Source organism: Caretta caretta, chromosome 11 (genome assembly GCF_965140235.1).
Source record: "Caretta caretta isolate rCarCar2 chromosome 11, rCarCar1.hap1, whole genome shotgun sequence".
Classification (NCBI taxonomy): domain Eukaryota; kingdom Metazoa; phylum Chordata; order Testudines; family Cheloniidae; genus Caretta; species Caretta caretta.
Window position 1 is genome coordinate 80801802 of NC_134216.1, and position 70523 is coordinate 80872324.

General features: G+C 52.2%; 1 protein-coding gene and 2 long non-coding RNA genes across 6 annotated transcripts; 2 read left to right on the plus strand and 1 right to left on the minus strand.

Annotated features, from left to right (window-relative positions):
• Positions 1–12368: 12368 nt before the first annotated feature.
• LOC125644663 (uncharacterized) lies at positions 12369–58352 on the minus strand. The gene is given in 12 exon segments (XM_048868941.2): positions 12369–13879; positions 14225–14338; positions 18291–18417; positions 19083–19169; positions 19927–20140; positions 43230–43449; positions 45635–45939; positions 45941–46037; positions 46040–47791; positions 48146–48259; positions 48869–48995; positions 57106–58352. Coding segments are annotated over 12 exon segments (4821 nt in total). The 5' UTR covers positions 57304–58352; the 3' UTR covers positions 12369–12413.
• LOC125644686 (uncharacterized) lies at positions 20250–30983 on the plus strand. Of its 4 annotated transcripts, none has more exons than XR_007359092.2 (3): positions 20250–21128; positions 22879–22964; positions 30657–30983. It is a non-coding gene; the product is annotated as an uncharacterized LOC125644686 (long non-coding RNA). The 4 variants fall into 4 exon arrangements; XR_007359090.2 differs by lacking the exon at positions 30657–30983 and adding an exon at positions 28048–28476; XR_007359091.2 differs by lacking the exon at positions 30657–30983 and adding an exon at positions 26742–27694.
• Positions 58353–65731: 7379 nt separating the features above from the next.
• Positions 65732–68347, plus strand: LOC142068599 (uncharacterized). Its single transcript, XR_012664486.1, has 2 exons — positions 65732–65931; positions 66014–68347. It is a non-coding gene; the product is annotated as an uncharacterized LOC142068599 (long non-coding RNA).
• The last annotated feature ends 2176 nt before the right edge of the window (positions 68348–70523 follow it).

Sequence of the window (70523 nt, forward strand, 5' to 3'; positions counted from 1 at the left end):
AAGATCCCTGGTTTATAAACTGGCCGTTCCTGAAGCTGAGCCGAAGAGAGGAGAATAACTGGGGGGCTGAGCCCCTTTGTGCGTCTCTCGGGGCACAGGGGAGGCCTGACAAGATCCTGGAGCTTTTCCATCCTGAATAAAAGAACCATTCTGCCGTTTGTCTGTTTCCCTCCAGCAGCCTCCAGATAGTAGAGCCTGGTCTTCCCCACTGCTTCTGGGGCTGGTTGGGGACCCCCACTTATGTCAGAAGGTTTCTCATTGGAGATGGAGGGGCTGAATCTGGAACAAGCAGATCTTTTCCCCCAGGTGTTCTGCAGTTGAATAAGTGTCACAAAACCAAACAAATAAAAAAATCCGTTTGAACTGACAGAATGAAACTAACTACCCCTCGCAATCATGTCATTGAGGCCCCACATTTAAAAGTAGGTAGCCACCTAAAGATGCAGGTAGATGCCTCGTGGGATTTTCAAAAGTGTCTAGATGCCAAATGACCATAAATTTCATCTGTATTAACAGGCGCCTATAACTGAGGGACTTTAGCCCTGTAGCAACCCTGGCAGTGTGCAGCAGAACTGTGTCTGTCCCTGACTCAGTTTCCCTTAGTTGGTTCAGGGATGGAACCTAGGTCTGTCAGTCTTTGTCTATAACTCCAGTCCTCCAGCTGATTTACTTTGTCTCTTTGCTTTCGGGTCTGAAAGGAGTCTGGCCCCACCCAAAGTGCTGCCGGCCCCTTTAGTGGGGCCTTTGTCCCAGGGGTTAGGCCTTTGTCTCAGGGCCTCTCCTGACCCCTTTTCCATTGCTGTACAGGTTTCTTCCCTTCTTTCTTCAACCGAGCAGAAATAAAGTAAGTTACAGCAGGAACACAAAGGCAAAGTTCACTATTCCTGTTCTCTCCCGGTCAGGGATCTCAGCAGTCTCTACGCATGTCCATCCCTGGGTGGTAGGGGTACCCAGGCCCGCCCTCTCCTGTAGGTCCCAGCCCAGGGAGACTGAGTGATGCAGTCAGGGACTGTGTTTAAACCACCTCCTGCTTCCTGCCTCAAATCCTTGCAGGTACCTCCTGCCTGGTACCTTCTCTGATCCCTTCTGGCAGAGACCTGCTTTCTGTGGGCAGCTCCCTCCAGGCCTCCCCTTCCCTGGGTCTCTCTGGAGCTCCCCCAGGGGCAGATCCTGGACAGAGCTGGGTCAGGGCAGCAGCTTCATGATGTTCACACAGCTCAGAGAATTTCCTCAGGTGCATGAATAATAAGTGAGTAGATTCCCACGGGCGGCAAGATCTAAGGCTCCCAGGGCCCTTTGTGCAGTCATTTTCCTGCTCGGCCCAGCACTTTCCCCCAGGTCTCTCTCATCACTTAGAGCCTCCAGTTCAGGGGTTGGTGTCAACAGAGCCCGGGGCTGCCCTAGGGGGCTAGTTCCAGCCACAGGAACCCTCCTCCCCACCAGGCTGGGCATAGAAGGGGCTTTAATGAAGGTCTTTCCTTGGCACAAACCGCACTGGGGAGCAGCAGCTGCTCAGCCCAGGATCACAGATCACAATGGAGGCAGCAGTGTCTTGTAACTGGCTTTCTCACTAACTCAAAACCAGGAGCTGAAGGGTTTCTAATTCCTGTTCTCTAGTCTCTGTACACTTCACAGCCTCACAGGGCAGGGGGTGCTTCATCTCCACCCAGAGCTCTGTCAATAGGAATCAGACTGCAGGGTGCGGGGGAGGTTGTCATAGAATCATAGAATATAAGGGTTGGAAGGGACCCCAGAAGATCATCTAGTCCAACCCCCTGCTCGAAGCAGGACCAATTCCCAGTTAAATCATCCCAGCCAGGGCTTTGTCAAGCCTGACCTTAAAAACCTCTAAGGAAGGAGATTCTACCACCTCCCTAGGTAACGCATTCCAGTGTTTCACCACCCTCTTAGTGAAAAAGTTTTTCCTAATATCCAATCTAAACCTCCCCCACTGCAGCTTGAGACCATTACTCCTCGTTCTGTCATCTGCTACCATTGAGAACAGTCTAGAGCCATCCTCTTTGGAACCCCCTTTCAGGTAGTTGAAAGCAGCTATCAAATCCCCCCTCATTCTTCTCTTCTGCAGGCTAAACAATCCCAGCTCCCTCAGCCTCTCCTCATAACTCATGCGTTCCAGACCCCTAATCATTTTTGTTGCCCTTCGCTGGACTCTCTCCAATTTATCCACATCCTTCTTGTAGTGTGGGGCCCAAAACTGGATACAGTACTCCAGATGAGGCCTCACCAATGTCGAATAGAGGGAAACGATCACGTCCCTCGATCTGCTCGCTATGCCCCTACTTATACATCCCAAAATGCCATTGGCCTTCTTGGCAACAAGGGCACACTGCTGACTCATATCCAGCTTCTCGTCCACTGTCACCCCTAGGTCCTTTTCCGCAGAACTGCTGCCTAGCCATTCGGTCCCTAGTCTGTAGCTGTGCATTGGGTTCTTCCGTCCTAAGTGCAGGACCCTGCACTTATCCTTATTGAACCTCATCAGATTTCTTTTGGCCCAATCCTCCAATTTGTCTAGGTCCTTCTGTATCCTATCCCTCCCCTCCAGCGTATCTACCACTCCTCCCAGTTTAGTATCATCCGCAAATTTGCTGAGAGTGCAATCCACACCATCCTCCAGATCATTTATGAAGATATTGAACAAAACCGGCCCCAGGACCGACCCTTGGGGCACTCCACTTGATACCGGCTGCCAACTAGACATGGAGCCATTGATCACTACCCGTTGAGCCCGACAATCTAGCCAGCTTTCTACCCACCTTATAGTGCATTGAGTCTGCACTTGTGAGGTTGTGAGTCTGTGCCCTGGAGCCTTGGTCAGGCTCCTTTCCTGGCCAATGCTGGCCACTCTGTGGAAAACACTGGCTGGCAGCTGTCCCAGTCTAGGGAAAGTCCCGGGCACAGTCTGGTTCACACTGACCACTGCACGGCCTGGCAGGAGCCGCACGGCTGGGTGCAGCGTGCCCTGAGTGACTAACACTAGTGCAATAAAAACAGCAGTGTAGCGGGGGGTTGCATGGGCGGTGGCTCAAGCTATCTTCTCAAGTATATACCTAAGGGGGTCCAGGCGGGGTTATTCTCAGGCAGGTAACCCGAGCTGCTGCCCGGGTTACCCCAGCTACACTGCTAGTTTTAGTGTACTAGCTCGAGCAGACCTAGCATGTGTCTGTCTACACCCACGGAAAGCTCGCTCCCACCTGCAGTGCAGATGCACCCTGAGAGAGGTTTAAATGGTGCAGATCCCAGGGGGCAAAGAGCCGGGGTGACCCTGTTCTGAATTCATCCGATCTTTGCACCAAGGCTGGAGCCAATGAGGGTGGGTCACTGACATGTAAAATCACCAGGGCCAGAGACTCATCTGCTCATTGAGAGATCCCCAGAGAGCCTTCACCTGGGACAGGTGTGGTCAGGCGATGGAGCCACTTTTCCCCACAGCAATCAGTGGCCATTCATACCATGCTGGCATAGGTGCTGGAACTAAGGGTGGGAGATGTACTTTCCATTATATACACGGTTTACAGTTTGGTTCAATAGCTCTGCACCCCCACTATAAAAACTGTTCCAGCACCTCTACACACTGGCTTGTTTTCCTCAATACGTCCATTCTACAGTAGTGTCTGTGACGTTATTAATATGAACTGGGACTGTATAGATCATTGTTGCAACCACTGTTATATATTTGCAGCAAATATTGTACAAAGGACATCCAATAAGGTTTCTATGGAAAGGTTATGATTTGCCTGTTAGGATGATGCTATTTGTATGCATGTATCATTTTTGTAATTGAAGTTATAAATATTGGCTATGTACTTCTATCTCAATGTGTTTTCATTCTAAGTAGTCTCAGAGAAGCATTTGGTCAGCTTCTTGAGAAAGGACTATTCTCAGTAAGTGCCCAATCCAGAAACACTTAACTGACAATGGACTTTGGGAGATGCTAATCCACATCTGAGCTTACCTGGGAACATTCAAACTAACATGTAAACAATGGTGTTGGCCTGCAAACTGAGTCATGCATGGACATGTAACTTGCTCATGTGACTCCAAGCTCCATCTTGATGCTATGATTTTCCACAATAAGAACAAAGAGGGGTCCTTCCACAGGCAGAGAATATAAAAGGCCTGAAAACCCCTCCATCTGGTCTTCAATCCGGCTTCTTGCCTCTGGAGGAACCTTGCTGCAAACTGAAGCTCTGAACCAAGAACTGAATGATCCACCCCAGCTGTGGATGTGCTCCAGAGACTTGATTTGAACCTGCAGTTTATTCCATCACTGCTACAAGCCTGAACCAAGAACTTTGCCATTGCTGTGTGTAATTGATTCCATTTAACCAATTTTAGCTCTCATCTATATCTTTTTCCTTTTCTGAGTAAACCTTTAAATTTTAGATCCTAAAGGATTGGCAACTGAGTGATTTGTGGGTAAGATCTGATTTGTATATTGATTTAGGTCTGGGGCTGGGTCCTTTGGGATCGGGAGAACCTTTTTTTTTCTACTGGGGCATTGGTTTTCATAACCATTTGTACCCATAACAAGTGGCTCTGGTGGTGATACTGGGAAACCGGAGTGTCTAAGGAAATTGCTTGTATGACTTCTGGATAGCCAGTGCGGTAAAACCGAAGTCCTCTCTGGTTGACTGCTTTGGTTCGGTTTGCCTTGGTGTGCATAGGAACCCCAGCTTTGGCAGTTACACCACAATGCCATCCTAACTGTCCTGCTCTAAGCAATTTGTCTTGAATTGGTACGCTCAGTTGTGTCCCACCAGAGGCAGCATCGTTACAGTGTCTAAATGCCCCAACCAAGATGCGGACCCCGTTGTGCCGGGCACCGTACACACCAAAAGTGAGCAACCAGCCCTGCTCTCAAAAGTGCATTACAATCTAATAGACCAGACAGCTCCACAGGTGCAGCCATGGTGTGGGCGTGTGGTATGGACCGGCTGATGGCCCAGTGACATCTGACCCTGCTCAGACCCAGGGCAGACAAGGACTGTGGGGATAGGGTTATGAAAAATTAGAAGTCTTAGTTACAAGCTGATGAGATACACATAGGGTACATATCAAGAATTGTTCCAGATTAAGGTGTGTAAGTTTTTAAAAGTGGTAGGGAATAAGTGATCTCGGGTACGCCACCCCTACAGTGTACAGAATCAGAGTCAGTAGCAGAAAAGGGGATATGGCATGGGTGGAGTTTGTTCCTCACTCTGTCCGTGTCTGGTGGGTCTTCTATGGACAGATACTGTCTGTCACGGAAGAAAATGGGTTATTTCCCTGACTGTGTCCCCTGCCGGCTTTCTCTTTCTTGCGTCCTGGTATTGTCGGTATTTCTCCACCTTCTGAGATCAGACCCTGTGGAAGGCTGGGGTCCTATTCTCAAAGGGCACCGTGATAGCCACCATGATGACCCTTCTCTGCTCTTCGCTGGTCATGATGCCTGGGCGTAGCTGGCTGTCTGTTCCGGGGATGGCACGGTTGACGGTGATCTCCCCCAGGGCTGTCGGGATGGCTTTGACCAGTCGGTCCTGGATGGCATTGTGGTGTAACTGCCAGGCTCTGAAGTGGGGCAGCATCTCATTTCTCAGGGGAATGCAGTTGAGCTGGGCCCTGTCACCAGTTGGCAAACTGGGTGAAGCTGCCCCTGGGGAGGAAGTGGTTGCTGGCGTCTTACTCGAAAACCTTGCCCTCATCCAACTTCCGCTTTAAGTTGTCGGCAGTGACAGCAGATGGCATCCTTCAGGGTCCTCTCCAGCATCATTCTGGCAGTCAGGGTGATGAGGCTCTTTATGCTGGGCTCAGCTCTTTATGCGTGGGACCAGCAGTCCCAGCTCCTGGTGCTCCCCGCATCACATCCAGTGACAGCCGATCCTCTTCCCTAGTCGTTGCGAGGCATTGCAGGCGCGAGACAAGAGTAAGGACAGGTCTCCCCGCTCTCTCCACGATGCTCCTTACTGTTGGGTCCAGGCACATCAGGAGGCGGAAGGTGTGGGTGATCAATGCGACATTGCACAGGTCACCCATCTGAGGGACATTGGTGCCACGTTGCCTGTGTGGGATGTAAATGGGACCAGTGCAGCCTGGAAATACCCTGTTCAGGAGAGGGGGAGATATGTGTTTCCCCCCAAGAGAGGTGAAGGCTGGAAGTCTAAGAGTGGGTGTTGCTGGTGGGCCACGGAGTGGGAATCCAGGTACAATTGCCCTGAATGGTGACATTGAGGTTATTATAGCAGGACCCTGAAACCCGCACTTCAGCACAGCCAGCTCCAACCACCAGCTGGCTGGTACGGCCACGCAGTGTATTTAACACAACCTAGAAACCTCTTGCAGCTGAAGGAGGAAGCTGGAGAAGTGAATAAGGGATTTCCCCTCCCTCCACTGGTAGGGAAGGGAGAGGGGTCATCCGCCATGGAGTCAGCCCCCACCCCTAATGTTACAGTGGGGGACAAGCTACCTCTCCCAGCAGAGATGACTCAAACCTGCTGATACAGGAGGGGTACAATGTCGGGGATGTCCCACGTGTCGCCTCTGGGTGAAAACTTCCAGCCCCATGTCCCTGGCCAGGGCAGGCAATCACACTAGCCTACGTTCCCTCTAAGGTGCGCACCTCCACGGCCACGTAGGACCCCACCAAGAGCCACACACTTAATTGGGAGAGTCATGCAGGTGTGCACCCTGCACTCAGGGGTGTGGCCACAGGAGGGCCTGGAAGATGGCAGTGGGGTGAGGTGGGGAGAGGTGATGCGGGAGCTTGGGCATGCAGAGCTGCAGCGAATCTCCCACCCCGGTGCAGGGGTGTGGTGAGGAGACATGCCTCTCTCCCCAGTCCTGGAGCTGCTCTAGCAGGAAGAGGCACCTCTCCCCAGTCCCAGAGCTGCTGTGGGGGGAAGTCCTCTCCCTGTTGCAGCCCCAAGGAAACCTGAACCCTAAAGCCCTTGTCCCCAGCCCCACCCCACAGCCCGCACCCACAGCCGATACCCTCATCCCTGCACTCCAATCTGCTGCCCCAGCCCTGAGCCCCCTTCCACACCCCAAACCCCTCATCCCTGACCCCACCCCAGAGCCTGCAACCCCAGTCAGAACCCTCATCCCCAACACTCCAAAGTCTCCCTAGCCCTGAGCCCCCTCCCACACCCCATATACCTCGGCCCCAGCCCCGCCACACTTCACCTCCGTATTGGTGCACATAACAAAATACATTCCGCACACGGATGGGAAAAGCAGAGGGAACATCACTGCTGGTTCCTGGGGGGCTGAAGCCACGAGCAGGGATCACATGCCCCTTGGCTGGCAGGCAGACTCAGATCACCACAATGTCTGCTCGGAGCTCCAGCCCCCTCATGAGCACCTCAGCAGGGGGAGGGGTGTGGGCAGTGCCCCTATCACGGGCTGAGCAGAGGGTCCCTGCTTCTGGTTCTCATGCTGGTTGACGGTGGCCATTCAGAGTCATGCAGCAATTGCCCGAGAGAACCCGTCTGGGGAGGGGGCAGTTGCCACCTGCCCCCTCCGCTCCTCGCCCAGGCCTGGATGCTGGGGATAGGGCTAAGCAAGCCAGAACCACCCCCGTTTATAAGCTTTCAAACCAGACCCCCAAACTCATTTGGGCCTGACCAGACACAACCCCAGGGCAAGCCAGATGGGTGTGACGGCTGGGCCTGGCCCTGACAGTGACAGCAGAGAACTCCACTATCACCCCAACCCTACTGAGAGATACCCCGCCCCCTTTAATCATCCCCTCATCAGGCAGACACACTGCCCCGGCCCACCTCCTCTCCACCCATTCCCCACTCCTGAAAGCCTGCATAGGGGAGTTCATTTTCCCTTGTGATGCTTTGAGTTCCCTAGGATGCAGTCAGACCTTAGATGGGAGCCCCCTGCCCAGCTTCTCCCATACAAGAACCTAAGAGTTAATAGAGAGGAAGCTGATAAGGCTCCAAGTTGGACCAGCTGATCTCCACCCCGATTCTCTACAGTTCTGACCAAGAGAGCTTACTGGAAAACATGATGTGCTATCTTTGTTCATTTTAATGAAATACATAAAACAAATAAAATGAAGAACCTAAACTACTACCAGCACCATCAGCTCGCTCTGGGGTACACAGTACAGGTCAGACCAGGAAATCAGTCAGTCAGCAAGGATCCTGCTTTGGAATCAAATCATCTGTTCAGCCAAATCATCAGAATAATACAGCAGAAAAACAACCCTTCAAAATCCTGAAACAGGAACAAAGGAGCCCTCTGCCCATTCATCTCAGCTACTGAACTTCACCCAGGCACTGTGATCTACGCTGAGCCGCTCGAATATTTCAATTGGTTGTTCACATTTAAGCCATGACCTCAGAGTTTCCCTCTTCGACTTCACCAGTATGTGGCTAACCTTCTCCTGATGGCTTCCAAAGATAAAAAACTTAATAGAGACAGACCTTAATACATAGAATTTTGATGATATCAGACAGCTTAGTTTCTTCAAACATTTTCACAGAACGAGGAGCACATATTCAATCATTTTGATGGGCAGTATTTTAGAGTTATTTAGGTTTGGGAATTTGTTTCTAGCTCCTTCCCTGTGTGGATGTGACAGGTTTCATACACACAGGTACATGCAGAGCCCCACTGTACCACTGCAGTGGAACAGAAAGGCTGGGATGACACCCAGTTTGTAAAAATCAAACACCAAAAATGAGAAAAAGTAACAATAAGACATTGAAAATGACAAGTGATGGAAACTCTGCAGCTTTTTGGACTCCCATGGAGAAGGAGCTAAAGCTGCAGTCTAGGTGACGGGGTCACAGGCTCAGTACTCCACATTCATAAGCTTTCTCAGGTACGAGGAGAGAGGTCAAGGCTGGCACAGCCTGTTGCTAATATTATGACTTCCTTCCCCAGAAGAGATCAGTCTCGGTGTCCTGGAATGTCCATCTTTATGTGACAGGTTGCTGGTGCAAAAGGGCTTCTGCCTTCACCTTGGTCTTTATGGTTGAGGATTCCAGCTCACCCCACATTACGGTCACTCCCCTGAAGTCTCCGGGCATATGAGGAACGAAGGACGCCTCGTTTACAGACACCGTCGCCTGATCCATTTCAAGCGAGGCAGACTTTGGGTTATCGTCAGTTTGGAAAACTCCCATTAAAGCCACCAGTATTCTTAAAATATCGGTTGTTGCGAACCACAAGCATTGTGGAGGTTTGAACCCCAAAGATCTCCAAAATGAAAGACCGTTTAGAAGTTACATTAGCCTGGCCTGGGGGTTAAAAGGCTGAACTGTGACGGTGGGCTTCCTTAAAAAAGAAAAAGGGGTCTCAGCTGCCATAAATATAATGGGTAGCCAAAATAAACAAACAAACTACCTACTGCCTCCCTCATGCATCCATTGCCATTCATAAAAAGAACCGTGGCCACCTCCTGACAGATGTTCTACATCTTCACTTTGCAGAGATGAGAGGAACTCAGTGACCCACACTGTCTCATTGGGTAAAAGGTTACACAACTTGTCTCCTTATTAATTTTACTTTAGAGCTTGTCAGAAAAAATTCCATTTGAAATAGAAATAACTGTCTTCTAGATGGGGTCTGTGTTCTCCTATACGCTATTTCTCTCAGACATTCCCCCACCTCAGCCTTGGAGTGATGTTTTATGTCAGAACTCCCTAGTCAAAGGGGATATATGACATCAAATAAACTTGTCAGGATTAGCCATCACTTCGTACAGTACTAACAAAAAGCAAACCAATGGGCGTTGCAGGGTTCCAATATAATTCAGGTAATCACTAAGTTAGGCTTTAAGCAATAATGAACTTCATGTTTAACTTCATTTTCACTGGGAATGAGAACATAGTCAAAGATTATAAAATCTGATCATACCGGTTTGTTTCATTTTAAGCCGCATTTCAAGCAAGCGAGCACTGTGTAAATGTGGGCTACACCAGCATAGGAGCTTTCCACATCTGTGAGTTCATTTATCTCTGATTCTTCTGACAGAAGTGTTGGTGGAAGGGGGCTCATGCTATGCAGGAAGGTTTGCATCATGAGAAAAAGGACCTCGGCTCTATATTCACTCCTTCCGATCGTTCATAGTAGCAGGAAGTGGAGGCGAAGTGGGTACAACTACAACAAACACAAGAGCTAAACCAAGTGACAAGAGCACAGAATCAGAATTTGTACTTCCAGCCGTCTGAAATTGGAGCCTGACACATTGAGTCCCTCCTCCATTACCATTGTTCTAACAGCATGGAAGTCCTTGGTGCTCCATCAGGCTAGGGAAGGGAAGTCCCCGCTAAAGGCATCAACTATTTTTCACTTTGCATCATGGAACTTTGGATCCCAATAGTGAAGGACCTTTTAATGTAGCCCTGGCATCTGCTGGGACTGTGATCAGTGACACTGAACTAGGGAGTGGTGTTAGAAACAAACAATTTTACCTGGACCGTAGTTCACCGCAGCGTCCTTCTCTAGGGCAACAATCAACTACTGGGTGTCTGCTATATCAGCCTGAGTTCTTCCAAATCCTTGGCCTTGGTCAGGATACATTTCCATTTCTCTGGAACAGAGTCTTTTACCAAACCCAACATCTGAGCTGAGTTAGTGAGGAATGGCTTCTACAAACATGCCCAGTTTGTTTCTTTAATCTGGTGGCACAGGGTGTAAGTTAGAGACTAGAAACTCTCCTGCCTCAGAATCCCCAAAAGCCACCAAAGGAGGGGAAACTTGGGAAACTTATTAAAAATAGATATTCTGCAGTTCTCTCACTTTCAACACTGAGTTCATTTCAGTCCACATTTGAGCATCTATCACAGGCAAGTTCACAAATGTACTTCTCTTTTCTCCACATCAACACAGGCAGGGACAGCGTTTCCCAAATAGGCCACACGCATCCAGTTAGTTCAGTTATTTGTGCAATCGGGGGTTTGCTGTTGTTCACCATTTCAGAGTGGATGGAGGCCTAAACCCACTCCTGTTTCCTTGGTAGCATGCCCAATGGCTTGGAGCAGCCTCTCCAGGTGCATGAACTGCACTAAAGTTTCTGCAATGTCATTATGCAGCAGTGGGGGGAAAGACAAAAATAAAGGAAGGACTCTTTTAGCAAACAGTCATTTCTCCCAAAGTCCTCGATAAATCCAAGCTACGTCCTGGAGAACAAAACTGATATTCGATTATGCGACTAAATGGTCTTCAGGAGAGAGAGAAAAAGCTTCAACACAGAGCGGTGTAAGTCAGTTTCTCTTTCATGAAAAATGAAATTCCAGATCAGCTTACATCTGATAACTCGGAAATCAGGAGAGCAGATTCCCCCATTGCTTTCTCCTCTGATCCATTCAAACCTGCTTCATCAACAGCACTTCCTTATTATGGAGTTGTTATTGGGAGGGGCGGGGGGAATCATCATCGTAATAGGGAAAAACTGCCGACCTTCTCATCTGCAAAGAATCTCATATCGGCAGGAAAAAGTCCAGAAGTGGCTTTGTCAATAGACAGCAACTGGGATTTAAACTCGGAATGATGTCACTGTGTTTGGGATCCATTGGAATTCCCCATCCAGGTCTGGGACACTTTCATTTCCAGCTCTAATGAGTCAGATTTAGGATCAAATTGATACTAATTGCAGAGACTCTTTGGGAGCTGGAGGGGTAGAATATAGGTGGAGAAACTCCACTGTGCCTCACAGGTGCCAGCACTGAGTGGGCACGGTGATGGGGATGGGGAAGGAGGGAATCCCTCTGGCTCACCCCCTTTCCTTACAGCGTCGCAGAGGCTGAAATGATACATTCGTCCTACTCCTGCTTCTCCTCTTTGCTATATCGAAATATATTGTCAATAAGGAAACGGATAAAAGTAAAAATACCTGCTGTCCAGCACAGCTGGGAAGGAGACATTTTGTCAGCAAAGGGGGAACTTGGTGACTAACTCTGCTAGTGGGGTGACAGCATAAACGTGATGCTCAGGGATTGTCCAGACCAGGAAAATTGGTGTCCATTAGGAGAGGCCAAAGGGGAAGATGCTAGCTAACCCCAACCCCTGTGCCTGGGCTATGTCAGCACTGCAAATGTAGCGGTGTGTTTACATCAGGATAGCTCCTCGAGCACACCAACTCCAAGGAAATCCTACAGTAAGAGAGAAAACCCTAGTCCATTTTCACTCAGTGAGGCTACTTGTGGTCCCCCACCTGGGGCTGATGGAAACTCCTTGCTGGAAGGACACACACTCCAATGACTCACAGGAGAAAGGAGTTGGCAGAAAGGACCATAGGATTCACCCTAGAGAAGGGCGACCTGTAAAAGGCACAAGTGGGCAACACACGAGGGATCTGAGAGAACAGAGTGACACAAATAGTGCAAACAAACCAAAAGGTCACTATGTGGGAATTAGCAAATGTGTTCTGGTTTTTTAAAAATCTTTTCTCTGCCCTACACAGAGTTTCTATGCTGTGTCTCTCTCCTGTGAATACTCTGATGTCTTTTAAGGGGTGAGCTCCGGGTGAAACTTTTCCCACACTCACAGCATCTATAAGGTCTCTCTCCCGTGTGAATTCTCTGATGTACAATGAGGTCTGAGCTCACACTGAAGCCTTTCCCGCAATCACAGCACTGATAGGGTCTCTCTCCTGTATGCCTTGCTTGATGTGTAATTAGGGTTGATTTCTGACTGAACTGTTTCCCACACTCACAGCACTCATAGGGGCGCTCTCCTGTGTGGATCCTCTGATGTGTATTAAGGGATGAACTCTGTGTGAAAGTTTTTCCACACTCAGAGCATTGATGAAGTATCCTTCCCATGTGGATATTCTGATGTTCAATAAGGTCTGACTTTACAGAGAAGCTTTCCCCACACTCACAGCATTCGTAGGGTCTCTCCCTTGTGTGGATCCTCTGGTGTTTATTAAGGGCTGAACTCTGAGTGAAGCTTTTCCCACACTCACTGCATTCGTAGGGTTTCTCTCCTGTGTGCAACCTGTGATGTCGAATAAGGTGACAGCTCTGACTGAAGCTTTTCCCACACTCACAGCATTTGTAGGTTCTCTCCCCTGTGTGGATCCTCTGATGTTTATTGAGGGCTGAGCTCTGAATGAAGCTTTTCCCACATTCACAGCATTTGTAGGGTTTCTCTCCTGTGTGGATCTTCTGATGTGTAATAAGACCTGAGCTCCGAGTGAACTTTTTCCCACACTCACTACATTTATAGGGTCGCTCTCCTGTGTGGATCCTCTGATGATTAATAAGATCTGATCTGTCAGTGAAACTTTTCCCACACTCACAGCATTCATAAGGTTTCTCTCCTGTGTGGATTCTCTGATGTTTAACAAGACCTGAGCTCTGAGTGAACTTTTTCCCACACTCACTGCATTTAAAGGGTCGTTCTCCTGTGTGGATCCTCTGATGATTAATAAGGGTGGAGCTCAGAGTGAAGGTTTTCCCGCACTCACTGCATTCATGGGGTCTCTCTCCTGTGTGGATCCTGTGATGTCGAATAAGGTGAATGCTCTGACTGAAGGTTTTCCCACACATACTGCATCCATAGGGCCTCTCTCCAGTGTGGATTCTCTTATGTTTTATAAGGCCTGAATGGCTAGTGAAATGTTTTCCACATTCACTGCATGTATTTTTTCTCTCTCCTGTAGGTATTCGCTGCTGGGCTGCGGTTTCCATGAGGTCCTGGTGAGTTCCCTGACAATTAATGAATTTACCCACTTTCTCCACTGGCTTGTTTCTCTGCTCCCTCTCTGGCCTGTGCTGACTCTCACAGGCTTTCCCCTGCACAAGATGCCTGGACACGTTCCCTCTGGAGCCTTGCAATAATCCCCCACGTGGTTCCACTTCCTCAGAATCTTCTTGCTGAGGATTCTGCTTCTTCTCCTCACTCACCATCCCAGAACCTATTGGGACAGAGAGAGAAACCTCAGAAACTGGATGGAAAAGGGGGAAACAAACCAAAATTAGAGCTGGAGAGACAGAAAAGCAACCAAGTAGCTGGATTCTTGTAAATTTACTCCCATAGGGGATAGAGGAGGGGAACAATTCTGCCTTCACATCCCCTCAGGGAGGGAGCTGCTGCCAGGTGTCAGTCAGGATGCGTAAGAAGTCATGAGCGACAGCTGCCCTGAGGATACAAGACCTCCTGGGGATACTCTTGAACCCCGAGAGCTCAGGAGGCTTTTAGGGCGTCCCAGCTGTTTCCTTTCAGGCACTGAGAGCTTCGAGTTGGTTTAATGATCCCTCACCTGCGCAGGCACCTCTCAGGATCTTTCCTTCCTCACAGCCCTGGAGATCTGGGACCCACGGCTCCTCCCCTCGTTCCAGCTGGGAGATCACATCAGGTTTGGAAACTGGAAACCCTGCTCAGGGGAAAGAAAACACGGGAGATCAGAGGAATTCACGGACGTTTGCTGCAAAGAAGTTTCTATTACTTTAACCCCAGCCCATTTTACAGCAGTGAAATCCTGGGGGCAGCTCCCTAGGTGCAGGAGACTCTGCTTATGAGGGATTTAACTATCCCCGTCTCTGCTGGGAACACACACAGCCAGACACTGCTCAGCAAAGAGGCTCCTAAAACACATAGGCAGTAACTCCATGTTCCAGGAAGTTAAGGCTCCAGCCAGAAGGGAAGTTACCTTGGACCTGCTTCTTTATGACAGAGGGAAACCCAGAGAGAATGGGAGAGTTGTAGGACAGCCGGGACCATTGAGCAGGGGCTGGTGGGGTTCAGCGCAGTAAGGAATAGGAGGGACTGCCGGGGGTGGGAGGGGCATCATTGAATGTCGCATCTCAGAGCTTGTCTACACTTGAGACACTGAAACTGTAGGGCGTTAGGGTAGACACTGGGCTTTCCTGTCAGGGTAGGCCATCCACATCCCCCAGAGGCAAGAGCTAGGTCAATAGAAATATTATTTTTTGTTTAAAGACCAACTATTCTAACTACCCTAAATTCCACAGGTTTCTTCGGAATGTCTTGAAATTTGCTGGACAAATTTTTCATGGGCACTCAGGGAAGAGTTTGTGGTCCAATTATGGGGTGATTTGTTAAAGAGCTTCCTAAGATACAGTCCCCACACCTAAGGTAGCATTTTACAAAATCATCTTGCTCTGGTAACATTTGCTTGCACACAGCTGGAGCTGAAACTACGGTTCTGATTTCCCCCGATTGATCTCAATCACTTGGCGTTGATCTCAGTTAGTAGGTGGCCCCCATTGTTTCTTTGAGTTGGCTCAAGGGTTGGATGTTGCTTTGGATTGGGTCTGGTCTTTGAACCTGAGCTATACCCATGAATGTGAGACTGAGCCCCACATCTGCTACCTTTCAGACAACACATGTTGTCCATTTTTCTTGCATTCAGCAGAAGTTCGGCCTTGAAAGTTTTGCCCTCTGATTACAAAATATTTGGGTTCAATCATATTTTAAAGTGCTCTAAAATCCACACACACAGTCTTCCCAGTCTACACTTAAAAGTTTTGCCAGCATAGCTCTGTCAGATGGGGATGTGAAAAATCACACCGCTAACTATCATAGCTGTGTCAGGAAAAGCTCTAAGGTAGATACAGTTATACTGGCAAAAAATCCACTAAAAAAATCAAGGTAATTAAATACCCATGAACTACATTCATGTCGTTAACATTGCCCAGTGCTGTTTCATGTCCTCCCAGCATGTGGATGGTAGGTAAAAACAAACCTTTGAAAACTAGGAAATGATACATTTAAATACATGCCACACCTGCAACACAACCTTAACTCTCCCCTTTCTTAACCCTTGAGCTGGCACTAACAATGGGAAATAGTTCAGTAAGGCTGGTGTAAAGATTTACAAACTTCTCCATTTCAGGAAGTCTCCACGTCAAGACTGGCTGCCTTTCTGGAAGATGATTTATTCAAACACAAGGTGTTCAGCTGAATACAGCAACAGCTAGATGAAATTCTATAGCCTGTCTTATACAGGACTCCCCATTTGATGGATGAATAGTACTTTCTGGCCATAAAATCTATGACTCTACAATAGACATGAGAGAGGACTAAGAGAACTTGTCATTGTTTCTGTTGTGTTCCACAGATGGGAAACCAGATTTATCTGCATGCCCCCCAGCTGTGTGCACTGTGTCAGTGGTAACCGACTGGTGAGAGGATCAGCTGGAGCAGCTCGGCAGAGCTGTGACTGTGGCAGGAAGAGAAGTGCACAAATCAGCCTTTGTGCATGCAGCGGGGCCCCCTCAACCTGTCCCAGGGCAGCAGGATTAACTGTTTCCAACCAATCAGTTTGGTGGGCATAGAAGGGGCAGGGGAGCAGCCTCCCCACGCCAGCTGTTCACCCACTGACCACGGAGCCCGCAGATGAGATCCGCTGCAGCAGTATGTGGCTGTAATTCCTCGCCCGGCTCCCCCAGCAGGGAAAGGTGATCCCTTTCCAGGGCAGAGGGAGCTGGGCACCATTTAGGGCGGGCAGAGAGGGCTTCTGCTCCTCCCTGAGTTTCCTAGCACAGCCAGAAAATGAACTGCTGCTCCCTGTCCCCGCTGGCACCGGAGGATCCGGAAGCCCTTTGCTGCGAGAGGAGCTAGAAGTTGCTTTGCTGGTAGGGCTGTCCCCCAGAGCAGCAGCTGGGAGATGTAAATTCCCCCTTGTGCAGGCTGCTGCAGCTCCGTGACTGGGAGCGGGAGGGGAGAGCTGTACCGTTCTGTCCACTCCCACCCCTTCGCACACAGAGGGTCTTTAATAAGGTTCTCAAATGCCCCCTCCAGCTGAGCAGCTGAGACCCTGTGCCTAAGGTAGCATTTTACAATTTTAAGCTACCTTAGAAACCCCCCTGCCAGCCCCCGCAGCCAGCAACAACACAAGCAGCCCGGGGTCCAGAGGGGCACTCAAATCACTGTCTGGAGAAAGAGCTCCTTGTCACCCAGCTGATAGGATGAGTCAGGAGGGAGCAGGTTCCGGCAAGCCTTGGCCGAGAGAAGGGATCTGATGATGCTGATCTCCTTAAGGCTCTCCCACAAAGCGAGTCAGTTTAAGAGTCTATTTCAGTTCTATTTAGTCTATAATAGAATAATTCAGTCCTATTTTGGTGAAATAGACATTTCAATTGTTCCCGATGGAAATCAGAGGAAGTTATTGTACAGAGCTCTGCTTCTCAATCCCAAAATAACAATGTTTGCTTTCTTCAATTGGTCTGTGGATCCTGGGGATATTTTTTTTAAAACAATTCCTGGAGTGCTCTTAGTTCTACCTGTTTTTACAGCCTTAGAACAGGTCCCTTTACTAGCTTCCATAATATTTGAGTATGCCCTTGAAATGACATTGTTTAGAGGGCAAATTTTCTTAACATTTAAGATGTAGAGCGTCATATTGTATTTTCATTAAGGCATAGTTAAGACTCATCCAGTTGGGTCACTGTAGATACATACTCAGGATTTCTATATCACATTATAAAAGTGAACAGTCTCCAGAGGCTAAAACAGGCTTTTCGATCGGTCATTTGTAAGTGTGAGTTCAATTTTTTAAATTTGTTTTTATGTTTTGAATCTTTACTATACCTTGAACTGAAGTGTGTTTTCACTTGTGCTGGAGAAATATCAAATGCATTGTACAAATGGATTGCAGTGTTTAAGAGCTGATTTCTAATTCCTGAGTATTTTATAGGAAAAGAAGGCACTGTCACTGGAGAAAGGTGAAAACATTTGTATGTTCTGGAAATACACCTTCAGGTGTCTTAGAGCTGATGGGATACAAACAAAAGGAAGTATTTCTATACACAACATACAGTCAGCTTGCGGAACTCCTTGCCAGGGGTGCTGTGAATGCCAAAACCTTGATACCTCCGTTGCCTGTATCACCACACAGGCATGAATGGATTTAGCCTAGGAAGCTGGGTCAGCATTAGCCCCATTGGGCAGGTGGGATCTAGGGCACCCAGAGGTGAAGTGACTTTCTCAAAGCTAAGCGGGAAGTCTGTGGCAAAGCAGAGAATCAAAACCAGAACATCTGAACCCTAGGCCTGTGCCTTAACCACTAGGCCACCCTTCCTACCCTGAGGAGGGAGAACCTCCTGGGCCACTTTGAGTATGTGGGTGTGGGTGGTTGCTAGACAGAGCCACCAGGATGGGAGGAGCAGAGAGAAATGGAGTTGGGGTGGGGGCTCAGTGGTGGGGCTTTAGGGGCGGGGGTGGGGCCAGGTTGGGGCACCAACTAGTAAAACCAAAAGTCAGGTAATGCTGAAACAGTGCAGAGTAGAGATTGCATTGTGGGGATGACGTGAACCTTAACTCAGATTTCCCCATCTAAGAACCGAGGGGATAGGAACCCTTACCCAGGAAGGTCACATCCTCATAGTTCTCCTGCATGACATCTCCATAGAGGGCTCTCTGAGCAGGGTCCAACAGAGCCCACTCTGCCCTGGTGAAATACACAGCCACCTCCTCGAAGGTCACCGGCCCCTGAAAGAGCAAGAATCAAACACTCGGGACCTGCTGCCCAGTCACACCCCACTATTCACGGGGGGGAGAAGCCAATCAAACGGAAGCTCTGAGTAGCTCGCAGTCACCACAGTCCCACCCCCACCCCACTCAGAGCATCCAGGAAACACCAGGGTGAGGGGATGAAGAGAGAGCCCCTTGTCTCTCCCAGCAGATCCATCACACACCTACTAGCCAGAGACTGATACAGGAGGTGGAGCCCTAGCAGGGTCCAGGGAGAGCTCCTTGGTAGGAAGCCCAACACCCTCCTCATTGTGAGGAGCTGGATATGAGGGGCCAAGTCACCTCCCTAAGCCTCACTGCTGGGTGCCACCTTCATATCTCATAGCAGCTGCTGGTTAGTCTGGTCCGTTTTCCTAGCCCCAACTAGGCGGGTTGTGTCCTCTTCTATAAATTAGGGCATTTCCACCTCCGGACCTCATGGCTCTGGTACTAGAATCTAGGCCACATATTAAACAAGTTCCAGCAGGTTTACCACACCCTGGCCTCCTCCCTTTCTCCACCCCGTGAATTTCCTGACCACTCCAACCTCCAAAGCAGACGACCCAAACTTTCCCACCGCCCGCGTATTTGCTTCCTCTCTCCCCCCTGCAGGAACCCCCCAGCCATCCCCCAGTAATCCCTACCTGAACTGGATCGGCTGCAGCCATTTCTCTGCCTGTGCCCTGGGAGGACAGGATGAGCTGGAGCGAAACGTGGAGTCGTTCTGCAGCCTGGCCGGGCGAGAAGGGAAATGGGGGAGGTTTCAGAACAGGCTTCAGTTAATCTCACACCACAATTCCCCCAGGTTCTTTCCCAGCAGACAGACACCCTCGATTCTGCCAGGCTGGGAAAACGTTTGATCTCTTTATTCCAGCGTAGACCTGCCCCCCCCCCCCCCCCCCGCCAGCTAAGCCCACAGAGAGATTTTCAAGCCTCCCAGTAACAAAGTCTCTGAACAACATGCTAGGGGACAGCAGAACCAAGGGGGCTGGGCGGGCTCCATGGGGGACTCGCTCCTTCCTTCCTTCCCCTCCCGTGCCCCGCCGTGCCCCCTTGCTAGCAGGGAACGGTCACCCCATCCCCGAGGCAGCTGTCTCAGGGCTCCCCCGAACAGCCCCCAGGAACCCCGATCCCTCTTGGGGAATGGCCCAGGGCAACAACTTCCCACCTAAACCAGGACAAATCGCTGCTGATCAAATGGGTGGGAAACGCGGGGAAACCCCCGGGGGGGACCCCCCCGGGTGGGACCCCCCCAAATCAGAGGCTTTAAATGGCCATGTGAGACTTCTGGGGAAAAACAGGGCAAAAAGGAGAGGCCAGCGAGCCCGTGTCGGGAAAGGCGGGGGCTCCCCGGACGCCACCTCCCGACGGGGCAGCGAGCGAGGGACGGGGGGGGGGGGGGCACAAACAGGGACGGGATGAAATTAACCCCCCCCCCGTATATCTCCCGGCTGCACAGACAGTCCAACCCCCCCGGCCCCCACGGACCTCCCCCCGCTCTCTGGGTCCGTTCTCCCCAGCTCCCGCCCCACTCGCTGTCCCCGCGGGCTGGAGCGGCCCCCGCCGGGCTCCCCCCGCCCCACTCCGCCCCGCCGGCCCCGACGTACCGGGCTGCCCCGCTTCCGCCCCCTCGCCGCGCCGCGCCCCCGGCGGCCGGGAGCCGAGAACCGCGGGGCGCTGGGAGCTGTAGTTCCCTGGCCCGCTGCCCCCCCCGGGAGAGCCGGCCGCGGGGCCGGGCGGGAACTACATTTCCCAGCATTCCCTGGGCCGCTCTGCACGGCGGGCGAGGCCGCAGCTGGCCGGGCAGGGGGAGCGGGCGGGTGCGGGCGCTGTGAATGGGGAGCGGGCCTGCCCGAGGCTTTGGCCCCGCTGTCGCCCTCCGAGGCGTCCCCAGGCTGGCTTAGGGGCGCCGGGGTGACCTCGCCTGGCAGCCCCCAAGGAAGGAACTGGGTGGACTGAGTGAGCAGTGCCCCTCTCTGTCTGACGCCTAGCAAGGGGGGTCCTGGGGACCCCACCAGGAGAAGTTAAAATGAAAAGTAAGGGAGGGGAGGCTAGAGGGCCTGGGCACCTTTAGGTGCAGTACCAGGCCCGCAGGAGGATTGCCAGGTCTGAGCTGTGGAAGCAGAAATTGGCTTTTCCTTTCCAGATTTATCCAGTATTCAGAAAGGGGAATCTAGCACCTTCCTTCCCGATTTGAACACACTCAACATTCAGGGGTGCTCAAGCTCAATTTAGGCTGCTGTTACTTCATTTCTCCCAAATCAAAAATGCTGATCCGCTGTAACTTGCTGTAGAAAAACTGGATAAAATTGAGAGACAAATGCTGGGGTCTTCCCAGTGCTAACTCGGACTGGAATTGCTATTTTCAACAGCCATTACCATTTTTTCTTTAGTTTTTTTTTGTTTAAAAGGAAGACAGTAATATTGCACTGGGAAATTCCCCACAGAAATGAAGAGCGGAAGAAAAGAATAACAAAGGCACCTCAACTTTTCCTCATTTATCTAGGACAGTCTTATCATATGGATCCAGATATCCTCCAATCACACAAGCTGAAAATTGTTCCACTTTACCACAGTTCTGTAACCGTGCGGGAACCAGTCCTGTCTGTGTTCTGTGCACATCCAAAATCCCTCCTGAATTCAGAAGAGCCTTGCTTTTGTGACCACACTACCAGATATTTTCAGCCTTGGTAAGCAAAGCAGGTTTACAGTTCTTAATCGGGCAGGAGGCCTCTCAGAAAAAGTTAGGTGCTGTGGGAGGTGTTGCTTATTCACTGGGTAATGTGAGGCCTTATACTGTTACCATAGTAAACCAGTGCAGCACAGAATGCGCTTTGCTCCCAGGGTCGAGAATGGGGTCCTTTGCTTCTATGCACAACCCATCAAAGACCATGAAAAGACTCCCAGTCACTTCAACAGGCTTTGGACAGAACTGGTTATACACAGGGTAACTCCACTGTCTTCACAGGGTCCTGGTCCCACAGCGGCAGGGGGCCATGTGAGCTTGTTGCAGAGCTGCTGCTCAGGGATGGGAACCTCCTGCACCCCAGCCTTCAAAATCATTCACTTTCTGCATGACTACGTGCTAGCTGAGGGGTGTATGGGAATTAGTGCCCCTGCTGCAGGTGATGGGCATCTCAGGTACTTAAAGCCATGGCCTAGAGGAGGGAAGCACTTAACTGCAGAGTCTGCAGCTGCCTAGGGCTGGCACTGAGGATTTAGAGTCCCTAGTGCCACTGTTGCAAGGTTCAAGCATGCTCAGCCTTGTAATTGCCACCCTTCCCTTGCTACCAGCTGCAGCTATCTAAGGTTAGCCTCTGGAAATTGGCCCCATGGCTGTAGCCAGAGATGCTGCAGGTGGCTCTGTGACTACTGCGGGCCATTAAGCTAGAGCAGATAAAGAAACTGGAGTTAACCTCAAGGAACAGAGATCACCCATAGGAAAGGAATGTCAAGGGAAGCCGGAAAGGAGGAAGCAGGTCAGGTTTGCAGTGGGAGAATAGCCCCAGCTGGTTGAGGAGCATGTCCAAAGTAGAAAGGAAACAAGCATGGGGAGAGGTGGTGGTGATGATCAGGTAATAGACTAGCATGTAGATGGGAGCAGAGGGAGAAAGGTTGGTGTCTTCAGCTTCCCGAGGGCTAAGTCCTCACTTTGGGGAAATGGTGTTTGCAAGTGGCTTGCTCAAATTGCAGGATGGGTGCTGAGGGAGGGATTTGTCAGAATTGATCAGGTACCTGCTGGCTTTGGAACTTTCAGCTGAGACTAGGACGACATACTGTGACTGGTGACATGGGGTGGGACTGGAGACATGGCTATAGAAGGTCTGAATGAGGAAGGAGATAAATCTGTGGGGTGGTTCCCCTGATCACTATGAAAGTTCCACTCCCTGTGGACACTGGTAAACCCACATGGGTGTACAGCTCAGTGAGAAGAACTGGGGCTGAGGGAGCTGCGTATGGCAATGCAGCTAGTCATGTAGAGGTATGTGATCAAAATGAAAAATGTTTCTGAGATTCAGTTCTGGGTACACTAGGGCACTGCCACACTGGGCCCACACTCAAAGCCCACAATGACCACATAGGGCCGCCCCCGGGGTTGGTTCCAGCCCCAGGAGGACGTCCCCCGTCGCCTGGCCATAGAGGGAGGTTTAGTGATGGTCTGTCCCAGCACAGACCCCACTGGGGGAGCAGCAACTGCTCAGCCCGGCCTCCCAGATCACAACGGAGGCAGCAGCAGCATCTGCCCCAGGAGGCCCAACGAGCTCTAGGGCTCCAGTATCCCGAGCTCAGAGAGAGGCTGACACCGGCCTCCTCGGCCTGAGCAATGACCAGACCCTCTGCTGGGGGCAGCTAATGACTGAGCCCCCCGTCTGCTGCCCCTGCAGCCCCCAGGGACAGTCAGGTCAATGCTGATCTCATTTCCCCTCTGGACTCACACAGGTATTTCATACGTGAATGAGAATGGACCCTCAGCCATAATTTTGTTGAACTGACTGAGCCTGAACTGAACAGAAAAACAAACCAAAGTAAGTATCAGTCGGACTCTGCCTGCTGTTGCTCTCGAGACTCTGGTTGGACACAAAGAAAAGGAGTACTTGTGGCACCTTAGAGACTAACCAATTTATTTGAGCATGAGCTTTCGTGAGCTACAGCTCACTTCATCAGATGCATACCGTGGAAACTGCAGCAGACTTCATATATACACAGAGAATATGAAACAATACCTCCTCCCACCCCACTGTCCTGCTGGTAATAGCTTATCTAAAGTGATCAACAGGTGGGCCATTTCCAGCACAAATCCAGGTTTTCTCACCCTCCACCCCCCCCACACAAATTCACTCTCCTGCTGGTGCTAGCCCATCCAAAGTGACAACTCTTTACATAATCAAGTCGGGCTATTTCCTGCATAAATCCAGGTTTTCTCACTTCCCCCCCACCCCCATACACACACAAACTCACTCTCGTGCTGGTAATAGCTCATCTAAACTGACCACTCTCCAAGTTTAAATCCAAGTTAAACCAGAACATCTGGGGGGGGGGGGGGTAGGAAAAAACAAGAGGAAACAGGCTACCTTGCATAATGACTTAGCCACTCCCAGTCTCTATTTAAGCCTAAATTAATAGTATCCAATTTGCAAATGAATTCCAATTCAGCAGTTTCTCGCTGGAGTCTGGATTTGAAGTTTTTTTGTTTTAAGATAGCGACCTTCATGTCTGTGATTGCGTGACCAGAGAGATTGAAGTGTTCTCCGACTGGTTTATGAATGTTATAATTCTTGACATCTGATTTGTGTCCATTTATTCTTTTACGTAGAGACTGTCCAGTTTGACCAATGTACATGGCAGAGGGGCATTGCTGGCACATGATGGCATATATCACATTGGTGGATGTGCAGGTGAACGAGCCTCTGATAGTGTGGCTGATGTTATTAGGCCCTGTGATGGTGTCCCCTGAATAGATATGTGGGCACAATTGGCAACGGGCTTTGTTGCAAGGATAAGTTCCTGGGTTAGTGGTTCTGTTGTGTGGTATGTGGTTGTTGGTGAGTATTTGCTTCAGGTTGCGGGGCTGTCTGTAGGCAAGGACTGGCCTGTCTCCCAAGACTTGTGAGAGTGTTGGGTCATCCTTTAGGATAGGTTGTAGATCCTTAATAATGCGTTGGAGGGGTTTTAGTTGCGGGCTGAAGGTGACCGCTAGTGGCGTTCTGTTATTTTCTTTGTTAGGCCTGTCCTGTAGTAGGTAACTTCTGGGAAGTCTTCTGGCTCTATCAATCTGTTTCTTTACTTCTGCAGGTGGGTATTGTAGTTGTAAGAAAGCTTGACAGAGATCTTGTAGGTGTTTGTCTCTGTCTGAGGGGTTGGAGCAAATGCGGTTGTATCGCAGAGCTTGGCTGTAGACGATGGATCGTGTGGTGTGATCAGGGTGAAAGCTGGAGGCATGCAGGTAGGAATAGCGGTCAGTAGGTTTCCGGTATAGGGTGGTGTTTATGTGGCCATTGTTTATTAGCACTGTAGTGTCCAGGAAGTGGATCTCTTGTGTGGACTGGACCAGGCTGAGGTTGGTGGTGGGATGGAAATTGTTGAAATCATGGTGGAATTCCTCAAGGGCTTCTTTTCCATGGGTCCAGATGATGAAGATGTCATCAATATAGCGCAAGTAGAGTAGGGGCTTTAGGGGACGAGAGCTGAGGAAGCGTTGTTCTAAATCAGCCATAAAAATGTTGGCATACTGTGGGGCCATGCGGGTACCCATAGCAGTGCCGCTGATCTGAAGGTATACATTGTCACCAAAGGTGAAATAGTTATGGGTAAGGACAAAGTCACAAAGTTTAGCCACCAGGTTAGCCGTGACATTATCGGGGATAGTGTTGTTGTCATCATGAATAGGTCGGAATATGAACAAGAGGCTGCTCGGCAGCTCTCCAACACGAGTTTCTACAAGCCATTACCCTATGATCCCACTGAGAGTTACCAAAAGCAACTACAGCATTTGCTCAAGAAACTTCCTGAAAAAGCACAAGATCAAATCCGCACAGACACACCCCTGGAACCCCGACCTGGGATATTCTATCTACTACCCAAGATCCATAAACCTGGAAATCCTGGGCGCCCCATCATCTCAGGCATTGGCACCCTGACAGCAGAATTGTCTGGCTTATGTAGACTCCCTCCTCAGGCCCTACGCTACCAGCACTCCCAGCTACCTTCGAGACACCACTGACTTCCTGAGGAAACTTCAATCCATCGGTGATCTTCCTGATAACACCATCCTGGCTACTATGGATGTAGAAGCCCTCTACACCAACATTCCACACAAAGATGGACTACAAGCCGTCACATCCACCAATGTGATATATGCCATCATGTGCCAGCAATGCCCCTCTGCCATATACATTGGTCAAACTGGACAGTCTCTACGTAAAAGAATAAATGGACACAAATCAGATGTCAAGAATTATAACATTCATAAACCAGTCGGAGAACACTTCAATCTCTCTGGTCACGCAATCACAGACATGAAGGTCGCTATCTTAAAACAAAAAAACTTCAAATCCAGACTCCAGCGAGAAACTGCTGAATTGGAATTCATTTGCAAATTGGATACTATTAATTTAGGCTTAAATAGAGACTGGGAGTGGCTAAGTCATTATGCAAGGTAGCCTGTTTCCTCTTGTTTTTTCCTACCCCCCCCCCAGATGTTCTGGTTTAACTTGGATTTAAACTTGGAGAGTGGTCAGTTTAGATGAGCTATTACCAGCAGGAGAGTGAGTTTGTGTGTGTATGGGGGTGGGGGGGATGTGAGAAAACCTGGATTTATGCAGGAAATAGCCCGACTTGATTATGTAAAGAGTTATCACTTTGGATGGGCTAGCACCAGCAGGAGAGTGAATTTGTGTGGGGGGGTGGAGGGTGAGAAAACCTGGATTTGTGCTGGAAATGGCCCACCTGTTGATCACTTTAGATAAGCTATTACCAGCAGGACAGTGGGGTGGGAGGAGGTATTGTTTCATATTCTCTGTGTGTATATAAAGTCTGCTGCAGTTTCCACGGTATACATCTGATGCAGTGAGCTGTAGCTCACGAAAGCTCATGCTCAAATAAATTGGTTAGTCTCTAAGGTGCCACAAGTCCTCCTTTTCTTTTTGCGAATACAGACTAACACGGCTGTTCCTCTGAAACCAGGTTAGCCGTGACATTATCGGGGATAGTGTTCTTGATGGCTTGTAGTCCATCTTTGTGTGGAATGTTGGTGTAGAGGGCTTCTACATCCATAGTGGCCAGGATGGTGTTGTCAGGAAGATCACCAATGGATTGTAGTTTCCTCAGGAAGTCAGTGGTGTCTCGAAGATAGCTAGGAGTGCTGGTAGCGTAGGGCCTGAGGAGGGAGTCTACATAGCCAGACAATTCTGCTGTTAGGGTGCCAATGCCTGAGATGATGGGGCGCCCAGGATTTCCAGGTTTATGGATCTTGGGTAGTAGATAGAATATCCCAGGTCGAGGTTCCAGGGTTGTGTCTGTGCGGATTTGATCTTGTGCTTTTTCAGGAAGTTTCTTGAGCAAATGCTGTAGTTGTTTTTGGTAACTCTCAGTGGGATCAGAGGGTAATGGCTTGTAGAAAGTGGTGTTGGAGAGCTGCCGAGCAGCCTCTTGTTCATATTCCGACCTATTCATGATGACAACAGCACCTCCTTTGTCAGCCTTTTTGATTATGATGTCAGAGTTGTTTCTGAGGCTGTGGATGGCATTGTGTTCTGCACGGCTGAAGTTATGGGGCAAGTGATGCTGCTTTTCCACAATTTCAGCCCGTGCACGTCGGCGGAAGCACTCTATGTAGAACTCCAGTCTGCTGTTTCGACCTTCAGGAGGAGTCCACCTAGAATCCTTCTTTTTGTAATGTTGGTAGGGAGGCCTCTGTGGATTAGTATGTTCTTCAGAGGTGTGTTGGAAATATTCCTTGAGTCGGAGACGTCGAAAATAGGATTCTAGGTCACCACAGAACTGTATCATGTTCGTGAGGGTGGAGGGGCAGAAGGAGAGGCCCTACAACCTATCCGGAAGGATGACCCAACACTCTCACAAATCTTGGGAGACAGGCCAGTCCTTGCCTACAGACAGCCCCCCAACCTGAAGCAAATACTCACCAACAACCACATACCACACAACAGAACCACTAATCCAGGAACCTATCCTTGCAACAAAGCCCGTTGCCAACTGTGCCCACATATCTATTCAGGGGACACCATCACAGGGCCTAATCACATCAGCCACACTATCAGAGGCTTGTTCACCTGCACATCCACCAATGTGATATATGCCATCATGTGCCAGCAATGCCCCTCTGCCACGTACATTGGTCAAACTGGACAGTCTCGACGTAAAAGAATAAATGGACACAAATCAGATGTCAAGAATTATAACATTCATAAACCAGTTGGAGAACACTTCAATCTCTCTGGTCACGCAATCACAGACATGAAGGTCGCTATCTTAAAACAAAAAAACTTCAAATCCAGACTCCAGCGAGAAACTGCTGAATTGGAATTCATTTGCAAATTGGATACTATTAATTTAGGCTTAAATAGAGACTGGGAGTGGCTAAGTCATTATGCAAAGTAGCCTGTTTCCTCTTGTTTTTTCCTACCCCCCCCCCCCCAGATGTTCTGGTTTAACTTGGATTTAAACTTGGAGAGTGGTCAGTTTAGATGAGCTATTATCAGCAGGAGAGTGAGTTTGTGTGTGTATGGGGGTGGGGGGGATGTGAGAAAACCTGGATCTATGCAGGAAATAGCCCGACTTGATTATGTAAAGAGTTGTCACTTTGGATGGGCTAGCACCAGCAGGAGAGTGAATTTGTGTGGGGGGGTGGAGGGTGAGAAAACCTGGATTTGTGCTGGAAATGGCCCACCTGTTGATCACTTTAGATAAGCTATTACCAGCAGGACAGTGGGGTGGGAGGAGGTATTGTTTCATATTCTCTGTGTGTATATAAAGTCTGCTGCAGTTTCCACGGTACACATCTGATGAAGTGAGCTGTGGCTCACGAAAGCTCATGCTCAAATAAATTGGTTAGTCTCTAAGGTGCCACAAGTACTCCTTTTCTTTTTACAGATATGAAGGTCGCTATCTTACAACAAAAAAACTTCAAATCCAGACTCCAGCGAGAAACTGCTGAATTGGAATTCATTTGCAAATTGGATACTATTAATTTAGGCTTAAATAGAGACTGGGAGTGGCTAAGTCATTATGCAAGGTAGCCTATTTCCCCTTGTTTTTTCCTACCCATCCCCCGCCCAGACGTTCTGGTTAAACTTGGATTTATGCTGGAAATGGTCCACCTTGATTATCATGCACATTGTAGGGAGAGTGGTCACTTTGGATAAGCTATTACCAGCAGGAGAGTGAGTTTGTGTGTGTGGGGGGGGGGGGGCGGAGGGTGAGAAGACCTGGATTTGTGCTGGAAATGCCCCAACTTGATGATCACTTTAGATAAGCTATTACCAGCAGGAGAGTGGGGTGGGAGGAGGTATTGTTTCATGGTCTCTGTGTATATAGAAAAGGAGTACTTGTGGCACCTTAGAGACTAACCAGTTTATTTGAGCATGAGCTTTCGTGAGCTACAGCTCATGCTCAAATAAATTGGTTAGTCTCTAAGGTGCCACAAGTACTCCTTTTCTTTTTGCGAATACAGACTAACACGGCTGTTACTCTGAAACCAGACTAAATTGTGAGCAATGAGCAGGGTGTGTGTGTGGTGGGGAGCAGGGTGGCTGTGTGGGTGGATATTTGCCTTGTAAATGCTGAGCCCTTAGGCAGAAGTCCCCTGCCAGTGTCCACCCTCCCCCAGTGTTTGTTTCACCATTTCTAGGAGAAAGGATTGGGCTGGGCAGCCCCCTCCCCCTCTCCTACCCCTTGGCCTGGGGGAGCTGCCATTGTATCTCTCTCCATCCCCCTCCCGCCTCCTGCCCTCTGGTCCTGCCCTTCCCAGCCAGTCTGCGCTTGCTCCATGTTCTCCCTCCAGTCTCCCCACAGCCCCTCCCTCACATCCCCCCCCTTTCCTTCCCTTTATCAGACACTCAGAGTTTCTCTCTTGTCCAGCTCTGCTCCCCTGAACCCCAGAATTCTCCCCCTGATACCTGTGTGTTCTCCCAGTCTCCCTCCAGCGGCCCCACCCCCTGCCCCCTGCATTCTTATTCCCCCCTCCCACATCCCCATGGCCCCCTCGCACCCCCTGCATCCCCGCTTCCACATCCCTATTCAACCCCCTCCTGCCCCCTACCACATTCCCATTTTCCCCTCAATGCCCTCTGGCTATCACAGCCCCCTGCTCCCCTTTCGGCTCCCCACATCTCGCTGCCCCCCCTCATCCCCTCCAAACCCTGGGAGCTGTAGCAGCTTCCCTCTGCTTGAGGCAGGAACTTGCAGCCACCCCGCTGGGAGCAGCCCGGGGCCCCTTTGCCCCGCACAGGCTGCACCAAGAGCATCTCCCTGCGGGGGCAGGTCTCCCCTTCTCTCCCCATGGGGCACTGCTGGGGGGCAGGGCTCAGGATCCCAGTCAGGGGGGCCGAGCTGGGATCTCTGCACAGGGAGAGTCTCTTGGGGGGGGGGGGGGGGCAGCGGGAATGTCCCTCCCCCGCCTGCAGCCAGGGCTCGAGGGGCCCCAGCGGCTGCAGCCGAGGCCCGGGGGGCTGGTGAGGCCGCGACCGCAATTCCCTTTTGCTGCCAGGCTGGGCCCCAGGCTTCCTCCGCTCAGTGCCTCCGGGGTCCTCGCGTGCTGGATCACTGGGTCTCTTTTCCCCACAGCATGTCACCGTCTGCGAGCCCTGGGCTGAGCTGCAAGGGCTGGTCCCCTAGTTCGGGCCATGGAGCTGTCAGCGCTCTGCCACCAGCTTCTTCTGGTGTTAGCTGTAGGGAAAAAATTACCCTGCCCCTGGGCTGTAGGGAAAACCCTCCAGTTCTCCCTCCTGCCCCCGCAGGGCTCCCTGCTCCTCCCCTGCCAGTGTAACTCTGCCTGCACAAGTTGCTCTGGTACATGGGTGCATCCCTCCTTTGCTGCCCTGTCACAGTTTGCTGCTTCTGCCTTTCCCCGCCCTACAGTCCCAGGCCAGTAAGTTGTGATGGGTGGAGACATTCCCACCACAGTTTGGTACTTCTCACCTTTCCCCACTTTCTGCTCCCGCGGTAACAGACTGTGATGAATGGGGTTCCTCTATCATCGTTTTCCCATCTCGCTCTTTCTCCATCCTGTGGTCCGGGGCTGGTAAATTCTGATGGCTAGGGACATTCCCAACACGATTACCTTTCCCCATTCTCTACCTTTCCCCATCTCCTAGACCGGGGTAGAAAGTTGTGATAGATTGAGGATATTGAAGCCTATAGGGCTAGCTTGCTTATTTGCCTATATATCTTTTCTTATGGGATTCTTATTTTCTTATGGGTTTGACTATTTGTTTTATTATAATAGGTTATAAAATGTGTAGAGATTTATATTAGAGTATTTTTGGCTGCAGTGCAAGGGACCTACAGGCCACGCCCTGTATGTTGTTTTAAGGCAAAGTTAGTGTATGTCAGTTTAGGACCTTTCACCTAGATAGGTGCTGATGAGTAAAAGCATAAGGTCCATATGTGGTTGCAACCTTTAACCCAGATAGGTAAAGGATGTGTTGAAGCAGGGTGGTATGCGGGACTACCTAACTGCATACCCTCTTTAAACTTAACAGGCATGCCTCAACTTGGAACTTGGAAAAGAACCGAAATAACCAGGTAGGGCAGAAATAAGAGAATGAGCTAATGTCATGAATATGTGTATATATGTTATCAATATATACAAACGTACCAGCCTACGAAGTAAGGGTACCCCAACATTTCTGTGGGAGAGGAAATGAAGTTTGGACATAGAAAGAGGGCTCAGGTGTTAAAGCTCTGTGACAAGGGTGACCCACCATGCCTAAGAGGCTTCTTAGTTCTCTCTTTATTGCCCTTTGGTTTATTACTCTGTTAGTTCTGAACTGTAAGTGTTAAGTCAGTCAGATAAGTAAAACTCTTAAGTTAGTTTTGTCAGTCTTCAATAGCTCTTAGCTCTCTAGCTTCTCATAAGCTCTGTCCTTCTCACTCAAGAATTGAGGGACCTGGACCTGAACTCTCGTGGCATGCCAGAGGCAAGGCCGGTCCTTGGTCTCTTACCTCCGGGTTATAAACAGGGCTGCTGACGGCAGGGCGTGGTGCAAAGGGGGGGCAATTGCCCAGGGGCCCGGGTCACTGAAAAGGGCCCGGGACTCCCAGGGCGGCCAGGGAAGCAGCAGCAGGAATCTCCTTGCTGCTTTTAAAGAGCAGTAGCAGTGCCTCTGGCAGCTCGGGGCTCCTGGCCACTTTTAAATCGTTGGCCAGGCCAGCAGCAGTAGGGGGCACCCAATGCTGCTGATGGGGAGAGGGGGCAAAAGGGAGGCTACAGGAAGCCTGAAGCCCCGCCCCTTCTGCATGAGGCCCTGCCCCTTCCAGGGGCCCAAAGTCATGCTCCCCCTTTGCCCAGGAGCCCGGCAATTCTGTCGTCAGCCCTGGTTATAATGCAAGACTGTGAGTGTATTAATCCAAAGCTTGATAGTGCATAATATCACATGTATCTCTAGACCAACATTATTGCCTTTGCAACTCTGATCATTTTAAGACTTGATTGCTGTTTGGTTACTATTCCATGTATCTCTATAAAAGTCTTTAAGGCTACATTTGTCTCAGTGTGAGTGTCCTTGTTGTACATCCCAAGGGTCCTCGCAAACTCTATGTAGCCTGATTCTGGGACAAGAAACTTCTTATCTTCTGATCTGAGCCTATAATCCATATGAGCTAACTCATATTAACCTCCTAAAATCAGGCAACAGGGTCCTGTCATAATTTGCTACCTCTCTCTTTGCCCATCAGTGCAGTATTGCTAATTTGGGGAGATCAAAAATCATGAGTCTGACCTCCCAAAATCATGAAATTGCCCAGAAGTCATGAGATTTTAATAAAAGTTTATACTGTGTTTGTAGGTCAGTCTTGTTTGACCTCCCCTCCCCTGCCCATCAGAGCTTAGTGTGTGCCCATGTGAGAATCAGTGTCCCGCACTCTCTCACATACTGGATAAGGTGATTTTGGTCCCTGCTACAGGAGCTCTCGGCCCACAAGTGCCCGTCTCCTGCCCAGCAATTAATCCTGTCTCCCCAACCCCCCATCACTTCTGTCCCCACCCAACCCCTCAATTCAGCCCCCCAGTTCAACCCCCCAGCCGCCATCGTCACCACGCCATCACTCCAGTCCCCCCACCCCACTGACCCCCACTGCACTCAGTGCACCCTCCCAGCACTCATCCCATCCCAGCTCAGAACCCACCATCCATGCAGCCCCCCCCCATCAGCCCCCATCCGCCTCACTTCAGCCTCCTACAGCCCCCAGCCTCATCTCTGCTCCTTAGGGTCCTTCACCCTTCCCAGAAAGGGGGGGCTGCAGTGGGGTCCCCTCTCCCACGTCCTAGGATAGCAGGGGAGCAGCCACCTGGGGCTGACAGCTGGAGCCCTGCCGCATCTGGGGCAGCTGACAGAATTTCAAAGTAACATTGAAGCTTCACTTTTAGAGCTCTCACATGTCAGGGTTTTTTTTTTCCAGCTGATTAAATTGCTTGTTTGAGGGTTGGCCCCTCCCCGCTTCTTTCTATCTCAGCTGAAGTTCTCCCTTCCCCCCCACTTGTTAACTTTGTTTACCTGCTATGTAAGAGATTTCTCATGGTCTTTCCAAGTGCTGTAGAAGTAACTGCCTTATGGAGGAAGCACATTCCTTTGTTTAGGACAGGTCACTCCTGTTTGGCTGGAAACCCATTTTAAGAATGTGCCTCAGGTGGAAAAAAAACCCTGACATTTGAGCGTTCTACCAGGAGATCTCTGCGTGAGGCTTAATTTGACTCAGAAATGGTGACTCTTGGGATCAGTTCACGAGAGCTGGCATGTCTCATCTGCCCGGTCTGGATTGCACCCAGGATGTGGCAGAGCCTCAAACCGAAGACGGATTTTATCTTTCATGGGGCATCTAAGTGTTGTTATTTCTGAGTCTGCAGGTCATAGCTCAGCCCAGATAAGGTCTGCAGAGAAGCCCCAGAACATGGATTTCAATTTTAAAGTTTCCAGCACCACAAACAGAGAAGGAAAAGGAACAATTTGGGACACAGACAGAGAAAATGTAATTAACCCCACACATGGGTTGTCGGAGGGAATCAGGGTGTTTTGCCCAGAGTAATTAAGACAGAGCAGAGAGGGTGACACAGAGAGAGGGGAGATGTTTGTTTGGGGGTGATTTGCCATTTACACACACAGCTCCATTACGGCCCTGGGGCAAGTCAAGGGGAGCCACTGAATTCCAGAGATGGGTCAGGGACATGTTGGCTCCCTCAGAGACTTCAGAGCTTAAAATTCCCTCAGGGTTCGTCTACATTGCAAATAAAGACCCGAGTCAGGGAATCTCAGAGCACAGGCCGGTTGACTTGGCTTTGGAGCTAAAATAGCAATGTGGGTGTTTGGGTTCAGGTGGGACCCTGGGCTTTGAAACCTGGCAAGGAGGGAGAATCTCAGACCTCAGGCTCCAGCCCGAGCCTTGACACTGCTATTTTAGCCCTGCGGACGGAGCCCCACAATCCTGAGTCGCCTGCCCCAGACCCTGAGACTCACTGCAGTGGTTTTTTGTGTTGTTTTGGGGGGCTTTGCAGGGTAGATGTACCCTGAATGAGGCAGGGTCCTGCGTTAATGAGCGCTGCAATGTGTGGTCCTGTCACTGGAGATTATATGGCAAGGCACAGACACATGGGGGCTGAATTAACAGAGCCCAGACATCCTTGATTCTGGCAATGGTAACTGAGACTGCTCAACTGTGCACCGTTAAGAACATGCTTTTACTATAATATTTTGAGGCTAAAGTTGACATACTTCCCATTCACTTTTCCTACTCCACCATGGAATAATTTAACCTGCAGATATTCTACCCTGCAATCTTGCCGCTTTTCTCTCCAATCATCAAATATTGCTGCACAGATTCCCCCCTTTCTTCACTTACTGAATTCTACTGCACCCCTCCCGCCCCATGCTGATCACTTTCCCTCTCTTGATGGGTTACTGACATAATCTCTGCATAAAGATTGTGTGGTTTTGCTTTAAAGACCCGTTTGCTATGAAACCTTTCAGATTTTTCTTTTTTCCTGTCTGCTTAGCTAATGTGTGTAAATCTTCTTCGATTTTTCCTCACTTTCTCTTAATTGTCAAATATGGCTATAAACTCTCCTCAATGTTCACAGGTTTGTTCTGTCTCTAATTACTGACTAATGTAGGATTCCCTCAGGTTGGGAGGAGAACTGCCACCCTCAGTAATCACCATAGATTGGGGGTTAGTAGAGAGAAGAAGCCTGGAGCAGTGGGCCTGGCGCAAGATCTGAGTCCTGAACCAGAGGCTGTGAAACCAAGCCAGGCCATGTATTAAAGCAGATGCTCACAAGTTCACTGCCCAGTACATGAATTTGGCAAAGTTGTTGCTAGTGTACCGGGCACTAGAGATCTACATAACTATAGCCCAGCTCATAGAGATACAGCCCAGGCTAGTACAAGCTGGTTTGACAAATCAATGGAGAGGAATGTTGCGTCCAAGATATCAGGAGGAAGGGGAGGTGACAAATCGCTGTCAGGACACACCTAAGGTGGGGTGTTAGTTGTGTATTCTAGATGTTTGTTTCAGTCTATAAATGTCAGGGCACTTTGCCTTAATTCTTTGTTCAGCCGAGGGGGCAGTGGGCAGTCCCGCCACCGACTGAGCCGTTCCTGGCAGCGTCAGGAAGGAGAGGACGTTCCAGCCTTCAGCACTTAGCGACACTGGGTCGGGCTGTCGATGTCTGCGGGACCCGCTATCTGCGCAGAGCTGGGCAGCACACTGAACGAACACACCCCGGGAGCAGTGCTGGGGGGGAGGGCTTGTGGGGGCCATAGCCACTCCTCTAAACACAAAGGTCAAAGCAGCCACTGCTTTCCGGCCACCCAGCTCTGAAGGCAGAGGGGAGAGAGCGATGGCTGCGGGCGGTGGGTATGGGGCTGGTATGTACCACCTACTTCAACCCCCCACACAGGGGCTGGGGAGTTTCTGAGAGTGTGGCAAGACTCACCCCCGTGGCACAGCCTAGCAAGGAGGGGAGCTCCTGGTCCGGCCTCCAATTACAGCCCCAGGTGCTCTTTGCATGGGCCAGTCAGCGACTAGCAAATGCACATTTAAACACCCTTCCTGGGACGAAGCCGCTCTGACTTGGATGGCTCAAGCGCAATAGGGAGAGGTGGGGAGTTGCCTTGCACGCCAAGCAGAGGCCGGGGAGCTGTGATAGGCAAGTGGGAGCACCAAGCAGGCACCAGCGAGTGGCGCAGCATATCTCTTTGGAGCAGTTGGCTGCACTGAGTCTCCCTGAAGTTGGGATGCAGGCTGGGCCGGGCCTCCCTCCCTGCACTGAGCCCTGTAAACATGGCACCGGTGCTGGAGGCTCTCGGGTCACTGCTGGGGACCGGAGCGGGCAGCCACGCCAGGCATGGCTCGGACAGCCCCATTCCCTGCTCTCCCCTAAGCAAGAACGTGTCCAAGCGTGGAGAAGGCAAAGCAGAGGAAGGGGCTCCAGAGAACACCAAAGGAGGGGCCCCAGCCGTTGACCATTTAAGAAATTAGGGTAACACGTGCCCAGAGCGACCACTCATGGAAGTTGGCAAAAGTGGTCGCTTGTAAGAGGTGGCGTCTCGGCAAAGGTGTGCTACTGCCCGCACGGCTGGGGGTGGCGCCACGTCGCTCTGGCTTTTGGGGAGGCTGAGCAGCGCGCCGGAAGCTCCCCGAGGCCTGACCGCGGCTCTGCCCAGCCCCTGCTTGGCCTCCTCGCCACTCCCCTCTCCCCACCACGTCCCTTGGGTCAGCCCCAGCCCCACTGAGCCCCGTCCCCCAAGGCCCACCCACCCCGCACGTCCCTCCACCCCCTTCCTTGAGACACTACCGTTCGCAGGCCACTGAACCGCAAGACCCCTCTGAGACCCCCACCACCTGCTCCTTGCTGAGTTCCTCCACCCCGCTCCCCTGCCCGCTTTGGCGCTTTCTGAGTCCTGTCTTCCTCCTTTCCTCCACCCCTCCCTGTGCCCCCCCGTCTGCTGCTCACTGAGTCCCTCCTTTCCTCCACCCCCTCCCTGTGCCCCCCCGTCTGCTGCTCACTGAGTCCCTCCTTTCCTCCACCCCTCCCTGTGCCCCCCCGTCTGCTGCTCACTGAGTCCCTCCTTTCCTCCACCCCTCCCTGTGCCCCCCCGTCTGCTGCTCACTGAGTCCCTCCTTTCCTCCACCCCCTCCCTTCCCCCCCAGCCCCCCGCGCGGAGCCGGCCGAGCCCCCTCTCCCTTCCCCGCCAGCCCCCCGCATGGAGCTGGCCGAGCCCCCTCTCCCTTCCCCCCAAACCTCCGTGCGGAGCCGGCCGAGCCCCCTCTCCCTTCCACCCCAGCTCCCCGTGCGGAGCCGGCCGAGCCCCCTCTCCCTTCAACCCCAAACCTCCGTGCGGAGTCGGCCGAGCCCCCTCTCCCTTCCCCGCCAGCCCCCCGCATGGAGCCGGCCGAGCCCCCTCTCCCTTCCCCCCCAAACCTCCGTGTGGAGCCGGCCGAGCCCCCGCTCCCTTCCACCCCAAACCTCCGTGCGGAGTCGGCTGAGCCCCCGCTCCCTTCCCCACCAGCCCCCCGCATGGAGCCGGCCGAGCCCCCCTCCCTTCCTTCCCTCACAGCCCCCCGCGCGGAGCCGGCTGAGCCCCCCCCTTTACCCCCCAAACCCCAGCGCGGAGCTGGCCGAGCCCCCTCTCCCTTACCCCCCGTGCGGAGCTGGCCGAGCCCCCTCTCCCTTCCCCCCAAACCTCCGTGCAGGTGGCCGAGCCCCCTCTCTCTTTCCCCCCAGCCCTCCATGTCGAGCTGGCTGAGCCCCCTTGCCCTTCCTTCCCTCAGCCCCACCCAGGCCCCCTGCTGCCCCCCCCATCCCTTTTTGGCAAAACTGGGTATTCATAAAGTTTTCTCTTGGCAACTGATGATCAGTTGGCAAAAGCAAATGGAACAAATCTCCAGTTTTGTCAAAAAAGTTGGGACCCGAGGCCAAAACAGATTGGATGGCCACCCAAGGTCAGGGGCCCCAACACTTACCTGGTCTCCACCCCACCCTGGGAGCCAAGGCCAGAGCCAGGAGCAAGAGCCAGGGGTTGTGGTGGGTCCAGAGGTTGCAGTCAGGGGCCAGGAGTGGGGTTGCATTGGGAGTGGGGCCAGCCGTATGGCTGGGACACCCCACAGTGTGGGGATCACTGTCCTGGACTGTGGTAAAAGCAATTTGGGGAGCCCAGGCAGCTGTGGGGAGCCCATGAGCCTCCACCTGCCCTGGGTGGGGAACTGGGGTGCCTGAGAGCAGCTGCTGCCCCATATCACGGTCCAGCTGGCAGTGCCCATGCAGACTGAGAGCAGCGTCTGGGGGGAGAGGCAGAGTGGAGGTGGGAAGAGGCGGAGTCAGGGCGGGGCCTGCGGGAAGAAGCGGAGTGGAGGTGGGAAGAGGCGGAGTCAGGGCGGGGCCTAGGGGAAGAGGCAGAGCGGAGGTGGGAAGAGGGGGTGTGAGGAAGAGGCCTGGGGGAGAGGCGGCGCAGAGATGGGAAGAGGGGGCGTGAGGAAGAGGCCTGGGGGAGAGGCGGCGCAGAGGTGGGAAGAGGCGGAGTCAGGGCGGGGCCTAGAGGAAGAGGCGGAGAGGAGGTGGGAAGAGGCGGAGTCAGGGCAGGGCCTGGGGGAAGAGGCGGAGTGGAGGTGGGAAGAGGCGGAGTCAGGGCAGGGCCTGGGGGAAGAAGCGGAGTGGAGGTGGGAAGAGGCGGAGTCAGGGCGGGGCCTAGAGGAAGAGGCGGAGTGGAGGTGGGAAGAGGCGGAGTCAGGGCAGGGCCTGGGGGAAGAGGCAGAGCAGAGGTGGGAAGAGGCGGAGTCAGGGCGGGGCCTAGAGGAAGAGGCGGAGTGGAGGTGGGAAGAGGCGGAATCAGGGCAGGGCCTGGGGAAAGAAGCGGAGTGGAGGTGGGAAGAGGCGGAGTCAGGGCGGGGCCTAGAGGAAGAGGCGGACTGGAGGTGGGAAGAGGAGGAGTCAGGGCGGAGCCTAGGGGGAGAGACGGAGAGGTGGTGGGAAGAGGCGGAGTCAGGGCGGAGCCTAGGGGGAAGAGGCAGAGCGGAGGTGGGAAGAGGCGGCGTGAGGAAGAGGCCTAGGGGGAGAGGCGGAGTGGAGGTGGGAAGAGGCGGAGTCAGGGCAGGGCCTGGGGGAAGAAGCGGAGTGGAGGTGGGAAGAGGCGGAGTCAGGGCGGAGCCTAGGGGGAGAGACGGAGCGGTGGTGGGAAGAGGCGGAGTCAGGGCAGGGCCTAGGGGAAGAGGCGGAGCGGTGGTGGGAAGAGGCGGAGTCAGGGCAGGGCCTAGGGGAAGAGGCAGAGCGGAGGTGGGAAGAGGTGGAGTCAGGGCGGGGCTTAGGGGGAGAGACAGAGCGGAGGTGGGAAGAGGTGGAGTCAGGGCGAGGCCTAGGGGGAGAGGCAGAGCGGAGGTGGGAAGAGGTGGAGTCAGGGCGGGGCCTAGGGGGAGAGGCAGAGCGGAGGTGGGAAGGGGCGGATTTGAGGGAGGCGCCTAGGGAAAGAGGTGGAGTGGAGGTGGGAAGAGGTGGAGTCAGGGCAGGGTTAGGGGGAGAGGCAGAGTGGAGGTGGGAAGAGGTGGAGTCAGGGCAGGGCCTGGGGGAAGAGGCGGAGCAGAGGTGGGAAGAGGTGGAGTCAGGGCGGAGTCTAGGGGGAGAGGCGGAGTGGAGGTGGGAAGAGGCGGAGTCAGGTCGGGGCCTAGGGGGAGAAGCAGAGCGGAGGTGGGAAGAGGCAGATGTGAGGGAGGCGCCTAGGGAAAGAGGTGGAGTGGAGGTGGGAAGAGGCGGAGTCAGGGCAGGGCCTAGGGGAAGAGGCGGAGCGGTGGTGAGAAGAGGCGGAGTCAGGGCAGGGCCTGGGGGAAGAGGCGGAGCGGAGGTGCGAAGAGGCGGCGTGAGGAAGAGGCCTAGGGGGAGAGGCGGAGTGGAGGTGGGAAGAGGCGGAGTCAGGTCGGGGCCTAGGGGGAGAGACGGAGCGGTGGTGGGAAGAGGCGGAGTCAGGGCAGGGCCTAGGGGAAGAGGCGGAGCGGTGGTGGGAAGAGGCGGAGTCAGGGCAGGGCCTAGGGGAAGAGGCGGAGCGGTGGTGGGAAGAGGCGGAGTCAGGGCAGGGCCTAGGGGAAGAGGCGGAGCGGTGGTGGGAAGAGGCGGAGTCAGGGCAGGGCCTGGGGGAAGAGGCGGAGCGGTGGTGGGAAGAGGCGGAGTCAGGGCAGGGCCTGGGGGAAGAGGCGGAGCGGAGGTGGGATGAGGCGGATGTGAGGGAGGCGCCTAGGGGAGGAGGCGGAGTGGAGGTGGGAAGAGGCGGAGTCAGGGCGGGGCCTGGGGGAAGAGGCGGAGTGGAGGTGGGAAGAGGTGGAGTCAGTGTGGGGCCTAGGGGAAGGAGTGGAGGTGGAGTCAGGGCGGAGTGGAGGTGGGAAGAGGTGGAGTCAGGGCGGGGCCTGGGGGAAGAGGCGGAGCGGAGGTGGGAAGAGGTGGAGTCAGGGCGGGGCCTGGGGGAAGGAGTGTAGGTGGAGTCAGGGTGGAGCGGTGGTGGGAAGAGGCGGAGTCAGGGCGGGGCCTGGGGGAAGAGGCAGAGTGGAGGTGGGAAGAGGCGGAGTCAGGGCGGGGCCTGGGGGAAGAGGCAGAGCGGAGGTGGGAAGAGGCGGAGTCAGGGCAGGGCCTGGGGGAAGAGGCAGAGCGGAGGTGGGAAGAGGCGGAGTCAGGGCGGGGCCTGGAGGAAGAGGCAGAGTGGAGGTGGGAAGAGGCGGAGTCAGGGCAGGGCGTAGGGGAAGAGGCAGAGCGGAGGTGGGAAGAGGCGGAGTCAGGGCGGGGCCTGGGGGAAGAGGCAGAGCGGAGGTGGGAAGAGGCGGAGTCAGGGTAGGGCCTAGGGGAAGAGGCAGAGCGGAGGTGGGAAGAGGCGGAGTCAGGGCGGGGCCTGGAGGAAGAGGCAGAGTGGAGGTGGGAAGAGGCGGAGTCAGGGCAGGGCGTAGGGGAAGAGGCGGAGCGGAGGTGGGAAGAGGTGGAGTCAGGGCGGGGCCTGGAGGAAGAGGCAGAGCGGAGGTGGGAAGAGGCGGAGTCAGGGCAGGGCCTAGGGGAAGAGGCGGAGCGGAGGTGGGAAGAGGTGGAGTCAGGGCGGGGCCTGGAGGAAGAGGCAGAGCGGAGGTGGGAAGAGGCGGAGTCAGGGCAGGGCCTAGGGGAAGAGGCGGAGCGGAGGTGGGAAGAGGTGGAGTCAGGGCGGGGCCTGGGGGAAGAGGCGGAGCGGAGGTGGGAAGAGGTGGAGTCAGGGTGGGGCCTAGGGAAAGAGGCGGAGTGGAGGTGGGAAGAGGCGGATGTGAGGGAGGCGCCTAGGGGAGGAGGCGGAGTGGAGGTGGGAAGAGGCGGAGCAGTGGTGGGAAGAGGCGGAGTCAGGGCGGGGCCTGGGGGAAGGAGTGGAGGTGGAGTCATGGCGGAGCGGTGGTGGGAAGAGGTGGAGTCAGGACGGGGCCTAGGGGAAGAGGCAGAGCGGAAGTGGGAAGAGGCGGAGTGAGGCCGGGGTCCGGTGGAAGAGGCAGAGCGGAGGTGGGAAGAGGCGGAGTCAGGGCGGGGCCTAGGGGAAGAGGCGGAGCGGAGGTGGGAAGAGGTGGAGTCAGGGCGGGGCCTAGGGTAAGAGGCGGAGTGGAGGTGGGAAGAGGCGGATGTGAGGGAGGCGCCTAGGGGAGGAGGCGGAGTGGAGGTGGGAAGAGGCGGAGCAGTGGTGGGAAGAGGCGGAGTCAGGGCGGGGCCTGGGGGAAGGAGTGGAGGTGGAGTCATGGCGGAGCGGTGGTGGGAAGAGGTGGAGTCAGGACGGGGCCTAGGGGAAGAGGCAGAGCGGAAGTGGGAAGAGGCGGAGTGAGGCCGGGGTCCGGTGGAAGAGGCAGAGCGGAGGTGGGAAGAGGCGGAGTCAGGGCGGGGCCTAGGGGAAGAGGCGGAGCGGAGGTGGGAAGAGATGGAGTCAGGGCGGGGCCTAGGGGAAGAGGCGGAGCAGAAGTGGGAAGATGCGGAGTCAGGGCGGGGTCCGGTGGAAGAGGCAGAGCACTGGTGGGAAGTTGGGGAGTGAAGAGGCGGAGTGAAGAGGGCGGGGGCTGGGGGAAGAGACAATTTACCCCGCCCCAGGGCCCACCCCACCCCTCCTCTTCCTGCTCCACCCCTGCCCCCCATTCTCCTCCTTCCCCGCCCCCATTCCACCACTTCCTCCAAGGCCCTGTTCCACCTCTTTCTGCCCCTGCTCCACTCCACCCCCCGAAACCCCTTCCCCCAAACTCCTGCCCTCTCCACTCCCGCTCAGAGTTAGGCAACAGTTGAGTGTGTGTGTTTTAGGATTGCTGGCATCTACGAGTCAGATTCAGGTATCTAAAGTGAAATTAGCAGCTGGGCATCTAAATCTTTTTGTGCATCTAGCCCCTAATGCCTAACCTGCTTTGCCAACCCCTATCTGCACCCTCAGGTGCCTAATACCGTAAAAATCTAACCCAAAGTCATTTTTTAAACAATACTTTTGGAAGACTTACTGAAAATCTAATGGGATTTAAAAATCAGTTTAATATAATCTGGGTCCCCAAGCACTCAAATACCTTAATCAGAACCATACGGGGCTTTAAAGGGTATCACTCCATGGCAGGGTCTGACAGTCAGTGCAGAATGTCTGATCAGACCCATCGTTAATGATTATTGATAAGCCAGAAAGAGATTGACTTTTCTCAGAAAATGTGTTCCGTGCTCTAGGGGTAAGAGCTGTAATTCTGGGGAAGAACAATCTGTGTTTCATACATAACAGAAGTTGAATTCCTGCTTCAAGGGCAGAGCCTCGGTCTCTCAGCCACCGGGAGATGCTGCCCCCTCCCCTCATCATTCCCCCTGGGGCGTCACTCGTAGCCCGTTAGATTTCAGGGTCGCTTCTGACACTTGCAAAATCCTTGCGTTGGCTGTTCTGCGTATTTAGACTCTAAGCTCTTTCCCTTAGGAGCTGTCTCTCATGATGTGTAGATACAGCACCTAGCACAACACAGCCTTAGTCTTCTGTAGAGCCTCTGGCTGCTGCTGTGTTACAAATTATCATGGTATTAACTGAGACAAAATTATTTTGAAACCAGACAAGAAGGAATTTGAGGAAAGTTTTGCTTTGAGGACCAGGCCGAGTTTCAACAGGGAGAAAGAAAAGGAGGACTTGTGGCACCTTAGAGACTAACAAATTTATTTGAGCATAAGCTTTCGTGAGCTACAGCTCACTTCATCGGATGCATTCTCCCAAACCCACACATCTAACCTCCCAGTCCTGCCAAACCTTAATCACATGCTTAATTGTACCACTGCCCATAGCCCCAGTGCTTTAAACGGGTCTGAGCTAGAATGGCCGGTGGGAAGGCTGAGCGAGCCGGGGTTTGGGGATGAAACCAGCTCAGAGCAGAACCGCTGTAGCCATATTCTCTGTATAGAAATCTGTCAGTATACGGCCTGTAACTGAGTCTATGACAAGGCAGAGCTGAGACTGTATGAGTGACCTCACTGTGCATTTCCGTAGCAGACCAGGCTTGCTCTGCATTTCCTGGTAACCTCCCCTCCGAATCCGGTGGGTAGTTAATGGAAAACAAGGACACAGTGTGAGAAACTAAATTCTAGTTTATTATGACCGAGGAGAAACAGACTCCTGTCCCCCAGCCCAGCTCAGCACGGGACTTTGCATCCCAGCCCAGCACACTGCTGCGCCCAAATCCCACACGCACCCGCAACAGAGCAACATTTACCGACTGGTGGAAAAGGGCAGAGAATCCAGGAGAGATGCTGGGACCAGTCACAAAGCAAACACTCCGAGGGCAGGGAATCCATGAAGCAGAGGTTAGACGGATGCAGTGTGGGGTTAAGGGGGGGCAGAGAGAGCTGCTGTCATCCCCACACTGGACACTGGTAGATGGGGAGGGGCGATGAGCTGGGCTGTCAGGCTCCTCATCTACTTCTGGCCTCAATGATGGGGGTCAATCTGGCTTCAACATGGGCCCAGGCCTGTTGGTTTCCCCAGCTTCTTTCTTCTCTCAGGAGATGCTGCCCCCTCCCCGATCATTCATCTTGGGGCATCATTTGTAGCCTTTAGATTTGAGGGATGGCTTCACCCAGCACTCACAGGGCAGTTCCTGTCTCTCTCTGGCATTGGTGCAGCAAGTTCACAGTCCTCAGCCTCCACTCTCTGGATGTCAAGAGAAAAATCTGCAGTTTCCCAACTCTGTTTCCCTGCCCTCTCCCGGTGCATCTCACATCTCTGCAGGGATCAGGCAGTAAATCCATGTCCCGCTCGGTCTCGGCCTCTCGGAGTGTGAATCTAGCACTCACCCTCAGTGTTCCTGCTGACAGATATTGAGACTTTTCATTGTTCAAACACACAAAAATCTTATGACAATGGGAAAGAATGGTTAAAATAAAACAAAGAAAGGACTCTTCTGGCAATTGATCCTTTGTCTCATAAAGTCCTCAATAAACCTGCTACATCCTGTCAAAGTAAACTAATATCCAAATATGTGACCAAACGGCCTTCAGGAAGAGACAGAAACCAACACGACAAGGTGCACTACAAAATACTTGCAGGTTCATAAAGTGAAATCCCACAGAACTCTAACTCCCCAAAGAAGGAAACCCAGTTTATTCATTTTCTTCTGAACTGGCTAAACCTGCTGTACTCAGCACCTCCTCATTATTTTGTTGGGTCATTTACAAAAGTTTTAACATCGTCCTAATGCAAAAATAACAATAAAAAAACCCAGACCCCAAACCTGAACATCTACAAAGCCCAGAAGCTACTTTAACAATAGATGAGGGATTGGCAACCTTTGGCTCCCAGCCTGCCAGGGTAAGCCGCTGGCGGGCCGCGAGACGCTTTGTTTACCTGAGTGCCCACTGGCAGAGCCGCTCGCAGCTCCCAGTGGCTGCGGTTCACTGTTCCCGGCCAGTGGGGGCTGCAGGAAGCGCGGCCAGCATGTCTCTCAGCCTGCGCTTACTATGACGGACCAGGAGCCAAAGATTGCTGACCTCTGCAATAGATGAAAGCGGGGATTTTAGCTCAGAAAGATCAGCCAGAGGTTTGGGGTTCATTTGAATTCCCCCTCCAGGTCTGGGACACTTTCATCTCTAGCCCTAAGGAGTCTGAGTCAGGATCAAAGAAATCAGAGTGTGATTCCTAAGCACGGAGAGCACAGAACATTGTGGTAAGTGCCATGCTGGGAGGACAGTGCACTCCTTGGCTTTGCACTCCTACAGTGGTGTGCACACGCATGCGGGGCACTTCCTGAGCTGGGTCTCACGGTGCAGACCTAATCTCCGCGTCTGTGTCTGTCTGCAGCAGGATGTGGCCCTTCCTGTATGTGTGACGGAGCAGGCTGGAGAGCCTGGCTTGGCAGGGCAGGGGGCCCTGGCTGAATGGGCAGGCTCAGTGGAACCCCAGTACCTCAGGTGGCATACCCAGACCGGCAGGGCAACCCGTCGGAGGGCTGATCGGGGCTTCTCCTCCTCTGCCTGGGGCTAGCTTAGACCAGGCAAAGCCAGAGGGTCACTGATCAGCTTAGGGTCAGCTGCTGCCAGAACCTGCCCCCAGAGACGGGCAGATGGATACAGTTAGCATATAAGCCTGTTTGTCAGCCTGAGACAGAATTTGGGGGTTGACTTTTTGATACTCTTACATTTTATACTAATATGTGTAAACAAAGGACAAGGACCCCATGTTTTACATTTGCCCACAAGCAGATGGGGTGAAAAGAGAGAAGAGCTGGAACTAAAGTGTTACTGGGCATAGCTGGAATGGAATATATGAGCGCACACCTGACAACTGCCTCAACTCTTTCTCTCAAAGCAAGGTCAAGCAACAAGTCAGGAGGGGAAAGGAGGGATGGGGGAGAGGTAAAAGACTAAAAGACCAAAGAAATACCTGTCCCTAACTGGAGAACAACCTCACTCCTCCCATGGGGTACAAAAGAGGGGACATGAAGACCCCAACTCATGACCCTCGAGAACAAAACACAACCATAAGTTGTAAGGGATATGACTAGGGGCGTGCACTGCAGGTCTATTTGGGCCTGCTAAGAAGGAGGAAGGGGAAGGGGAATGGTAATTGGGGAATGGGAGACTGGGAGACTGGGGGACTGGGAACAGGGAATGGAAAATGAGAATGGGGAATTGGGACACAGGCAAAGCTCTGCAGCGTCAGGGCCAGAAAGGGGGGGACGCGGGGTAAAGGCTCTATCGGCGTATAGGGATAAGCCTGACTGGTGTGAAGGGTGCAAAATATGCTTGCTTGGAAACTAACCCCAATAAACATTGAATTGTCTGCCCTTCGGCCTTCTGGTCTGCTCTCTGTCTGTGAGACAAGAACCAGGGAGGCAGGTGAAGGGAAAAGCCCTCTAACAGATACCTGGGAGCCAAATGCCACCAATGCATGTGGGAATTAGGAAATGGAGTTTTTACTATGGCCAGCTCTAGTCAGGGCACTGAGGGAATTTCTCTCCTGTGTGGAGGAGTCTCTGATGTTCACTGTGGTGTTACCTCCAACAGAAGCATTTTCCATGCTAAGGACACATAAAAGGGCTCTTCTCTGTGTGGATTTACTGAGGCTTGATGCCGTGTGAGCACCAGATAAAGCTTCCCCCACATTCAAGCTCCTTCTTCTGTGAATTATGCGATGAGGAATAATGTGTGAGCTCAGACTGAATCTCTTCTTGCAGTTATTGAAGCTTTTCCCATAATCCAAGCATTTATGGGTTCTCTCTCTTGTGTGGGTTGTCTGATGTGAAGCAAGGTTTGATCTTCAAATGAAAATTTTTCCACAGTTGAGGCATTTATAGATTCTGTCCCATGTGAATTCTTCAATCTTTATGAAGTTATGAGCGGGGACTGAAACTTTTCCAATCATCTAAGCATTTATGGGGTTTTTCTCTTGTGTGGATTGTCGAATAAGGTGTGAGTGCTGACAGAAGCCTTCCTCACAGTGGAGGCATTTATATGGTTTCTCTACTATGTGGGTTTTCTGATGTACAATAAGGGCGGATGGTGCTCTGAAGCTTTTCCCACAGACCAAGCATTTACAGGGTTTCTCTCCCATGTGCAGTCTCCGATGGGCAGTAAGATTTGAGCTCTGACTGAAGCTTTTCCCACAGTCCAAGCATTTATAGGGTTTCTCCCCTGTGTGGGTCCTCTGATGTGTAATAAGGGCTGATGGTGCACTGAAACTTGTCCCACACTCAAGGCATTTATAGGGTTTCTCTCCCGTGTGAGTTCTCTGATGTGTAATGAGGGCTGATGGTGCATTGCAACTTTTCCCACACTCAAGACATTTATGTGGTCCCTCTCCCGTGTGGATCCTCCCATGGCTAGTAAGATGTGAGCGCTGACTGAAACTTTTCTCACAGTATAAGCATTTATAGGGTTTCTCTCCCGTGTGAGTTCTCTGATGTGTAATGAGGGCTGATGGTGCATTGCAACTTTTCCCACACTCAAGGCATTTATATGGTCCCTCTCCCGTGTGGATTCTGCCATGGCTAATAAGGCCTGAGTGTTGACTGAAACTTTTCTCACAGTACAAGCATTTATAGGGTTTCTCCCCTGTGTGGATCCTCTGATGTGCAGTAAGGGCTGATGGGCCACTGAAACTTTTCCCACAGTACAAGCATTTATGTGTTCCCTCTCCTGTGTGGATTCTCCCATGGCTATTAAGATGTGAACGCTGGCTGAAACTTTTCCCACAGTCCAGGCATGTATAGGGTCTCTCTCCTGTGTGGATTCTCCTATGGTTTATAAGTCTTGAGTGCAGACTGAAGCTTTTCCCACAATCCAAGCATTTATAGGGTTTCTCCCCCGTGTGAGTTCTCTGATGCACAATAAGGGCTGATGATACACTGAAACCTTTCCCACATGCAAGGCATTTATAGGGTTTCTCTCCTGTATGAATTCTCCTATGGCTAATAAGGCTTGAGCTCTGACTGAAGCTTTTCCCACACTCCAAGCACTTATAGGGTTTCTCTCCTGTGTGGATCCTCTGATGTGCAGTAAGGGCTGATGGTCCGCTGAAACTTTTCCCGCAGTATAAGCATTTATGTGGGCCGTCTCCTGTGTGGATTCTCCCATGGCTTGTAAGATGTGAGCGCTGACTGAAAGTTTTCCCACAGTGCAGGCATTTAAATGGTCTCTCTCCCGTGTGGGTTCTCTGATGTATAATAAGGACTGATGATGTACTGAAACTTTTCCCACATTCAAGGCATTTGTATGGTCCCTCTCCCGTGTGGGTTCTCCCATGGCTAATAAGGCCTGAGCACTGACTGAAGCTTTTCCCACACTCAAGGCATTTATATGGTTTCTCTCCCGTGTGCAGTCTCCGATGGGTAGTAAGGTTTGAGATCCAGCTGAAGCTTTTTCCACAGTCCAAGCATTTATAGGGTTTCTTTTCCCTGGGATTTGACTGTGGGGCTGTGGTTTCTTTGGAATCCTTGTCTCCTCCCTCACATTCAAAGGATTCGTGCACTTGCTTTCTTGGATGGTTTCCCAGCTTCCTCTCTGACCTGTCCCAATTACTCCAGACTTTTCTCTGTTCCAAGCACTGGGGAAAATTCCCATCTGCTCTTCTCAAAAAGTTTCCCTGCAGCTCCACTTGCTCGGGACCTTCCTGTTGTGGATTCCCCTCCTCGTTCTCACTTGTCTCGTCACCATCTGGGGGAGAGAGAGAATCCAGGCACGAGTCAGTGCCTGGGCTGGCAGAAAGGACACAAAGGGGAGTAGCAAAGAGGGAAAACACAACACAGTAACAGTGGGGGAGACTGAGAAATTGGATTCTGCCTCCACATCCCATCCAAACACTCCCAGGGAAGTGAAGTCAGGGAGAAAACTCCTGACAGCGAACAGGCTGGGTGGGAAGCCATGAGCGATACCTGCCATGAGATGACACCTGCCGACCAGAGCCTGACCTGGGTGAGAAGAGGCAGAACTGAGGGGGGCTCACACAAGATTTTTGCGGTTTTCAGCTTTTTCCATATAGTTTCTGAGTCAGTGTCACTGACTCCTCACCTGTGTGGGTGCCTCTTGGGATCTTCCTTTCCTCGAAGACCTGGAGATCTGGGACCCATGGCTCTTCCCCTGCTTCCAGCTGGGCTATCAGGTCAGGTTTGGGAAAGGGGAGTCCTGCTCAGAAAGTGAAATCAGGCATGAGCAGAATGCACTGAGGATTGGTGGCGTATTTTTCACAAAGGGCACATCTGAAGTTTCAAATGACCCCATGCTTTCCTGGGGGGTTGCGGGATGTGAAGAGATGGAAACATGGTCACTGAGTCCCCGTGGGAGAGGCCGATGTCTGGTGGAGGAGGAGTTATCACACCCTCACTAGGAATTTTCAGGATCTTTGTCCTCTGGGGGACTTGCTGAGGCACCATACAGCTCCGGTGTTAAACACCTGCCTATGTCTGAACCCCGAGAGGCCAGAGCCCTCCCCAGAGATGGAGCTAATCCCATGAAGGGAGGTACACAGAGATCCTGCGTTTGAGCGAGAATTAATGCAGAGGGGATAATACACTGCTCCTGCCCCCATGATAGCTGAAGGGATGGGAATGAATTAGCATGTCCATTAGGTCCATGACTCCCCTATCCCATTGGACAGGGTTTGGAGGTGAATGCTCCCTCCTATGGGCTACGTGACCCACTCCCCTGTAATCTAAGTGACCAGGGAAGAACCTGACCAGAGGCAGAAATCCAGGCCCCATGGCTTCACATAACTGAGGGGACAGGAATCCTTACCCAGCGTGGTCACAGTCTCATAGTTCTCCTGCATGACGTCTCTGTAGAGGGCTCTCTGAGAGGGGTCCAGCAGAGCCCCCTGCCCCACGGTGAAATACACAGCCACCTCCTCGAAGGTCACCGGCATCTGAAACAACAGGTGCCCCCCACTCAGTGCCTGCTGCCCCTGCCACAATCCCACTATTCATGGGGGAAGAAACACAACACTAGGACAGGTCTGGGAGGCCAGAGGAGCAGAATCCCACCCCACCCTGCTCAGAGTGGCCAGGAGGCTGCAGGGAACAGAGAGAAGGGGAGAGCTCCTTGTCCCTCCCAGCAGACAGAGGAGGGCAGGGTCTTCTCATTTACCACCCACCGACTAGGCACAGGTATAGGTGGGAAGCAGAGCTCTGGACAAGGAACAGGGACAGGACCTTCAGCACCTTCCCTTTGTATTTCATCACAGTCTCTGCCCAGGGGGTTCAGGCTCCAGCCAAATGCTAGAAAAGAGCAGACTCAACGGAGCAGCAAAGACTGGGTGAGGAAGGGCTGTTTATGCAGAGTCACCTTCCTACCCCTCCCTAGCCCTTACCCCAGAGGTCTTTCCCATCACCTGCAGACTCTGGCTCAGGAGTTGATGCCGGGAGAGTTTGGGGATGCCCTACTGGGCTTGTTCCAGCCCCAGGAGGACGTCCCCCCTCGGCTGGCCATAGAGGGAGGTTTAGTGATGGTCTGTCCCAGCACAGACCCCACTGCAGGAGCAGCGACTGCTCAGCCCGGCCTCCCAGATCACAACGGAGGCAGCCGCAGCATCTGCCCCAGGAGGCCCAGTGAGCTCCAGGGCTTCAGTATCCTGAGCTCAGAGAGAGACTGACACCGGCCTCCTCGGCCTGAGCAATGACCAGAGCCTCTGCTGGGGGCAGCTAATGACTGAGTCCCCCTGTGCTGCCCCCGCAGCCCCCAGGGACAGTCAGGCCGATGCTGATCTCATTCGCCCATCTGGACCCACAGTGGAACCGGAGACCCAGATCAAACCGGAGTTTCATACATGAACCGGAACCGAACCTGAGCCATAATTTTCTTTTATTGACTGAACCGACTGGGGAAGGGAAGGGAAAGACGGGGGAGGGAGGGACATCAGTTAAAATAAAGATTCAGCCTTTTTTTAAAAAGAACGAGGAGGACTTGTGGCACCTTAGAGACTAACAAATTTATTTGAGCATAAGCTTTCGTGAGCTACAACTCACTTCATCAGATGCATGCAGTGGAAAATACAGTGGGGAGATTTTATATACACACAGAACATGAAACAATGGGTGTTACCATACACACTGTAACCAGAGTGATCAGTTAAGGTGAGCTATAACTAGCAGGAGAGCGGGGGGGGGACACGGGGACCTTTTGTAGCGATAATCAAGGTGGGCCATTTCCAGCGGTTGACAAGAACGTCTGAGGAACAGAGTGTGTGTGTGTGTGTGTGGGGGGGGGGGATAAACATGGGGGAATAGTTTTACTTTGTGTAATGACCCATCCACTCCCAGTCTCTATTCAAGCCTAAGTTAATTGTATCCAGTTTGCAAATTAATTCCAATTCAGCAGTCTCTCGTTGGAGTCTGTTTTTGAAGTTTTTTTGTTGAAGAATTGTCACTTTTAGGCCTCTAATAGAGTGACCAAAGAGATTGAAGTGTTCTCCGACTGGTTTTTGAATGTTATAATTCTTGACATCTGATTTGTGTCCATTTATTCTTTTGCGTAGAGACTGTCCGGTTTGGCCAATGTACATGGCAGAGGGGCATTGCTGGCACATGATGGCATATATCACATTGGTGGATGTGCCGGTGAACGAGCCTCTGATAGTGTGGCTGATGTGATTAGGCCCTATGATGGTGTCCCCTGAATAGATATGTGGACAGAGTTGGCAACGGGCTTTGTTGCAATGATAGGTTCCTGGGTTAGTGGTTCTGTTGTGTGGTTGCTGGTGAGTATTTGCTTCAGGTTGGGGGGCTGTCTGTAAGCAAGGACAGGCCTGTCTCCCAAGATCTGTGAGAGTGATGGGTCATCTTTCAGGATAGGTTGTCGATCCTGGATGATGCGCTGGAGAGGTTTTAGTTGGGGGCTGAACGTAACGGCTAGTGGCGTTCTGTTATTTTCTTTGTTGGGCCTGTCCTGTAGTCGGTGACTTCTGGGTACTCTTCTGGCTCTATTCAGGGGACACCATCACAGGGCCTAATAACATCAGCCACACTATCAGAGGCTCGTTCACCTGCACATCCACCAATGTGATATATGCCATCATGTGCCAGCAATGCCCCTCTGCCATGTACATTGGCCAAACTGGACAGTCTCTACGCAAAAGAATAAATGGACACAAATCAGATGTCAAGAATTATAACATTCAAAAACCAGTCGGAGAACACTTCAGTCTTTCGGGTCACTCGATTAGAGACCTAAAGGTGACAATTCTTCAACAAAAAATCTTCAGAAACAGACTCCAACGAGAGACTGCTGAATTGGAATTAATTTGCAAACTGGATACAATTAACTTAGGCTTGAATAGAGACTGTGAGTGGATGGGTCATTACACAAAGTAAAACTATTTCCCCATGTTTATCCTCCCCGCCCACCCCCCACTGTTCCTCAGATGTTCTTGTCAACTGCTGGAAATGGCCCACCTTGATTATCGCTACAAAAGGTTTTTTTTCTCTCCTGCTAGTAATAGCTCACCTTACTTGATCACTCTCGTTACAGTATATATGATAACACCCATTGTTTCATGTTCTCTGTGTATATAAATCTCCCCACTGTATTTTCCACTGAATGCATCCGATGAAGTGAGCTGTAGCTCATGAAAGCTTATGCTCAAATAAATTTGTTAGTCTCTTAGGTGCCACAAGTCCTCCTTTTCTTTTTGCGGACACAGACTAACACAGCTGCTACTCTGACACCAGCCTTTTTTAAGCTCAATCTTTAAAATAAATAAATTTTTAAAAAAACCATGTACAGCGATCTTATTTTCATTTAAGAGAGGACAACAGACTAGCCAGTGGGCTGGTGATGACCCCAGAACGGCCTGCCCTAGGACAGTGAGAAGAGAAGGGGGCCAGCCCACAAGACCAGGGAGGGAGAGGGGAAACTTGGGAGCTGCCTGCACACCATGGGAGTCAGAAGGGGGGGCCCAAAGGTAGATGACCCATCTCTGAGATGCCCCCCGGGGAGAGAAGGGGTTGGATGCTCCCTGGGCCGTGAAGTTCACAATAACTCGTCAAGAGCAAGGGTAGAGGTAACGGCTCCCCAAACTTCCCCACTTCAACAGGCCTCCTCCCACCATCACCAGCCCCTGGGGCAGCTCCTCCCTCCAGTTGCCCCACTTGAGGCAGGGTTCGTGCTGCAAACTCCCACTGAAACTGCCTGCAGGGCCAACTCCCAGCCCCTGCTTGGGGCACTGTCTGATACCCACCTTCATGCCCCCCCTCCCTCTCCCCGGAGCTGTTCTCTCTTTTCACCCATCCTGGCTATAGCAGGCTCACATCCAGAGCCACTTTCTGCCTGGGGGCAGGCTAGTCTGCCTGCAGCACCGTGTGTTCCTGCTGATGCCGCTGACCCAACCCTGCTGCAGCAGAGAGTCCCGGGCCGGGGTCTGAGCAACTCTTGGAGCTCCGGGAGTTCTGCCAAGACCTGACCACCTCAGGCCATGAGCTTCACCTGACAGGGTCGGAATGGAAGGCGAAGGAACACTGGGACGTTGCACCCCATAATGCTTTATGGAAATATGCTTATGAGTGTACATGTGACATAACTGGAATATGTTTTATGCTAGATACACCATGTAACCTATATTTGCAAAGGTTCTGATCTACTGAATGTATTCCTCCTATTCGTATGCATGGATCATTTGTATATCTGAAGTTACGAGCATTGGCTCTGTGCTTGTATTTAAAATGTTTGCTGTAGGAAGCACATCAGGCAGATTTGGTCAACGTAGTGTGAAGGGGTTATTCAAGTAATTGGGAGCACTTAACTAACAATGGACTTTGGGAGACGCCAATCCAAATCTGAGCTTTCCTGGGAAGGTTCATACTAACACGTAAACAATGGCATTGGCCTGCCAAAAGCCTAATCATTCATAGACACGTGACTTGCCCAGGTGGCTAGAGACCCCGTCTTGTGACTGTGATGTTGCACAAGAGAGAGAATATAAAAGGACCTGGAAACCCCTCCATTTTGTCTTCAGCTGGCTCAAAAGATAGCCTCTCCACCCCCAAAGAATACCTGAAAGAAACTGGAACAAAGGACAGTAACTACAGGGGTGAGAGTGATTGCTGGACCCAGACTAGGAAGGAGTCTAGTCTGCTAAAGAAACTTACTGGAACATCTCTGAGGGTGAGATTTACCTGCATTGAGTTTCCTACTGTATTAGGCTTGGACTTGCGTGTTTTTGTTTTATTTTGCTTGGTAATTTACTTCGTTCTGTCTGTTAATACTTGGAGCCACTTAAATCCTATTTTTTATATTTAATAAAATCACTTTTTGCTTATTAATTGACCCAGAGCAAGTAATTAATTCCTGGGGGAGCAAACAGCTGTGCCTCTCTCTCTATCAGTGTTATAGAGGGCGAACAATTTATGAGTTTACCCTGTATAAGCTTTATACAGAGTAAAATGGATTTATTTGCTGTTTGGATCCCATTGGGAACTGGGTGTCTGGGTGCTAGAAACAGGAGCACTTCTTAAGCTCTTTTCAGTTAAGTCTGCAGCTTGTGGGGGACGTGGCTCAGACCTGGGTCTGTGCTGGAGCAGGCTGGCGTGTCTGGCACAAGGCAGGGTACTGCAGTCCCAGGCTGCCAGGGAAAATGGGCTTAGAGGTAGTCTCATCACATCAGGTGGCAGTCCCAAAGGGGTTTTTTTTGACCCAGCCTGTCACAAACATGTCACAATTGCACTGACGTCTGAGAGTGACAACAAAGAATTTTTTCCATATGAACGACTGACCATGGGTAACTTTCTGGTGCATGGTTAAAATGCCAAGTGGAAATATCAAAAATCTCTTCTCCATTTCCTGAATTCTTACTACAGTCAATGAAAACAATTAGAAAGAAATCTGTTGGAACTGACATCTTTCTCTCATATATAAATACCCTGATCCTAGAGAGCCATTCCCACTGTCCGAAGAGGACAAACTCAAGGCAAAATTTAATTTCACCAAAACATGGATGAAGATGGAAATGCTTGAATCAGAAGTCAGAAATAATGATGTCATAGAATCAATGTCAGACAGGTCTGAAATTGAAAAATGAAAGGGAAATTCTGAACTCTTGTCAAATCTCCAAAAAGAAAGTGATATCTGGACAAAGGAAAGCCCAGGAAAGGATTGGGCCAATTTCTGATTCATTTGCATCTGAGCCACATCTCAATAAGAAAACCTGCCAAACTACTGGGAGCATCAGAAAAACGTCAGCATGCCCAAGCTGTATCAACTAGCAAAGCTTGTACTGGCAGTTCCAGCAACACAAGTGTGTGTTGAAAGAACATTTCCAGGCCTCAGATGTGTCCTTTCACTGCAGAGGCCCAACATGACAAAGCAAACCTTTAAAGATGTTATATTAGGTTGCTCAAACAAATTGTTCTTCAAAAATAATCGTGGTTATTTGACAACACAAAAACAACAGGACAATTCATGTAAAGTTAAAAAATAAACAGTCAAAAACCAAAACAGTTTCCATTTTAAGTTGCAGTCCTCTTTTTTGAATTTACCTCCACTAAGATTGAAACAGGATTTGAACCAGTAACTGAACTTTTACTTTTGTTTCGAGTGGCTAGAACCAGAAATGAAACCGAACATATTGAATGGAACTGAACCCAAACCTGAACCAAACCTAAATCCCAACTGGGCTCCTTGCCTGCTGTTGCTAGCAGTGACTCTGGTTTCACACAGAATTCTGCACAGAAATCAGAGCAGGACCCTGTTCAGTCCCGTCAACCTCCAACATTTAACATTCAGGAGTCAGACCCTCAAAATAATGAGATTGTTCCCTATCTCATGGGCTAGGGGAGCTGCCATTGTATCTCTCCCCATCCCTCTCCTGCCTTCTGCCCTCTGGCCCTGCCCTTTCCAGCCAGTCTCCGCTTGCTCCATATTCTCCCTCCAGCCTCCCCACAGCCCCCCTTTCCTTAATCCCCCCTCTCAGAGTTTCCCTCTAGTCCAGCTCTGCTCCCCTGAGCTTCAGAATTCTCCCCCTGCCCCAATACCTGTGTGTTCCCCCAGCCTCCCTTCAGCAGCCCCACATTCCCATGGTTCCCCTCCATCCTGCCCCTTGCCCCCCTCTTGCCCCCTTTCACATCGCTGTTTCCCCCCCCACACACACATCCCCATTCCCTCCCACCCCTGGCTCAGAGCCCCCTGCCCCTCTACAGCCCCCTTCTGGCTCCAACCCCCCCTCTGACTCCCTATATATCGCTGCCCCACTCCCACTCCCTCCAAACCCTGGGGCCTGCAGCAGCTTCCCTCTGCCCGAGGCAGAGATTCACAGCCAGCCCCACTGGGAGCAGTCTGGGGCCCCCGCTCCCAGCACAGGCTGCACCGGGGGAGGTCTCCCCTTCTCTCCACATGGGGCACAGCCAGGGGGCGGGGCTCAGGGTCCCAGTCACAGGGGGCCGGGCTGGGATCTCTGCACGGGGAGAGTCTCGGGAGGGAGCAGCGGGAATGTCCCTCCACTGCCCACAGCCAGGACTCGGGGGGCCCGAGCGGCAGCAAGCGAGGCCCTGGGGGCTGGCAAGGAATGTGGGTTGCACCACACCAGAGACCGTACAGAGACTGCAATTCACGCCTGCTGCCAGGCTGGGACCGGGCTTCCTCCGCCCGGTGCCTCCTGAGTCCTAGCGAGCTGGATTGCACTGGGTGTGGCCTGGGTGTGTCTGTCTGTTATTGTTATTTTTTATTGTATCATCACCCCCAAGAACTATTTGCACTCTCCCTAACCACTGGACTATCAAGTCATTCGTGCTCTCTTCTTGGCATGTTCCTTATATTCAAATATTTATACAAAGTGGAACAGCTTCAACATGAAAGACTGATTAGACTCACATCAGAATATCCCATAACCCAGTGGTTAGGGCACTCTCTAGAGAGGTGGGAAATGTCTGTTCAAATTCCTTCTTATGGGGCAGAGAGGGGAATTGAACCTGGATTTCCCAGTGTGATTGATGTGGCAATTTCCTGCAATATCCTTGAAAAACTTTACTGTATTCAGTGTATGTGTTGTTGTTGGCTAGGATTGCATGTACCCTCGCTAGCAGGGAGATGCGACCGGTACAAGACTTGGAAGTTCAAAAGACGATGTTGAAAACATGCCAACCAAATATGGGCTTTTGGGACAGTGAGTGTAAAGTGGATTTCCTGGGGAGAGGTTAATGCAAATGACCCAGGTCCGGTTTTGCAAACACCCAGCTTTTTGAAACTGCCCTGAGGAGAGTCATTGTCTGCGGATCACCTGCTCCAAAAGGCGAAGATCGAAGTGTGAGTGTGGTCATGCAGGAGCGCTGGGAATGGCTCTGAGCGCTTGAAGCCTGCCCACACCAGCGCTTTAGAGCGCAGCAAGTCTGAGCGCTTGGGGTGGTGATTTTTCACACCCCTGAGCCAGCAAGGTAGAGCGCTACAAAATGTAAGTGTAGACAAACCCTTAGGCTTTTCAGAGCACTGAAACTTGTATTGCTCGGTGTTTTCACACCTCTGAGTGAGGAAGTTTCAGTGTTGTAAAGGGCCAATACAGACAAGCCCTAAGACAGATTTGAGCTTGTAGCCATGGAGAAAACCCAGCTGTGGGGTTTGAAGGGCTGACACCTACCAGTGGCCGGGGGCTGCAGGGAACAAAGAGAAGGGGAGATGGAGGAGTGCGGGGTCTTCTCATTTACCACCTACCTATTAGCCACAGGCTGAATGTGGGAAGCAGAGCTCCATGCAGGGAACAGGGACAGGAATCCCAGCACCCTCCCTTTGTATTTCTCTGCAGTCTCTGCCTAGGGGATTGAGGCTCCAGAACTTTGCTCTGTTTTCCCAGCCTTGTCCAGGGGCTTGTTTCTTGTTTTAGAAATGGGGGAATGTTCACCCCCACCCCCCACCATGGGCCTGTTAATAAATCAGGCCCTAGACTGAGCATGACCCAGCAGGTTTACCAGTCCCTGTTTCCTCCACCTCACCCTGAGCGTTTCCTGACCCTCCCCCTCTACAACAACCCTCCCCAGCAGCTCCCCCAAAATCCCTACCTGAGCTGGATCCACCACAGCCATTTCCCTGTCCCGGCCCCGAGAAAGATGGGACGGTCTGGAGCAAAACGGGGTCGTTATTCTGCAGCCTGTCAGGGCGAGAAGGGAAATTCGGGAGATTTCTGAATTAGTGTTAGTCCATTTCACACCCCGATTCCCCCCAGGCTCTTTCCCTGCAGACACTCTAGACTCTGCCATGCTGGGAGAAGCATCAGTGACGTCATTACAACACAGACCTGACCCCTACCACTGGGACTAAATCCAGGAGACACATTTACACCCTCCACGGAACACAGCTTCTGAGCCAAATACTAGAAAAGAGCAGAATCAAAGAAGCCACTTTGGGGTATCACCCCCGACACTGTCCCCAGGGCAGCACATTCCCCCAGTGGCGCGGGGACCAGGCGGAGGCAGGAACTGGCTTTTCCTCTCTCTTCCCCTCACCTTCTTCCCAGGACAGTCACTGCCCTGGGGGGCTGCAGGGAATGGGGCTGGGAGCAAGGAACCTCCCTCCCCCCATTGCTCCTGCTGCCCCTTCCAGTCTCTCCACTTTCCCAACTGTGCGGAAGAACTGGTCGCTGTCCTGCCATTCCTGGGGGCGTTTCCTCTCCAATAGCTACTGCCACTGGTAACAGGGGGGTGAGTCTGGGAGCGTCGGGGGCCGCAGCTCTGGGACTCACAGTCACCCGGGAACAGACATAGTGTGAAGAGGGGCCACTTATGCAGAGTCACTTTCCTGCGGGCCCCCAGCACTTCCCCCAGGTGTCTTATCACCTGCAGTCTCTGGCTCAGGAGTTGATACCAGCAGAGCCCGGGGTTGGTTCCAGCCACAGGAGGACGTGCCCCCTCGGCTGGGCACAGGGGGTGCTTTAATGATGGTCTGTCCCAGCACAGACCCCACTGGGGGAGCAGCGATTGCTCAGCCCGGCCTCCCAGATCACAACGGAGGCAGCAGCAGCATCTGCCCCAGGAGGCCCAGCGAGCTCTCGGGCTCCAGTATCCCAGGCTCAGAGAGAGACTGACACCAGCCTCCTCGGCCTGAGCAATGACCAGAGCCTCTGCTGGGGGCAGCTAATGACCGAGCCCCCCTCTGCTGCCCCTGCAGCCCCCAGGGACAGTCAGGTCGATGCTGATTTCATTCGCCCATCTGGACTCACACTGGAATCGTCAAACTGGTATTTCACACATGAACCGGAACCGAATCGCAACCATAAATCTGTGTTACCGACTGAACCCGAATGGAACTGAACAAAAAAAAAAAGGGGGGGGGGCTGGAGGGGCTGTTAACAGTTAAAATAAAGATTCAGCATTTTTTTAAGCTCATTATTAAAAAAACCCAAAAAACTACATATAGTGAAAAGAGAATGAGAAGGGGGCCAGCCCACAAGTGTAGGCTTGGGAGCTGTCTGCACACCATGGGAGGCAGAAGGGGGCCCAGAAGTAGATGACGCATCTCTGATATACCCCTGGGGAGAAAAGGGGTTGGATGTTCCCTGGGCTGTGACGTTCGTAACAACTCTTCAAGCCCAAGGGCAAAGGTAACGGCTCCCCAACCTTCTCCCCTTAGACAGGCCTCCTCCCACCATCCCCACCTCTGGGGCAGCTCCTCCCTCCAGTTGCCCCAGCTGAGGCAGGGCTCATGCTCCAAACTCCCCTCCCCACTGAAGCCACCTGCAGGGCCCGCTCTCCGCCCCTCAGGAGACTGATTAATACTTATTAATGATAATGATTCATGATCTGGAGGATGGCATGGACTGCACCCTCAGCAAGTTTGCAGATGACACTGAACTGGGACACAAGAATCCCAGGCACCGCTACAGACTAGGGACCGAATGGCTCGGCAGCAGTTCTGCAGAAAAGGACCTAGGAGTGACAGTGGACGAGAAGCTGGATAGGAGTCAGCAGTGTGCCCTTGTTGCCAAGAAGGCCAATGGCATTTTCGGATGTGTAAGTAGGGGCATTGCCAGCAGATCGAGGGATGTGATCATTCCCCTCTATTCGACATTGGTGAGGCCTCATCTGGAGTACTGTGTCCAGTTTTGGGCCCCCCATGACAAGAAGGATGTGGAAAAATTGGAAAGCGTCCAGCGGAGGGCAACAAAAATTATTAGGGGACTGGAACACATGACTTATGAGGAGAGGCTGAGGGAACGGGGATTATTCAGTCTGCAGAAAAGAAGAATGAGGGGGGATTTGATAGCTGCTTTCAACTACCTGAAAGGGGGTTCCAAAGAGGATGGCTCTAGGCTGTTCTCATTGGTAGCAGATGACTGAACAAGGAGTAATGGTCTCAAGTTGCAGTGGGAGAGGTTTAGGTTGGATATTAGGAAAAACTTTTTCATTAGGACGGTGGTAAAGCACTGGAATGCATTACCTAGGGAGGTGGTGGAATCTCCTTCCTTTGAGGTTTTTAAGGTCAGGCTTGACACAGTCCTGGCTGGGATGATTTATAGATTCATAGATATTAAGGTCAGAAGGGACCATTATGATCATCTAGTCCGACCTCCTGCACAACGCAGGCCACAGAATCTCACCCACCCACTCCTGTGAAAAACCTCTCGCTTATGTCTGAGCTATTGAAGTCCTCAAATCTGGTTTAAAGACTTCAAGGAGCAGAGAATCCTCCAGCAAGTGACCCGTGCCCCATGCTGCAGAGGAAGGCGAAAAACCTCCAGGGCCTCTTTCAATCTGCCCTGGAGGAAAATTCCTTCCCGACCCCAAATATGGCGATCAGCTAAACCCTGAGCATATGGGCAAGATTCATCAGCCAGATACTACAGAAAATTCTTTCCTGAGTAACTCATATCCCACCCCATCTTACATCCCATCACAGGCCATTAGGCCTATTTACCATGAATATTTAATTACCAAAATCATGTTATCCCATCATAACATCTCCTCCATAAACTTATCGAGTTTAATCTTAAAGCCAGATAGATCCTTTGCCCCCACTGCTTCCCTTGGAAGGCTATTACAAAACTTCACTCCTCTGATGGTTAGAAATCTTCATCTAATTTCAAGTCTAAACTTCCTGGTGGCCAGTTTATATCCATTTGTTCTTGTGTCCACATTGGTACTGAGCTTAAATAATTACTCTCCTCCTCCGGTATTTATCCCTCTGATATATTTATAGAGAGCAATCATATCTCCCCTCAATCTTCTTTCGGTTAGGCTAAACAAGCCAAGCTCCTTGAGTCTCCTTTCATAAGACAAGTTTTCCATTCCTTGGATCATCCGAGTAGCCCTTCTCTGTACCTGTTCCAGTTTGAATTCATCCTTCTTAAACATGGGAGACCAGAACTGCACACAGTATTCCAGGTGAGGTCTCACCCGTGCCTTGTATAACGGTACTAAAACCTCCTTATCCCTGCTGGAAATACCTCTCCTGATGCATCTCAAGACCGCATTAGCTTTTTTCACAGCCATATCACATTGGCGGCTCGTAGTCATCCTGTGGTCAACCAATACTCCAAGGTCCTTCTCCTCCTCCGTTATTTCTAATTGATGCGTCCCCAGCTTATAACTAAAATTCTTGTTATTAATCCCTAAATGAATGACCTTACACTTCTCACTATTCAATTTCATTCTATTACTATTACTCCAGTTTACAAGGTCATCCAGATCCTCCTGTATGATATCCCAGTCCTTCTCTAAATTGGCAATACCTCCCAGCTTTGTATCATCCGCAAACTTTATGAGCAAACTCCCACTTTTTGTGCCGAGGTCAGTAATAGAAAGATTAAATAAGATTGGTCCCAAAACCGATCCTTGAGGAACTCCACTGGTAACCTCCCTCCAGCCTGACAGTTCACCTTTCAGTAGGACCCGTTGTAGTCTCCCCTTTAACCAATTCCTTATCCACCTTTCAATTTTCATATTGATCCCCATCTTTTCCAATTTAACTAGTAATTCCCCACGTGGCACGGTATCAAACGCCTTACTGAAATCTAGGTAAATTAGATCCACAGCGTTTCCTTTGTCTAAAAAATCTGTTACTTTCTCAAAGAAGATAGGTTGGTTTGGCACGATCTACCTTTTGTAAAACCATGTTGTATTTTGTCCCATTTACTTCAATGTCCTTAACTACTTTCTCCTTCAAAACTTTTTCCAAGACCTGGCACACTACAGATGTCAAACTAACAGGCCTATAGTTACCCGGATCACTTTTTTTCACTTTCTTAAAAATAGGAACTATATTAGCAATTCTCCAATAAATTTAGTTGGGGACTGGTCCTGCTTTGAGCAGGGGGTGGGACTAGATAACCTCCTGAGGTCCCTTCCAACCCTGATATTCTATGATACCCACCTCCAATCCCCCAGCCCTACCCCAGAAAAATATGTTTCTCTCATACATATTGTGATGGGACCCCCAGGGTGCAGCCTGGGACTGTGGGACCGCTGTGCCCCCAAAGTCTCTCCAGCCTGGGCTGTCTCTCACAATGCCCTGCTAGTGACCAGCAGCAACCCCTCCCGGCGCTGTGATCACTCAGCACAACCACATGTGGAGACCCAACGCCCAGCTGGATTGCATGAAAGCTCCCAGGGCCACTCCTGAATCACACAGAGAAAGGCCACAGCCAAATCCCCCCAGCTCCCAGCACTGTACCTCAGGAATATGCCGCCTTTGATTGCTCAAGATGAGCAATGCACATTTATTAACTGGTTCACCACTTCAGCAATGGAAAGCGGATCTACACCAGCCTTTGCAAAACCTGAGCAATGTGCCACACACTTCACACAAACTCACTGGTGAAGATAAACAGTAAAACAAATGTACTGACTATAAAAGACAGATTTTAGGTGATATTATGTGATTGGTAACTAACTCTGGCTTTTTAAACTCTCACCCCAATTAGCAAAGGTGAAAGTAGGCCGGTGCACCCCGGAGCGGCGCCCCGGTAAGAGAGCGGCTGGGGCTCTGGATGCTGCCGACCGACCAGTAAGGTTTCAGTGCTGGTGCTGGGCATGGGCAGCCCACCCCTCCCCTTCTGCCCCCTTTCCCTTCTACCCTCCCCCAAAGGATCCCAACCCCCCCGCCCCGTGACTCCCAGCCCCACTGCATGACGGCCAGTGGCGGGGGGGGGGGTGTGAGGCCCCAGCGGGCCCGAGCCAGCAGCCCCAGGCCCTGGGTGATGCGGCCACAGCACCCCCAGGCTCCAGCCACAGGACTTGGGTGGCCAGGCAGCGCGGTCCCCAACATCCTGGTGGGTCCAGTGGCCGGGCAGCGTGGTGGCCGCACTCCCAGACCCAAGCTCCCCACAATCACCCCAATCCCCTACCCTGAGCTTGCCTGAGCCCCCCGCCATGTCCCCCAACCTCCTGCCCTGAATCCTGCACACCCCACACCCTCCAATCCTGAGCCCCTCTCCCCAAGGGGGGGGTTGCGATACAACAGTACCCGTAAGAAATTTAAGTTACTTTCCCCCCTATTAAACTAGGCAACAACTTGACTAGGCTGTTTTTCTCACCCCCACTGGATATTGCAGTCCTTAATATACAGATTTCACCTTGAAATCTGGGCCAGTCCCCTCAGTTGGAGTCTTCAGAGTGTAACTTGTTGCTTGCAGCGTAGGTGGGTGAAGGAGGAAGGCCAAGCATGGCCCCTGTGTTTGGTTTTTATACCCTTGGTCCATGTGCTTGGAGAATACAAGTCCAGGCACGTCTATACAGTACAAACCAGTATTGCTGAGTTTCTAAGCAAGGTTGAGCAATTCTCCCTAGTGTAGCCTCATGAGGGTGAGTCACTGCACTGTAACTCTGTTGCTGGACAATAGCTGGTGATTTCTATTTAACAGCACCCTTCCAAGGGTTGGTTACCTCCCTTTGTCATTACCTCTGTAAGCCAGTATCTGGGCACCTCCCAAACCCACAGCATATTTTAGTGACAACCATATATCATTATGCAAGGTAGCCTGTTTCTTCTTGTTTTTTCCTACCCCCCCCCCCCAGATGTTCTGGTTTAACTTGGATTTAAACTTGGAGAGTGGTCAGTTTAGATGAGCTATTACCAGCAGGAGAGTGAGTTTGTGTGTGTATGGGGGTGGGGGGATGTGAGAAAACCTTGATCTATGCAGGAAATAGCCCGACTTGATTATGCAAAGAGTTGTCACTTTGGATGGGCTAGCACCAGCAGGAGAGTGAATTTGTGTGGGGGGTGGAGGGTGAGAAAACCTGGATTTGTGCTGGAAATGGCCCACCTGTTGATCACTTTAGATAAGCTATTACCAGCAGGACAGTGGGGTGGGAGGAGGTATTGTTTCATATTCTCTGTATGTATGTAAAGTCTGCTGCAGTTTCCACGGTAAACATCTGATGAAGTGAGCTGTAGCTCACGAAAGCTCATGCTCAAATAAATTGGTTAGTCTCTAAGGTGCCACAAGTACTCCTTTTCTTTTTGCGAATACAGACTAACACGGCTGTTCCTCTGAAACCAACCATATAACACAATCTCATAACTTCATATGCACTAAAGATATTCGTATTCAGATGGAACAGTGACTTTCAGCCAACCATAACCTTTTCCCTGATACCCCACCTGGCATGCTTTATATGCATTATCACAATTATATCCAGAGGAGGACATATGGGAGTCAGAAGGTGTTCCCCCAAAGTAAAGAATGTCACACACATATCTTGATCCTAGATGTCAACCCCCACTGTCAGCAGAGGACAAAGTCAAGGCAAAATTTCATTACACAGAATCAATGTCAGACGGGTCCAAAATTGAAAGATGAAATGGAAATTCTGAACGCTTGTGAAATCTCCAGAAAGAAAGCGATATCTGGACAAAGGAAAGCCCAGGAAAGGGTTGGGCCAATTTCTGATTCATTGAGATGTGGCTCATGTGCAAATAAGAAGAAAACCTGCCCAACTGCTGGGAGCATCAGAAAAATGTCAGCATGCCCAAGCTGTACCAACCGGCACAAATTGTACTGGCAGGTCCAGCAAGACAAGTGAGTGCTGAAAGAACATTTCCAGGCCTCAGATGTGTCCTTTCACTGCAGAGGTCCGATATGGCAAAGCAACTGTTTAAACAGGTTATCTGAGGTTGTTCAAAGAGTTTGGTTAGGAAAAAATAATCATGTACATTTGACAACAGAAAAACACTCGGAAAACTCATGTAAAGTTAAAGTCACAAAATAAAGAATCAAAAATCAAGACTGTTGGCATTTTAAGTTCCAGCTGTTTTTTGGGGTTTACCTCCACTGAGATTGGGATAGAATTTAAACCTGTCACTGAACTTCTATTTTTGTTTCTTTGGGTGGCTTGAACCACAAATGAAAGGGAACACACTTTGAATGGAACTGAACCCAAACCTGAACCAAACCTAAATAAATCCCAGCTGGGCTCCTTGCCTGCTGTTGCTAGCAGTGACTCTGGTTTCACACAGAATCCTGCACAGAAATCAGAGCAGGGCCCAGTTCAGTCCCGTCAACCTCCAACATTTAAGATTCAGGAGTCAGACCCGCAAATACTGAGATTGTTCCCTACCCCATGGGCTGGGGGAGCTGCCATTGTATCTCTCCCCATCCCCCTCCCGCCCTCTGGTCCTGCCCTCCCCAGCCAGTCTCCGCTTGCTCCATGTTCTCCCTCCAGCCTCCCCACACCCCCATTTCCTTCCCTTTATCCCCCCGCCCCCCCCGAGTTTCCCTCTAGTCCAGCTCTGCTCCCCTGAGCCCCAGAATTCTCCCCCTGGTACCTGTGTGTGTCCCCCCCCGTGAATCCCTGTCCCCCAATTCCTGCCCCCTCCACATCCCTGGGCACCCCCCCGGCCCAGGCAGGGAGCCGGGCCCCCCGCGGGGAGCAGCCGGGCCTCCCCGCCCCGCACGGGCTGCACCGGGGGGGGGCAGGTCTCACCTTCGCTCCACGTGGGGCACAGCCGGGGCGGGGCTCGGGGTCCCAGGCGGGGCGCGGGGGGGGGCCGGGGTCTCTGCACGGGGAGGGTCCCGGGGGGGGGCGCGGGAATGTCCCGCCCGCAGCCAGGGCCGGGGGCTGGCGAGGACCGTGGGTCGCGTCGCACCGGAGTCGCACCGGAGCCGCCGCCGCGCTGCGCTTCCTGCCGCCGGGCGCTGACCCCGGATGGGTTGTGCCGGGTCTGCCCGGGGCGGGTCCGCACCGCGCCCGGGGCCGGGTGGGGCCGGGCTGGCCACGTCCTCCGCTGCCTTGTTCGTGTCTCCGGCGGCCTGCAAACCGCCCCCCCCCAATTGCACTGCCCCCCCCGAGCCGCGCCCCCGCCGGAGGCTGCCGGGAGCGGGGCCCTCCCCCGCGCCCCCGGTGCGCAGCCGGCCACCGGGCGGGGTCCGGGTCGGGTCCGGGTCCGGGTCCGGGTCTCGGTCTCCTTGCTGCGCCGCTTCTCACCGGCGGTCCCTTCGCTCGGGCCAGGCCGCTGCCCGCGCTGGCTGCCCGCCGGGCCCCGTTAACCCGCCCCGGGCTGCGGGGGACCTCCCGCCCGGCCCCGCCGCCCTCGCCCCGCGGGGCCGCTGCTCCGCCGCTGCCCGGCTGACTCCGGGCGGCCTCGGGGCGTCCCTGCTCCGCCGCTTCTGCCTTTCCCCGCCCGGCAGCCCCGGGGCTGCGGGAGCCGTGCCCGCCACCGGCCGGCCCTTCTGCCCCTTCCCAGCTGCGGGGTTCCTGGCGTCCCCACCTCGGCCCTTCTCCGTCCCGCGGTCCGGGGCGGGTACTTCTGCGGGCCGGGGACGGTCTCACCGCAGCCTGCTGCCTCTCGCCGGTCCCCAGGGCTGTGATGGATGCGGGGCGTGCCCCTCCCCGTTTGCTGCCTCTCCCTTTGCCCATCAGTGCAGTATTACCAGTTTGGGGAGATCAAAAATCGTGAGTCCGACCCCCCCCCCCAAGCCATGGGATTGGCCCCCAAATGATAACATTTTAATATACGTTTACATTGTGTTTTTAGGTCAGGCTGGTGATGTGTGAACTCCCCCTGCCCATTGCTGGGGCCTGCGCATGGGACAATTATGTCGCCCACTCTCCCACATGCTGGGTAGGGTGATTTGGGTCCCTGCTACAGGAGCTCTCGGCCCCACATCAGCCCACCTCCTGCCCAGCAATTAATCCTGTCCCCCTCCAGCCCCCCATCAGTTCTGTCTCCACCCATCCCCCATCAGTTCAGATGCCCCTTATAGGCAGTGTGTGAGCCCCCCTTTGGGGAGGCTAGCCATGCAGCCCCCACCCCTTCTGCCCAAGCCCCCCTACACGCATTGGAGCCTGACCCCCCCAACATACCCCCACCCCAAACCCCCCCCAATATCCCCCCCAGCCTCCCCTGGCCGCTGGAGCTCTGAGCCCTCCTCCCCAATGGCTGGAGGAGCCCCATCTGAACAGCCCCGGGCCACCGGCCAGCCTCAGGGCCAGCTCGCCTGCCTGCCAGCTGCCCCCAGTGTCAGGTCGCCTGCTGGCCCCAGCACTGGGTGGCCACCCAGCCTTAGCATCAGCCAGGTCACCGGCTGCCCTCTGCCACTTGCTGGCCTCCAGCCGGAGCTGGACTGCCACTGGCTTGGAGAAGAGGGTGCAGCGTGGGCAGGAACCTACCAGATACTCCTGGCTTCTCTTCTCTCGACTCAGTTTCAATCCCAGGAGTTTTTCTCTCTCTCCCCTCAGAATCTTCCGATGGATCTGGCTTGTTCCTGAATTGTCAGAAATGATGTGGTTGGTTTGATTTTTATTTTTATTGGTGAACCAAAAAAACCTCCCCAACCTAAAGACAGACTTGTCTCTGCTGGTGGCTGGAGAAGGTTTATGATGTCAGAGATGCCAAGGAAGTGGAGTCCTATTCATGGAGCCTGGGAATGTTTTATATTTGACCTCGTGTCTCCCCTGATTTACACCAACATGAAACTGGGGTCACACCCTTGGATTTTCTTTCACGGTGTGAAACAACGTGTTTTGGAGAAGGTTTAACTGACAAAGTGACACCAATCCCAGAAGCCTGCCGGGTGAGAAATCTGGGCTGGGATTCTCAGCGGAGCCCAACTCCCACTGACTGTAAGCTCTCAAGCCTCGTGGATGGGACTGGCTGGACGGGACTGGTCGTAGCACTAGGGCAAACTCCATTAGACGTTCTGGCTTTTGTTGAGAACGGTTGGGCTTGGCCCGAGCGCTGTCCTGAGCCCTTCCCATGGCAATGCCGCCTGGGCAGCTATTCCACAGCTCCCAGCAAAGCTGCCAGCAGCAGCGGGTTCTGGCTCTCACCGGGGGAGAGCAGCGTGAGGACTAATGGAGCCTCCAGGGCGGTCGCCTAGGGCGCCAAGTGGTTGGGGGCGGCCAAAAGCGCGCTCCGGGGCGATGGTGGAGCGGAGGTGAGCTGGGGCAGGGGTGTCACAGGCGAACGCACTGGGAGCTGGTTCCCTGGTCTCTGCTCAGTCACAGATAGAGGCTTTGCCTGCATCCCGGCTCTCCCCTGCTGAAGCCCAGAGACGCGTGCTCTCTGATCCTGTGACCAGCCCCCCAAGAGCTGGCAGGATTGGCTGCCCTGGCCCAGGGAGGTGGGCAGGACGTTACTCCCAGAGGCAACATGTGGGGTGGTCATGTGTGTCCCCCCCTTTACAGTGTGCCCCCTCAGTATCAGGAGGCATACGGAGCTTAGGACAGACCCCTGCCCTTCCCCCCCAGCCTCTGCTTGAACCAACACTGATCAGAGAAAAGACTTGCAGAGAGCAGCGAAGGGTGGTGGCAGACACCTAAACCCCTCCTGACAAGGGTGATAGAATTAAGGCAACTCCCGTAGCCCCATCTGCATCAAAGACGGGATAAGGAGGCATCTCCATTAGCACATAGAATGGAGAACAGAGATTCCAAGGCAAGAACCGCACTGAACTCTGGGAGCAGAAAAGCAGGGAAGCATGGCATCATGGGGGATCTCTGCTCCAGATGTTAATGGACATACGCCAGCCCACATCCAGCTCAGCAGTTATCAGACTAATTCTAGTCATGAATCCTCGACTGATGTCCAAAATATTGAAGCAGCCTAATTGCATTGCAAGCTCCCTGGAAGGAACACCACCCATAGCCAAGAGTGATCAGCTCCTATTGTCTAGCCTAAAGAAAACCCTTGAGTCATCAGTTTACCCATAAACAAATCTAGTGTTCTCCTTTGAACCATTGTTGTTTCTCTACAAAAACTCCTACCTATGTTCAAGTAAGTGTTCTGATGCCTGGATCCAAACTCTGTTTGTTTAGGCTCTCCTTGTGTAGTTATCACTATTATTCAATAAATAACTTTTATGGTTAAGCTGGTTGCTTCCCTCTCTCTCTCTCTCTCTTTGAACTTTACTCTTTCGTGGTTTTAGCTTCCTCATTTACTCTGCAGCAACGCTTCTCTTATCTAAGCTAAAGATCCCTGTAGCGCCCAAAAATCCTGTGGGGTTTGCTCATCAAGTGGGTTACGACCAGAACAATTGTAACGTGAAAGTGGGGATAGGGACGTGCTGAACCTGGGACATACGAGGGTGGCAACTGGGAAGTGCTGCTCGATCCAGACTATTGAGTCCAGGGGCATACAAGGGTGGCAGCCTGGAAGTGCTGATTGACCCCGCCTGCTCAGGCTTACTCTATTCCTGTGTGGTACCTGTGGCATATAAGGGGTCGGCTTGAAAGTGCTGATTGACCCGGTCCACTCAGACTTGCTCTGTTAATGTGTGTGTGTGTTCATCTGGTTCTGGGGCTGGAGGAACCCAGCCCTGGGGAACCTAGTTTCCTGCAGGATCGCTCCATTGGGGGGGACTTGCCGAAAGGAGAAGTAGAGCTCCATATGAAAACACAAGCAGTACATCGATAGAATTACAGAACCCTGCCCCCCCCCCCCAAAAAAAGTAGCTGGAATAAAGGAGAGTACCAACGGGCACATCTGGTAACAGCTGAGTGGGTGCAGCGCTGACCCAAGCAGCCAAGTACGCACATGCATGAGCCCCATGCTAACTGCAGCGGCTTTATGCTGATGTAACTTGCATCAGCGACAATGTGTACAGTAGATGGGCCCTTAGGTGCTGAACTGTATCGGACAGGTGGGGCTTAGCATAGGCAACGCGTGGGGTGGGGGCAATGTGAGGTCCAGTGCCCATCTCGGTCCTGCTTGGCCTGGCGGGGGGTTGGAGGTAGGGAGAGAGGCTCTGTCCTTCTCCTGCTGCGCGTTTGGCCCCTCTCCCTAGCTGGCAGATGGGCCCAGGGGAAGCGGAAGGATGGGATGGAGCCACTTCTGATGCGGAAGATGCTTATGCTAAAGGAAGGTGGCTGCTCTGTGCAGCGCAAAGGCTGCCTGTGAGAACCCAGCTGTGGGACTGCCCCTTCTGCTCCCCACCTGTGCCCAGGGGCCAAGCAAGGCCCCATCCCAGGTAGCCGGGGAGCAGAGGGGGTGGGCCGCCGCTGCCTCCCCAGCTGGGCTCTCTCTCGGACACCTGCTGCGTTGCCCAGAGGAGGTGACCCGGAGCAGTCACCCACAGCAGTCCCGTGCCCTGCCCGGGCCTGGACCCAGCTGCCAGGGAGAACAGCCAAGGGAGCTGGAAATGTGCTGGGGACAGGCACCGTGGGAGAAGGACAGAGTCCCCTCACTCCCACAGGTTACAGTGGTGGGGTGGGGAGAGCACGGCTGGGCGCAGGGCAGGGGTGTCACAGGCGAACGCACTGGGAGCTGGTTCCCTGGTCTCTGCTCAGCCACAGATAGAGGCTTTGCCTGCATCCCGGCTCTCCCCTGCTGAAGCCCAGAGACATGTGCTCTCTGATCCTGTGACCAGCCCCCCAAGAGCTGGCAGGATTGGCTGCCCTGGCCCAGGGAGGTGGGCTGGACGTTACTCCCAGAGGCAACCTGTGGGGTGGTCATGTGTGTCCCCCCCTTTACAGTGTGCACCCTCAGTATCAAGAGGCAAACGGGGCTTAGGACAGACCCCTGTCATCAGCATCTCCCATTGGCTAGCTTGGGGTTCTCCCCACTGAGCTCGCTGGCTTTTGTGGATCCCATTCTAAGGCTCCCCTCTCTCGTCATTCATTGTACAGAGATCCTAGGCACCTGACTCAGGCTTTGTGGGTCACACCGCTGTTCCTGTGACTTTCTAGGCATCTGAAAGTTTGGCATTGCAACACTCAGCATCACAACTCTTAAGTCCCTTGGTGAATTTAGCCCTTAGGTCTTTTCCTCATAGTGAAAAAAGGGGGTGTCTGTTTTGTTTCCTACCGAACTACAGATTCTGTGTTGAAAACTTGTTCAATATGTGTTCTAGGTGTTGGAACTAGGGGAGCTGCCATAGCCCCTGGCTTGAAGTGGTTTCCATCATAGACAGGGTTAACAGTTTGCTTCAATGGCTCTCAGCACCCCCACTGCACAAATTGTTCCAGCACCCCTGATATATGTAACAGAGACAATGGGGGGAAGTCTGTACAAGGAACAATGGTCAATTTTCTGCCTAACAGCTTGT